Source organism: Schistocerca gregaria, chromosome 4 (genome assembly GCF_023897955.1).
Source record: "Schistocerca gregaria isolate iqSchGreg1 chromosome 4, iqSchGreg1.2, whole genome shotgun sequence".
Lineage (NCBI taxonomy): Eukaryota > Metazoa > Arthropoda > Insecta > Orthoptera > Acrididae > Schistocerca > Schistocerca gregaria.
In genome coordinates, this window is record NC_064923.1 from 523,151,954 (window position 1) to 523,224,042 (window position 72,089).

A 72,089-nucleotide genomic window follows, 5' to 3' on the forward strand; every position below is an offset into this window, starting at 1 on the left:
GCTTAGACAATCTATAAGTTTCTGGTCTGATATGCGTGTGAATATGGACAGTATTGAGTCATCCACTATGACAGAAATATAAGGACTCCTTGAGAAAGTTCAGGAGTGAGTTTCTTAAAGCATGTGAGAGAAGTGGACGTTCTGCAGGCTTGGTATGTATTTTATTATACGTTATTTTAAAAGTAAAACCAATGGTTCATTTGCCAAAAGTAAATTGCTTGCATTTTTCTAATTTATGCATTGCGTTACACTGATATTTCTGAAAGAATTTTTTTTTTACATAACTAAGTTTAAGTTGAACTAGTCATTCATTTAACCAGTAATTCCATTTCATTTTACTTTCAAAATTTAGTATTTCAGAATAAGTAAATGCAAACTCAGTGCTTCCTGATTCATTTATTTTCTCGTAAAATGTTGTGCTGTGGAAAAGTATGACAACCTTTGTTGCCACACCAGTGATTATGTGCTTAAAATTCTTTGCCATTATCTTTCTCAAGGAGATTCATCGCCCTAGTGGGCTGGCAACCGTCCAATTATCCACTTTTTTTAGCTAATCAGTGATTCCTTTGTGTTATCAGTGATTTTTGTGGTAAACATCACGTGGTACCTCCCCCTCACCCCCATGTGGTTCGTGAGCTAATGCACTATATTCCATCCATTTCAATATTATTTCAGTATTTAGCTTAAGCTTAGAATAGATTCTCCCATTCAGAATAGTCTGTTCTACTACTTTCCTCCAACTAGCTGGCGTTTTTTTCCTTCGGTGACGATAGCCTTACAAACTATAAAATTTCATTATGCATATGCGATCACTCAGCCCAAGAACAGAAAATTTTAAAACCACCAGATAAACCGCTATCGGTGGCAGAGGGCCGCGGTTTTCTGGAACGACTTTGATGTGGATGAGGAAAACCAAGAACTGGACGCAGATAAGTGTAGATAAAAAATACTGCTCGTCGATATGAAAGGCCTGCAAATGCAAGTTTTAATAGATACCAGGGCAGAGATAAGTGCTAAGTCCATAAAAATTTTCTATTTGTAAATATTAGACCAGGAGCAGCAGTAATGCCTGTAATGGGAGTTAAAATAATCGATGCTACCATGAAGAGTAGCAAACCTATATCCCATCAAATATTTGCCTGTTTCGAAATTCAAGGGTGACAATTGGAAGATTAGTTTACCATCATACCAGATTTGAGCACCATCATAATAATGGGCTTAGACTGGTTATTGAAATACGACGAAGTAATTGACTGTAGCAATAAAGCAATGATGTGCATTCCAAAAGATAAGACAGAAATTAGTGTGAGTCTTAATAAAACATATATATGTATATACAAGTTTTTAGTTCTATAACACCCTCCGAATCCTCGAGCGCCATGCACACTATCTCGCCCTCCACATCTGCCTTCCGTCCCCCATGCCCATACTCTATGGACTCCTCATCTTTCCCCACCTTCTCCTTTTCCTTGAACACATCCGCACCCTGCATAATTTCCGACTATTCGATCCCCCTCAACCCCTGCCTCATCTTTAGCACTGTGTCACACTCTCTCTCCATCTCCACACCCTCTCCCTCCTTTCCCAATGCAACTTCCAGCATCTACCTCTCCCAGATGATGAGCTTCGACCTGATGTCTACCCTACCTACCAACTCTAGCTCTACCTTCCTCCTGCCTCCTCCTCAGAGCTCCCTTTCCTCCCCTTCCCTTCACCTGAGCAGTCCCCCCCCCTATTCCTCCTCCCTCTCCTAAGCTCCCCTTCAGTGTCTCTGCATTCCCTCCTGCTTGTTTCCCTCTTCATCTCCCGCCCTGCCCGTCTCCTGCCACTTGTTTGTTAATTGTTATAAATATTGGATTGAGTGAATAAAAAATGGGTATATTACAATACAAAATACAGATGTGTTCATATACAATAGACTACTCTGAGTCCTCAACTTCAAGGCAAGAAACACACTTCACAATTTTTTTCTGAATGTGTGTTACACACATGTTTATGACATTGTCCACAATACTGATTTGGTTTACTTAGATTTTTGTACTTCTGCTTCTTTGTTTTAGCTTCTCTTACACAAATATCGCACTGACGTTACCCTGCAGGAGGCTGACGTGATTCTGTTGTCACTTCTTTGATTTTATTATTTTGAATAGTCTCCATTGACTGAATAATTTGGTTAGATAACCCTCTTGCATTGGCACTTCTTTCTTCTACCAGCATTTCACTAGTTCCATCCCAGCTTGCAGAAGACAAAGTTTCCATTTGTTGTGTTTCTTTTCATTCCATCTTGGATGTTGCTGGATGAATATGGTGGTTGCATTGATAGCACAAATGTCGATGAGAGAGTAAAATACAGATAGAGGCCATCTCTCTGTTCCCCTCTTGTAGGTGTACATACGCGCCATTTGATCAATGGTATCAGTTCCACCTTTAGTGGAATTATAATATGCATTTATCTGGGTTTTATTCTTCTCTCCTGAACAGTAGGGAACTACACTAACTCACTGCAAGTTTACAAGATAAATAACAGCTGACTGACATCAACAATCACTCCCTGTGAAAGTAAACTGATTGGTGTGAATATCAAGAATACCAACCAACATGAAACTAACTTGCATTGTTGTAGAGATGAGAAATATGAAATCCCTCAAGGCGAGGGGGGGGGGGGGGGGGGGTTGTTGGACCCATAATAAATTTATTTATTTTTTTCTTTCAAAGCAGGATTTTTCTATAAAATATATTGACACTACCATTTCATAAAAAACCAACAAACAATAACTCAAAGGGAATATGTAGTATGAAAGTTACTTGGGCAAGAGCAGGGGACATAAAAAAAAAATGTGCGTTCAACAAAGCCCCCCTTGGGCGTCCTAGAGTTTATACTGTGGCCTACATTTAACTTGTGTTTTACTCCAGTCTTTTTGAGTATGCAACAAATTGCCAGTTGTGTTCTTTTAACTTCATGTCGACTTTTTAATTGTCCCCCAATGTCCCCATATCAGTGAATATTTCAATTCCCATCACCTACATTTACTGTATTTTATGTCCCCTTTATACCCCCATTCTTTATGTAAGAGTTTTCCTTGTATTTTCTTAAAGCCTTCTGGCTGAAGAGTGGTGGACTGTGCCACTGCCTGCTCTCCCCTGCCAATCAATCCCACCATTCTCTCTCCTACTCCTCAGGGTTCCCTCTACCCTCCTCTTCCCTTCCCCTGAGTGGTTTTTTCCTCCCTCCTCTACCCCCTTCCTATCCAGTGCTTTCCTTTGTGTCTTAGCATTCCCTCCTGACTTGCCTTCCCTCTCCATCTCCCACCACGCCCCACCCATCTCGTGCCTCTTGCTGTGCCCCTGATCATCTTTCTTTTCATCACATCCCATCCAGCCCCCCCTCCCCAGATGCCCCTTCCTCTCTTCTCTTACTCCATCACCTCAGGCCTTCACTCCTTAGAAGGTCCCTCACGTCAGTTTTTGTTGTTCATCAGTTGTGCTCTGTCTCATACAATGATTTTAAAGTGTCTTTGCTCTGCAGTTTTTTAATACCGTTTTCAACTTTTAACTTGTGCATGGAACTTTAGTGTATTTTATGTGGTCTATGAATCACCAACTGTATTTTTTATCTTTATGTCAACTCTTTTAACTTTCATACAATGGCTGTCTCCATGTAAGCATTTATTTTAACACTCACTGTCTCCCCTTATTATGTTCTTATGTCCCCTTTTTCATCACCTTTTCTATGTCTCATTTTCATATTTTTATTCAATGTATCACTCTGCTGAAGAATGGCAGTTGATACCACTACTAGTCCTCCATGCCCATGTGGGGCTGGGGAATGAAATTACAATAAGGAAAAAAAAACAGTTGTAATGGTACAGTGGGTCACTGTTCTGATATTATTAATATTCATCCTTATGTTACTCTCAGCAGCAGCTATTCAGTTGAACTTTGCCATGAGGCTACTCCCCTGTACTTCAGTGACAGCTTGCTGCCATATAATTATTATTCATCCTCCCCATGTAGGGCTATTGCCTAGACTAACTGAAGCAATTGTCTAGTGTCAGACTAATAGTGAAAATATGGTCTCCACTTCCAGCAGTTACTTACTTGTAGATCAGCCTGAGGCTACTCCCATGTACTTCAGTGATGGCTGTCCAATTATTATTAACCATACTTTCCATATAGGGCTACTGGCTGGAACAACTCTCCAGTGGTAGAGTGATAGAATAATAGCGAAAATCTCCACCCCCACATATAGTAGTTATTGACAAAACTGGGTAGAGCTACTTTATAGTGCTCAATCAGTAGCCACTGAAATTGTTTAAATAAACAATGTGCCACACTGCAAACAAAATAAATATATACATCCATCATACCCTCAACCCAGCACATATTGAGTCCTTTTTCAGCCAATCTCCAGATATGGGATGTGATGGGATGGTATGGTATGGTATAGGATGGGATGTGATGGGATTGGAAGGTGTGGGAGCGGAGTGGAGCAGATGGTATGTGAGTGGAGAGAAGAGGAGTGGAGGGGAGTGGGGGAGGGGAGGGGAGCAGAGGAGAAAGGAGTGGAGGGGAGGGGAGGAGAATGGGGAAGGACTACTTGTGGAGGTGGTGTTGTGACTTAGGTCAGGTGGTCTCCAGATGTCAAGCTGAACTCACAAGATTTGATATTACCACCAATAAAAATGATTTGCCACCATTTTGAATTTCCTATCAAAATGTCAATATCCTGTAAATTCGATAGGAGGGGAGGGGTGGGAGGGAGGGAGGAGATGTGGGGTGGGGTGCAGTGGGGTGGAGGTCTAGGGAGAGGGAACCACATGCCAGTGGGAAAACCCACTATGTTATCAGGAGGTGGGGTTAGAGTGCCCCTGAATGTATGGAACCTGCACCAACATATTGTCTCAGAACAAACTTTACCCCACAACTCTCGAAAACCCACATTATATTCATAATCTCTTTCCATGTTATTATCGAACTTCAGTACCTTTAAAGAAGGCCTTAAAAGCCTAATGTGTCTTGTCAGTTGAGGATGTGCAGCAAGCAATTACGGATTTTTTTCACGGAGCGAGACACGCTGTTTTACCAAACGGTTATCTTCAAACTGCTGCATTGATGGAATGATCGCCTCTGTGGCTATGGCGATTTGCTTCAGTAACATACCAATTCTGGACTGTACAGCCTTGGAACGAAAACTTCATGGTCGCTTCGTATGTTTTAATTTTCAGTCATATGACGAAAAAGGGATGTGTACTATCAACTGATAGAATTAAGCTATCGGTATATCGATAGCACTATTGGCTGTCGCCTTCCCCTACTCTAGGCAAAATCGACTACTGTACATTGCTGGCATTACTTGATTTCAGTTTTTGTTTAGTTAATCAGTTCGGTTCGCACATGCAGTTGAATTTAATGTAAGTGGTGTCATTTGTTTTTTTTTTTTTCTCCTGTGTGCTCTGCTGACAGTTTATAACTATGGATAAGTTTCAAGAAAGAGAGAAGAGGAAAAACGATTTTGATTCGTCGTCTAACGTTGTAATAACTTAAAAATATGCTCGCACTACTATATTAGCCTAATTACCTATTTATAACAGTTCATTTGTGCACTGGATTCGTTCTTAACAGAGGATTAAACTTTGTGGCCGGTATATTTCAGTATTTCAGAATGCAGGCTGCGGTAAATACCATTACAGATAAAAAGCGAATTAAAAACAGAGCGCGCCAATACACCTGAATGTCCTGTCTCCCAAAAAACCATTAATCAACAAAAATGTCCCCCAAAATGTGATGGTTCAATTTCTTACAAAATTTTCTCAAAACTCTGTCATTAATAGCTAAAATGTCAAAATATCACCCAATTTTGTCACCCATGCGGATCTCAGTTATGAAAAACGTCTCAGATACCGAAAGATGGGGATGGGTTTAGGGAGAGCTAAATACATATGTGATGACAGCACATTATATATATTCGGCCATGATTGCTAAAGCATAGCTGGATCACAGCGTGTAAATAAAGCCCTGGTGAGGGATCATTTGGATGCTGATGGTGGCAGCGTTACACAGCGACGTTGATGTAATGCTCACTCGATAGCACATTCCACGTAGTACTGACGAAAGACGGTCATATTAAATACGATCAACTGCTTTGGAAATGGTGTCAGGCAGAGATTGTTGACGCACACTGAGATAACAAAAGTCAAGTGATAGCGATGTGCGCAGATACAGTAGTATCATGTACACAAAGGCAACGCATTGGCAGAACTGTTGTTTGTATCCAGATGATTTACGTGAAAACGTTTCCGATTTGTTGCCGCAATACGGTAATTAACAAACTTTGAGCGCGGAATGATAGTTGGAACTAGATGCTTAGGACAGTCTAATTTGGAAATCGTTAGGTAATTCAGTACCCCGTAATCTACAGACTAAAATGCGGAATGGTAGTTGGCACTGGACGCTTGGGAGATTCCATTTAGGAAATCTTGGGAAATTCATTGTTCTGAGATCCATAGCGTCAAGAGTGTGCCAATAATATCAAATTTCAGGCATTATCTCTCACCATGGACAATGCAATGGACTACGGCCTTCACTTAACGACCGAGAACAATGGCGTTGGTATAGAGTTGTCATTGCTAACACATGAGCAACACCGCTTGAAATAACCGCACAAATCAACATGGGACGCATGACGAACGTATCCGTTACGTCAGTCTGGTGAAATTTGGCGTTAGTAGGCTACTATTGCGGACGACCGATGCTAGCACGTTCTACAGCAGCACGACATCACCTGCAGCACCTCTCCTGGGCTCATGATGTTATCAATCGGACCGTAGTCGACTGAAAACCCCAGTCTTGTCAGATCTGTCCCGATTTCAGTTGGTGATAACAGATGGTAGGGTTCGAGTGTGGTGCAAACCACACGAAGCCATGGACTAAGTTGTCAACATGCACTTGACCGATCATTGACTGCAAATGATTACGATCAGCTACTTGGAGGTCATTCTCAGCCATTGGTGGAGTTCGTGATCTCAAACAAGGATGGAAATCTTGTGGATGAAACCGCGTCGTTGCGATTGATTTGAACAGTACTGAACAATTCGAGCGAATGATACAGCCATGCAGACCACCCGACATGGATCTCACTGAACATTTATGGGACGTAATCGAACGGTCAGTTTATACACAAACTCCTTCAGTGGCTATGCTTTCGCAGTTATGAAGGGAGAATGGCGCAGTATTTCTGCAAGGAACATGCAACGACTGTTGAATCTATGCCACGTCGAGTTGTTGTACTACGCCGAGCAAAAGGAGGTAAGACATGATCTTAGGAGGTACCTCATCACCTTTGTCATCTCAGTTTACGCTGAAACAACGCATGGGAAGGGTGGCAGTTCGGTTGTATCGTCAGGCTCTTGCGTCTGGGACGGTAGGCGGATATCTGTGCCCCAAAATTCCTCGTCGCGGTATTCCATCGACACAGCAACAGTTAATATAAATGATAAGGCCAACAGTCATCACACGTATTTGTACAGAATGTTGCAGGAGGAATGGTCAACATTCAGGAATATGACAGGAACGACCATTCGTAACCAAAATTTCTAGTAACCATGGGCTTTAGAATGTTCAAGAGTCCTGGCCACTTGCTCATATTCGATACTGTGAAAGACATCTCTTCAACTGAACAAGTGCTCGTAGCTCTTAAAGCAAGTATTTTTGAACGCATGATTTTCTTTAGAATCGTCGTTCCTGTCGTGTCCTTGAACAGTGACAATTTCTCGTGGGACACGCTGTATTTCCAGAACGTAGGATGATGATATTCGATTAGTGGGGCCCTCAACTGCGCGTTCATCACTGCCCGTACAAAGTTCCAACTGTTACACAGTCCAGTTACTACATGATCCAATCTAGCCACTGTCACGAATGATGATAAATATGATGTAATGATGAGGATAACACAAGCACGCAGGAAAAAATGTGTGAAGTCTTATGAAACTTAAATGCTAAGGTCATCAGTCCCTAAGCTTACACACTACTTAACCTAAATTATCCTGAGCTGAGGACAAACACACACACCCATGCCCGAGGGAGGATTCGAACATCCGCCGAGACCAGCCGCAGAGCGTAGGAGTAAACCGCCAAGATAGTTGCAGATTATACAGATAGGACCTACGCTATAACGGTATATGAAGAAAAAAGTCACACATGGAATCAGCACTAGCCCGCAAAGCACACTCTCTTCTCGATAACTACACATGTAACCGCTCTGTTGTCAGTAGCTGACACTTACTAGACAGTGTAAGCACAGACTGCAGTGCAGGTACCTGTTAGCCTCATCTGGATTTAATTTCTAAGAAATTTCTCTTCATTTAAGGTTTAAGTAGTGCATTTGACTCTCTAGCTGTCCAGTCTACTCAATTATGTGAACAGTTTATCTTAAACAATCAGATACCAATCTTAATGAACGATAGAGTTACACGTTCCTTTCTATTGTAGACAAATTGAATTAAAAAAAAGATTGGTATCTGATTGTAAAAGATAAACTGATCACATAATTGAGTAGACTGGACAGCTAGAGAGTCTATAGACTACTTAAATATTAAATAAAGAGAAATTTCTTAGAAATTAAATCCACATCAGTCTAACAGCTACCTCCACTGTATTCTGTGCTTACACTGTCTAGTAAGTGTCCGCTACTGATAACAGAGCGGTTACGTGTTACATGTGTAGTTATCGAGAAGCAAGTGTGCTGCTTAAGTTGCAAAAATGTAGACGTTATTATAAAAAAACTGGGAATTTCGACGAGCTCTCTTTGTAGTTTTTATAAGAGACAAACAGGAATATTACGCAGAAAACTACTGCGTTTTTCAATACATTCTGATAATAAAATGGATTCTTTCCCGTTGTAGATGTCTTTTGTCCACCACTCAAAACGTATCCTAGAGAAAAACAGCGTTTTTTGCTCGCCTCCTTTGTGTAACATTAAGGATAACAACTGAGTCTAAGCAGATAAAGAGAACTGTCGTTTCGTACAAAACAGTCAGTTCCACGTACATCAGAAATATTATTTCGGCCGTTAAGGAAATGCTAGTCTCTTCGACTCTGATAATGCTCACCATGTTTCATAACAATATTCAGATGGCACCGTCTGAAGCAACAAATTTTCTCGGCACATTTCTTGGGCATTCTCCGGGATGCATCCACCTGAGCTCGAGATATAGAGCGTTACTCATATCTTCTTGACGGCCAGGCAGTGTATCCGACTCACATAATTCACCAGGCCGATGAATAAAATATCAGTGAGGAGCAGGGACTAGTGCGCTGCAAGGCTCTCCGCTTGTGAAGTAGCTACAAAGCGGTTGCTTTCCCTGGTTTGTTGTAAGTCCGAGTGCAACATACAGTATTGTAAGAAAGTGTATTTGTTAATTCTTCTCTGGGAAAGGTCTATGTTATTCATAATTATTTTCGGAGATCTTCTGTGTGTATCTCATTAAATCGTATTTTCAATATACATGAACTGCCGTGGCACTAGCCACGTCAAGAATGGTGCGATAACTCACGTGAAAACGCATTAACAACTTAACACAGAGATCCAGATTCAATTGTTGCTTGAACATATCGTTTGAAAATATTCGTTCATCAATGCTCACATTCCTCGAGAGACAATAGGAAAATGTATTACAGAAATGTTGTTTGCCCCAAAGCATCTCATTTTTCAGAACTAGGAAGTTTCTATTGAAGACAGGCTGTAAAGAGGTCTCATTAGAACTCTGAACTGATCCCGGTAATGTGATCGGTTTTCATGCTGAACGAACACAGCCTTCTATAGTTGCAGTTCCAGGTTAGCATACCAGCTGCACATTTAAATAACCATATTGGAAGGGATGATTACTCACTTTGTTGGTGTGAGAGATACGCAACGATGCTCTTTCAATGAAATCCGCCTGGAAATATTAAGAATTGTCACGATGAAATATGGAAGTAAGTATTCGAAATCAGAAACTGTACTGTCTTTGTTTACCGCTCTCAGACCTCTTTCTATAAACGATTGTTTCGGTTTGGTGCTATTATGGTGACGCTATGTATAATGAACTGTATGGCGTTAGCTACCTTTCTGCTGCCTCTCTAAAAATGCATGCGAGGGAGACCCTAGGTAACAGTGAACCCATTTCTCATTTCAGAAGGTATATTAACTACACATACAAAGAATCTGGGGATAGAGTCTGGAAAATCTGTGAGGTTGTTCCCATGCAACGCCCGAACTCTGTAACGGAATTCAGGAAGACCTGCAGATGACCGACGCTTGAAGCAGGAAATGGAAGATGGCCATTAACATATATAAGTGCAAAACATAGTGCATAAATAGGCGGTAAGGCCCATTATTGTTGTACTACACTATAAGCGGTGAGTAATTGGAAGCAACAAATGTCATAAAGTACAGTTTATAGGATTACAGGTCCGAAGCAACATAAAATGAACGACGATAAATCTTTACTTGTAGGAGAGGTAGATTCCCGGTTGACATTATCTCATATGCCTCTTTTTCTTTCATCAGCCGCTCTAGAAGACGTATGCCACAAATTTCGTCCTGCACAGATACATACATAAATTCTTAAATATGATACTGCATCCTTAAATTCACCGCGTTTTTATTGAGACAAACAATCCGTTTACATTGTGGCGCAATTTAATGTGCAGCGTGTAATGAGGTTTTCTAACAATTCTCAAGGCTCACAAGTTCATATAGTATCTACACGTTCTAAGCCATAACCTACTAATCGTATCACAAAAGATTTGTTCTGCAATTAATCTTCTTGGTGCGACTGATCACATATATTGCATTCGCGCAATGTGTTACTTGCGTTGTCCTAATTTGAAACGTTATAAGAAACATTACAACAGTCCAAAGTAATTGTAAATCTGAGCAAGATTCTGCATGTGATACCTCGAAGAAATTTTCTCACCCACTTTCTTTTCAAAGAACTTAAACTGCATGCCCTACATATTTCAGTGGTTAAGCGAGAATTTGATCTGCGTGAGCCATGCGTTGATGTTTCTCTCCACCATGGTTGCTAAGTTATTTACATAACATTGCACGTCTTTCAGAATGATACTTACGTCATCCACAAAAAGAAAAAAAACTGTCATATTTACGTGAAAGTAACTGATACATAGTTAGACATGCAGTGAACCGAAAGGGGTCCCTGTGGCACCCAACTACTTCACAATATCCTTCTGCCGCTTAAAACTCTTCTCTGCTTATTGCCACACACTTAATATAAAATGGTTCTCCCGGTTTCGATCCGACTCACTGCTAATATTTTGAATAAAAACCATTAGCAATCGTGGGCGAAGACTTCCGGCATAGGAAGTCACCCTCCTTTTGGCAACAGCCTTCTCAAAGAGGACGGAGGAGCGGACAGGATAATCACAAAAGATAGAAGACATGAGGAAGCGAAAGAGTACGAAAATCACTGCATTAAAGACACTTAAGGTGTCTCCACAAGACATGTTGCCTGTGATAGATAAAGTTTCATGACGATCTCTCAACTGGCAAAAGATTCTGGACTTGTCCACCATTCGGATCTTCGAGAGGGGGGAGGGGGGCCGCCGGACGTGTGGTGACCATGATAAAAAGATGGACTAACCAACAGTGGGAAGACATTCTACGAGTCGGAGTATGGAATGTCAGAGATTTGAATGTAGTAGCAAATCTCGAAAGGGAAAACCAAAGGCTCAATATAAATACTCTGCCATTTTTGAAAAGTGCAACGCCGAGAAGGAATTACCCAAACAGCACCACACTTGGTGGAAGTGGCGATGGGTATGCAAGCAATACGTGATGGGGTACATGTAGGTAGAGCAGAGCTCTCTCGTGTCGGCCCATGGAGTCGGTGTTGCGCCTACTGTAGTCGGTGCAGACATGTCACACAAGGTGGAAACTATACAGTGAGTGCTAGTATGCCTCGTCGACGTCAAAGGGAGCCATATCGGAATGTGAGAGAGTTCGAACGGGGCAGAATGATCGGTCTCCCGGAAACGGGTTTCATATATTGTCACATTTCAGCTCGTACAGGGCATGCTGTTAAGAGAGTGATACATGTGTGGAAGCAGTGGTAAGAGGTAGGTCGTACGTAGCGACGAGCGGGAACTGGACTACGGAACATGATCACAGCACGGGATGACCGTCATCTTTTCCACATGGCCATTACGGACCGTACAGAGTCGTCCACAGTGTTGGATCGTCGCTGGAGCATTGCAACAGGTGTGAACTTATCTTCATCGACGGTTCGTCGCCGTTTGCTGCAGATTGGACTGGTTGCACGCATGCCATTACGTCGGCTTCCATTGTCCAGAAACCGCAAGCTCCTCCGACTGCAGTGGGACCGTCACTGGAGTGCTGATTGGCAGCAAGTAATCTTCAACGCTTCCTGCAGTGATGGCCGCATACGTGCCGGCGGTACCGTGGTGAGCGCAACCTGGAGGGCTGCATTGTGGAGGAGCATAGCGAGGAAACACCAGGTGTGATGTTTCGGGGCGCCATTCTCAACAACCGATTTCACCTCGTGCGTATCGAGCACACTTTGAACAGTAACCGGTACCTAACAGAGGTTAGGTAGCCTGAGGTACTCCCCGCACTTTAGGCATCTCCACCGACCACAGCGGAATAGGACAATGCCCGACCACATATTGCAAGGAATGTACAGGCCTTCTTCGAAGAGCAACAGGTTCCGTTGCTTCCCTGGGCTGCATGTTCGCCAGACATGTCGCCCATCGATAATGTCTGGGATATGGTTGGTCAGCACCTGGTGCGTCACGATCATCCAGTAACTGGTGTCAAGGATTTGTGGGCTCGGATACAAACTGCGTGGAGGGAAACCCTGCAGGAAAGTATTCAGAACCTTACTGATTCAATGCCAAGGCAGATAGCAGCTCTAAATGCAGTGCATGGTGGCGACGCGACAACGGAATAGTAGGGCTCAAAGGACATGTACAGATTTGAAAAGGCTATAATTTGTTACTTGTCATTTAACTAACACGTGCTATTAAATAAATTGTATTCATGCACTTCCTTCATGTCCACTAGGCTGCTGCAAAAGCACCCCACGTCACATCCTTAAGAAAACGTTTCGCAAGCTACAAAAAATTTGTTGTAGACCATGTGCACATGTGGATTTGCATAACATGACACTTTTCTCCTCCATGAAAACAGAAAATAAAGTAAGCTCCGTTTTTTTTTTCAATTTATTGACTGTTGGGCACTAGCCACTCAGCCATCTGAATAGTAATGCTAATTATGATAATATGAAGATAATCACAGCACAATATACAGTCTCCAAGTAGAAAAAAAGATCTTCAATGTAGCTGGGAATTGACCCTGAACCTCTTCTCTTTACCACCCGCCGTACAATATACAAATTATTTAGTACGACACATTAAAACAGAAAACACTTGCAGCATCATGTTTCAGCTGTAGATTTCAAAAGAATATCTCAAATTTCAGAAGCTCACTGAACATATACATAGTTTTGAGTGAGTTGCTACTTATTATCCTTTGACTTAGCACTTAGAATGTGTTGCCAACGACCATAAGAGCTGCAGCCTTCAGCCACCACTTGGTCGGAGCATATCGTAATGCGATCCAGGCATCACTCTCTTTCCAGTAACCCAGTGCTCCCCACCACTCTCACCAACTGGACCGTTGGCCATCTCATTAGCTCACTGCTCCTCACCAGTCTCAGGGATAAGACTGCAAGGTAGCTCGCTAGCACACTGCTCCGCAAAACCCTTACAGATCAGATTGCAAGCTAGTTCACTGCCCCCTGCCACACTCGTGGACGAGATCACATGGAGCAGACCACATGGTGACTTGAGGTGTGATTCTGTTCTCTGCAGTCTTGGTACAGTCATAGAGCTCATAACTCACTTTCTTGACTGAGAATCTCCCCACACAAGCGCAGCTCATTAGTCTTTGCATGCTTATTTTATTTGTTCTAGTTTTTGTCTTCTTATATTGTTGTTCTTCTGTTTTATTGTTGTGTTTGCGTTCTTGTTAGGTGCACTATTATGTGTTCTTCCATGACTGTTGCATTTATAATTGCTGTTGGTGTGTCGGGAGTCTTTATACATGTTTTATTTACTTTGAGCAGATATGATACTAAATATAATTGTATGTATAAGATAAAATTATTTTAACAGGCATGATAGTCTCTGGATGAATAGTCAGTATTCAGAGATATGACAGGAATGATCGTTTGAAGCAAAAATCTAAATATGGGCATATGCCCTAATCCAATTGATGTCTGAGAAGAGATATACTTAAAGTTTCTTTTGTACCTTTTTCTTGACTAACGTGAAATCTGGGGCTTGTCGCAGCCACAGAATTTAACTATACAAAATTTCCATAAAAGGTCCTACTCATTTTTTTTCAAGGCCTTATAGGATGCTTGAAGAGAACGACAGAATACGGAAAATCTTGCGCAACACGAATGCATTGAGGTGTAGGTAAGCCAGTACGAGGTAGTTCCCCGATTTGATAGACTACGTGTCTTATATCAAATTATTCGTGTAGACTTCGTCTACACTACTGTAGTACGTTGCAAACAATGAAAATGTACTGAATAATAAAGAAAATAAGTACCAGTGTACATTAAATATGTCCTATCTCGGAAATAATTCAGAATACTGCATATGTCGACATGATCGTTCCAGTCATATCCCTGAATATTGACCATTCATCAAGGGACAACTTGTATATTATGTTTATGTTCTTATTTATTCATTTAACCTGAACCGATTAACGCCTTCAGGAGCCCTCTTAGATCAGACCAGAGTTTGATGTGCAACTACAAAACTTCTTAAAATCATCATTACTTACAAAATCATAACATTTTTAATATGGCATCTCTTCTTCTTCTCCATTCTCAGGACGCTTAGGTATGTCTTACCCTTCAGAGTCGTATCTAGACGTATCAGGGGCCCCACACCATTTTACAGCCTCCACCACTTCGAACTATCCCCTGCTGACATGCAGGGTCCATGAGGTTGCATCCGCTCGACACAATTTGAAACGCGACTCGTCCGACCAAGCAACATGTTTCCAGTTATCAACAGTCCAATGTCGGTGATGATGGGCCCATGGGAGGCGTAAAGCTTTGTGTCGTGCAGTCATCAAGGGTACGCGAGTGGACCTTCGGCTTCGAAAGCCCATACCGATGATGTTTCGTTGAATAGTTCGCATGTTAACACTTGTTGATGGCTCAGCTCTGAAATCTGCTGCAATTTGCGGAAAGGTTGCACTTCTGTCACGTTGAAAGATTATCTTCAATCGTCGTTGGTCCCGTTCTATCAGGATATTTTTCCGGCCGCAGCGATGTCGGAGATTTGATGTTTTACCGGATTCCTGATATTTACGGTACACTCGTGAAATGGTCATATGGGAAAATCCCTACTTCATCGCTACCTCGGTGATGCTGTGTTCCATCGCCCGTGCGACGACAATAGCACCACAATTAAACCCACTTAAATCTTGATAACCTGCCATTGTAGCAGCTGTTCCCGATCTAACAACTGCGCCAGACACTTTTTGTCTTATATAGACGTTGCCGACCGCAGTGCCATATTCTGCCTGTTTGCATAGAGTATCTTTGTATTTCAATACGCATGCCGATAGGTTTCTTTGGCGCTTCAGTATATACGGAGGAGGTCGACGAAATGAATTGAAACTGATGGCCAACTGTAATACAGAGTGACTGTAGCCGATTTAGATCACCATCAATCGATGCAGAAACTCCAGAAATCATTTCTCGTGAATGCAACCCATCAGTGTCGTCAGATTCTCAGCCAAGTCCTGATTTATTTCCCTTTGTGATACCCGCACCCTCAACTGCTTTTCGTTTACGACAACCAATAAGTAAATTTTTTGATATTATAAAACCGCTCACATTAAATAAAAATCAAATAAAAGTATTGGCTTCCATGTACAGCTTTTAAAATTGAATTTGCAGTGAATACCATCCTCTCTCTCTAGATGAAGACACACACACACACACACACACACACACACACACACACATATATATATATATATATATATATATATATATATATATATATATATATATATATATGCTTTGCGCAAATTATACTTAACTAAGTCGAAATATGTTGTAAAACTCTTTAATGCACAGTTTGCACCATGATTAATTTGATAAAAATGAAAAAGGTTGGCCACCCCAAAAGCAGTCTGCCTTACGTCTCATGCATGGAAGAGTGTAAATAACATTAGTTTCTATGCACTCACTGCCCATTTCACAGATTAGATGAGTGAACTAAAGTCATACCTTTTAAAGTGTTCGCAATTCGAAGAGATACACACCGCAGAAAATATCTCAAATTGGGTAAAGTTTCTTAACCCAGATACAATATCAATCTTAAAATCACGTCCATAACAACAGAAAAAGCGTCAAATATGCAATTAACTGCCCTGCTTCTGAAACTTCCATATATTCCACACTTTGTACATTTTTCAAAGCTCATTGCGCAAAACGAAATTCAGAAGTCCGTACAGAAAACCATTAACGAATTCAAAAGAGTTGTTATGTTTCTCAAAGAGAGTCTCTTTGCTTTAAGCAAACCTGCTGAAATGCAAGAAAATTTAGAAAAAGACCGACTGAAACTGAAACAAGATGTCCCAACGTGATAGAACTTTGCCTACGAAATGTTGCAAAGATGTGCTTTAAATAAAAATTCCATGATTTTTTGCCTCGCTACTTTAGCTGGAAAATTAGTCACCTTAAACTTAAAAGATACAGACTGGGAGATAATGCAAGAGGCTTTACAGATTTTGAAATTTTTTTATGGCGTAACCAAAGAGGTGTCCTCAGAGAAAACAGTCCCACTTTCAAAAATGAAAATCTTGCCAAGATTAATGGAACGGCAACTAAAATCTTCCTGAAGGCAAAAATAAAGAGTATCGTGGAGGAATAGGGTCATTGGTTGATAATTTGCTTAAAGGATTATCAGAATGTTTTGGGGTTATCTCGAGCAAGAAACTGACTAGTTGGGCAAAGTTATTGAAGCCCCAATTCAAAGGCCGCATAACGTTTCAGGACTACTACAGGAAGGCTACTGCAGAAATGAAAGCGTTAGATGTTCAACAAGAAAAAATAGAGCTCATTTCTCAACCAGTTACCACCATGACACATGAGACTTCTTCAGCCTGGAAGGAGTCCAATGAAACCATTAGTCAGCTTGAAGCAAGTCACGACCCGGAAAGTGCGGCAGTTGTCGAATTGGTCAAATGTTTAGTGCAGGGATATTTGACTAGAAACACCAATCCCTTGGACTCGTGGGAACCAAGGATATTGTTGTGGCTAGCGCTATTTTGACTGGTTGTAAAAGTATGACGTATCACAGCAACACCAATGGTTGTGGGACGCTCAACTGCGCGGTTATCATCGCCAGCACTGTGAAGAGTCGTAAAATGGGGCGATTTTTCTTTATAAAAGAAATTGCGATTAATTTTTGCTTTATGGAAACATACGTGGAACGGATTTTGAGTGCAGGTACACTTCAATTACAGTTGTTGTAATTTTTATATTGTATTTTTTTCAATAAAAGTATCAAAATATAAAAAGAATCAGTCTTCATTCTTAAAATTTTTCTATTTGATAAAAAATATTTAGGATTTTTTTTTGTAATATTTATAATTTTTACACCAGACGAAATTTAAGACTTTTATGTTTAAAACTTTCTGGGGAACTAACACAAAATAGGGCCATATCAGATAGAAGTGCAAATTTTAGTATCCTGAGTTAAAAAGGCAGTGTACCTTCCTTCTACTTATTTTTGTGAGTGAATGGTGAGTGGTGGGTGATGAAAAAGAACTAGTGCACTCCAGTGAGTGACTAATTTGATCCAATCCCCGAAAAGAACGGTTTTGCCCATCGCTGTTATGAACAGGGAAGCAGGGCAGAGCGAGAGGTACCGTGAAGAGTGTAGTGACAGACTTCTTCTGTTAGATTCTGCAGGAAGCCGAAGAAGACAACGATACTTTAGGAATGTATGCATACGTGACTAGAAGAAGATGAGGATACTTGGAAAGTATATGAGGATCCTTAAAAGGTACTTCAGTATCTGAAGCAGACGAAAATTTAATAGTCTTCAGGGATAGGAGCACGGTTGTAGGGGATGGATAAAGGAAACTGTTACGGGAGAACATGAGCCTGGTAGTATTAACGATAAGGGAAAAAGACTGAGTTCTGCAACATATTTCAGATACACTAGTGCATACTCTGTTCAAGAATCACAAGAGAAAAGGTATACTTGAGAAAGACGCAAAAAACCGGAATATTCCGAAATCAGATGTTTGATTTTAAGGCGTACCGAGGACCTTATATAGACTCAGATCACAATTTAGTAATGATGAGGAACAGTGTGAGGGTTAAGAGAATCTTCTGGAAGAATCAGAGTGGAACGGGATGGCACACTGAAGTTTCCTAAAGAAATGGATACCGAGATAAGGAGTATCACAGCAGGCCCTTCATTTGAGCAGCAGGTGACATCTCTAAAAAGGGAAATCACAGATGTTGGACAGACAAACTTACGTATAAGGAAGGTAACTCCGAGAAAGCTTAGATAACAGATCAAATATTTCAGTTGATCGACGAAAGGTGGAAGTACAAAGATGTTTAGAGAAAGAAAAGAATAGGGCAACATAAATCACCTAGGAGCGAAATCAACAGGAAATGCAGGGAAGCAGGACAAATGTAAAGAGAGCGGGAAAAATAATTGTTGGAACGACTGACTCAGCACATAGAAATATTAAAACAAACTTAAGTGAAATTAAAAGCAAGGATGGTAAAATTAAGGGTGCAATAGGAACTCTACTGTTAAATGCGGAAGAGAGAGTTAATACCTGAAAAAATACGCCAAAGGCTATTGTGATGATGGGTAGGGATGTAGCGATAGAAGAAGAAATCGGAACCGACTTGGAAGGCTTAGAGGATCCAGTATTGGAGTCACAGTTTAAAAAGATTGTAGAAGACTTATGAAATGAATCAGAAAGCATAGACACCATTCCAACGTAATTTATAAAATACCTGGGGAAAGTAGCAACCAAACAACTACTCATGTTACTGTGCAGAATCTAAGAGACTGGTGATGTACCATCAGACTGTCGGAAAAATATCATCCAAACTGTTCCGAACACAGAAAGGGCACATACATGCGACAACTAACGCACAGTCAGCGTAACAGCTCATACATCCAAGAGGATAATATACAGAAGAATGGGATAGGTTTGGCCTTAGAAAAGGTACAGTCACCGGAGAGGCAGTTCGGTCTTGCGCGTGATTGTGAAAGGAAGACTGAAGAAAAATAAAGATATGTTCATGGGATATGTCTTAGAGAAAGCTTTCGGCATAGTGACAGGAACAATAAAATTGGAAGACGAAGAACGAAGTGTTCCGATTAAAAAGGATGTATGCTGGGATGTAATTTGTCGCCATTACTGTTCAATCTATCCACCGAAAGAGCAAGAACGAAAGTAAAGGAAAGGTACAAGAATGGGATTAGAATTCAACGTGAAAGGAGGTCAATGATAGGATTCGTTGATGACAGTACTATCTTAACTGAAGCTAAAGACGAATTACAGGATCAGTTAAATGAAATGAATAATCTACATAATATGGACTGAGAGTAAATCGTAGAAAGAGGAATGTGTTGAGGAGAAGCAGGAATGATAATGGCGCGAAACTTAACATCAGAACCTGGGATCACGAAGTAGGCGAAGTCATGGAATTTTGATACCTAGGCAATAAAATAACATATAATAGACGCAGAAAGAAGGACATAAAAAGTAGATTAACACAGCCAAAGGGGGCATTCCTGGCCAATAGACGTATACTAGTAGTAAACAAAGGCCTCATGTTGAGAAAGAAATGCCTGAGAATGTACGTTGGGAGCACAGCTTTATATGGAAGTAAATAGTGGACTATGGAAAAGAGGACCAGAGGAGAATCAAAGCGTTTGAGGTGAGGTGCTAAGATGAATGTTGAAAATTAGGTGGACTGATAATGTAAGGAAAGAGCAGGTTCTCTGCTGAATCGGCAAAGAAAGGAACATATGGTGGAAACTGATCAGAAGAAGAGACGGGATGATAGAACAAGTGTTAAGAACGTCAGGGAATAAACTCTGTTGTCCTAAAGGGATCTGTAGAGGGTGCAAACTGTGTGGGACGAAAGAGATGTGAATACATGGAAGAAATAGTTGAGAAGTGTTACTGTGAGACGAAGAGATTAGCGCAGAAGAAGAATTAGTGGCGGGTCGCATCAAACCCGTAAGAAAACCGGTGACTGATAAAAAACTTGGGTACAGACAGACTATTTCCTTAATTCAGTACTTTGGAGAGAAATATTTTTTATAGATACCGTACTCAACTTAGTTCTTTATGCTTGAAGTACCACATGCACACACATACAATAATAAACTGAACCTGGCGTGCAGTTTGATAAAGAAAAGTATGTACTGAAGTATGCAACGCTTGTCGATACTCGTAGATCAACATTAATATGTACTTATCTGTAGCAGTTTGACAAAGGTGTGAACTCTTACTCTAAGTAAGTTATTTATGTACTAATGAGCAACCTTTTCAACAACAACCATGATTTTACATATGAATAAATGTTGGTAAGGTAATTCCCGATATAAATATTGTAACTCATTCTCAAAGTACAATAAGGTCATTACTATTATTAATTTCGGCATTGAGCCAGAAAACATGTTACACCTTGTACTATATTGGTCAACTAGATACTCGTAGATCAACATTAATATGTACTTATCTGTAGCAGTTTGACAAAGGTGTGAACTCTTACTCTCAGTAAGTTATTTATGTACTAATGAGCAACCTTTTCAACAACAACCATGATTTTACATATGAATAAATGTTGGTAAGGTAATTCCCGATATAAATATTGTAACTCATTCTCAAAGTACAATAAGGTCATTACTATTATTAATTTCGGCATTGAGCCAGAAAACATGTTACACCTTGTACTATATTGGTCAACTAGAGAGACTAACGAAATCTACCTCACTTAATTTCTGAACTAACTTGAGAGATTGTTTAAAAAAACTGGCAGCAGAAATGAGCCATTTGAAGTCATATAAAGACGAATTAAAATTTTATGTTAACCTCTAATCGGTCTTTACCCGGAAAAGCTAGAGAATCACACACACACCCTAACTTAGCAGCGCTACTTAATAGATGTCACGGTATTCTCATCAACTGGACACACACACAAGTATGTGTGTATATATACCATTTTTCAGGAGCAATCTCGCTCTTCGTTTCGACCTTTTCCACCTACCAAATCCATCCAGGTTGAAAAATAACTGAGGAACCACTTACAAATTAATTGACACTAAAAAGCACTGCATTCTGCCACGCATTACCACACAATTATAACTTGCGGTGTCTCCTTGTACTTTCATTTGTTTAGGACTAATGACACAATGCTCTTGAAACAAAAAAAATCCCGTCTTCTAATAACTTCGGACAAGATAAAAAAATAATGGTTTTTGTCATTTAACGACCAACGTTTGAGTGCCATTATATTTTGAAAAGTATTGCTAAAACGTAAGTACTTTCCGACTTACATGTACCCTAACCTAGCAGCTCTACTTAATAGATGTCACGGTATTCTCATCAACTGGACACCAGTTTTCATTACGAGATATTCCCTCGCGCATTTCGTATGTATTGAACATAAATGATGTAGAACAAATTTTTAACAAAAGCAATTCCTACACGTAATTATACAACTTTTTGAGTGAAGTATTTGTGATGATAGTGTTATCTTACTCTGTAACATGGTTACTTATCACTGAATAACTGTTCACTAAGTTCACCGCCATGCTAGACAACTCTATATCTTTGCTCCCACTAAAGAAAATATAAACCGCTTTCCCACAAGCGTCTTCCAAACACTCATCCCGTCGCGCGACGTGATCTCCATTCCACCGTAAAGGGAACTGAACGTGAAAGAAGATGTATCCTTTTTCCCCCAAGCTTTGAGAGTGCATTATTCTTGAACGTTGCGGTTTGATGTCAACACTTGCACAGCATAAGGTAAAGCAGTACGAGAAACTACATATGATTATCTATTAAATTAATTTCTAAACTACAGCATGAGGGTTATTACAGGTGTGATGCCCCAGATAACCGTATTGAACACAAACCATTCATTCACTGTTCTTTTCGTGGGTAAATTATTGTAGCAATTAAACTAGCGTAGATAAACGAATAAAAGGTGTAATATTGCTTTACCTAATGTTATGCAGTGCTGACACAAAACCGTAACGTGCAAGGTGTATTAGAGGAGTAGTAACATATTCTCACAGAATGGGGCGAAAATGCTTCCTGGCAATGGTCAGGACCCCTTCACACCAACTACACGTTCAGATACACTTCTGTTATGCCACGCGGAGGGGCCGCGGGTTTATAGGCGTCATGCCACGGATTGCGCGGACCCTCCGGCCCTGTCGGGCATGAGTGTGTGTGTTGTTCATACCATAGGTTAGATTAAGTAGCTTTTAAGTCTAGGGACCGATGACCTCAGCAATTCGTCCCCTTAGCAATTCACACACACACCACTTCTACACTCCTGGAAATGGAAAAAAGAACACATTGACACCGGTGTGTCAGACCCATCATACTTGCTCCGGACACTGCGAGAGGGCTGTACAAGCAATGATCACACGCACGGCACAGCGGACACACCAGGAACCGCGGTGTTGGCCGTCGAATGGCGCTAGCTGCGCAGCATTTGTGCATCGCCGCCGTCAGTGTCAGGCAGTTTGCCGTGGCATACGGAGCTCCATCGCAGTCTTTAACACTGGTAGCATGCCGCGACAGCGTGGACGTGAACCGTATGTGCAGTTGACGGACTTTGAGCGAGGGCGTATAGTGGGCATGCGGGAGGCCGGGTGGACGTACCGCCGAATTGCTCAACACGTGGGGCGTGAGGTCTCCACAGTACATCGATGTTGTCGCCAATGGTCGGCGGAAGGTGCACGTGCCCGTCGACCTCGGACCGGACCGCAGCGACGCACGGATGCACGCCAAGACCGTAGGATCCTACGCAGTGCCGTAGGGGACCGCACCGCCACTTCCCAGCAAATTAGGGACACTGTTGCTCCTGGGGTATCGGCGAGGACCATTCGAAACCGTCTCCATGAAGCTGGGCTACGGTCCCGCACACCGTTAGGCCGTCTTCCGCTCACGCCCCAACATCGTGCAGCCCGCCTCCAGTGGTGTCGCGACAGGCGTGAATGGAGGGACGAATGGAGACGTGTCGTCTTCAGCGATGAGAGTCGCTTCTGCCTTGGCGCCAATGATGGTCGTATGCGTGTTTGGCGCCGTGCAGGTGAGCGCCACAATCAGGACTGCATACGACCGAGGCACACAGGGCCAACACCCGGCATCATGGTGTGGGGAGCGATCTCTTACACTGGCCGTACACCTCTGGTGATCGTCGAGGGGACACTGAATAGTGCACGGTACATCCAAACCGTCATCGAACCCATCGTTCTACCATTCCTAGACCGGCAAGGGAACTTGCTGTTCCAACAGGACAATGCACCTCCGCATGTATCCCGTGCCACCCAACGTGCTCTAGAAGGTGTAAGTCAACTACCCTGGCCAGCAAGATCTCCGGATCTGTCCCCCATTGAGCATGTTTGGGACTGGATGAAGCATCGTCTCACGCGGTCTGCACGTCCAGCACGAACGCTGGTCCAACTGAGGCGCCAGGTGGAAATGGCATGGCAAGCCGTTCCACAGGACTACATCCAGCATCTCTACGATCGTCTCCATGGGAGAATAGCAGCCTGCATTGCTGCGAAAGGTGGATATACACTGTACTAGTGCCGACATTGTGCATGCTCTGTTGCCTGTGTCTATGTGCCTGTGGTTCTGTCAGTGTGATCATGTGATGTATCTGACCCCAGGACTGTGTCAATAAAGTTTCCCCTTCCTGGGACAATGAATTCACGGTGTTCTTATTTCAATTTCCAGGAGTGTATTTATACCTTGTCTAATCCTAATCTCACTCCATCGTGCGGAACGTCTCTTGTCATTCTCCTACATGCACTCAACACAGTCACAGTGACATACTAGTCTGTTATCTCAAACCCGTAAATTTTTTGTCGTTACTCCTCTGGTTTGATGCGGCGTGCCACGAACTACTTTCCTGTGTCAACTTCTCCATCTCAAACCAACGCACTGAAATGTTTGTTGAATATATACCAATCTCTCTTCCTATGAAGATTTTACCTTTTAAAGTACCCTATAGTACCATCGAAGTTATTCCTTGACGTCTCCGCACATTCTCTATTATCCTGTTCCTTCTTTTTGTCAGTGTTTTCCACACACTCCTTTCCTCGTAGATTCCGCGGAGAACATCTTTTCTTACCTTCTCAGACCATCTAATCCTCAATAACCTTCCAGTCACATCTTAAACTCTTCGATCCTCTTCTTTTTTTGCATGCCACAGTCCGTGATTCACATCCATACTATTCTCAAAAATTTCTGCCTCAAATTAAGGCCAATATTTGATATTAATTGATTTCCTTTAGCAGGGATACCGTTGTCGCCTGTGCCAGTCTGCTTCTTACATAATTCTTACATCTTCGGTCGTACGTTACTTTGCTTCTAAGGTAGCAGAATTCCCTTACCTTGCCCATTTTTTGGTCTCCCGATTTGATATTAAGATTCTTAATAATCATACTCCTGATCTGCCTCATTGGTGTCTTTGCTTTACTCTCAACACACATTTCGTGCTCACTAGATTTCCGCGCTTTCATGGAGGATAAAGATTTTATCAGTATCTTCTTTCACCCCGAATTTTAATCTTTTATAAATCATTTATTTCCAGCATTTCTTCTTCAAGGTGCAGATGTGTAGGTTGAAAGGTAGTGATGAAGGTCAGGAGACGCAAAACACAATGTATCTCTTTTACGTACGTAACTTAATTGCATCCCATAGAATTATGACGCTCATCTCATAACAGCAAAATACAATGAACCAAATTAGAAAATAAATAATTTATTATTAAATCTGAAGGTGCCATACCAGGGAACTGAATGGTTCCAAACACCACTAAGAATGATGGTAATCTCTTAGGGAAAATATTCCAGAAATAAAATAGTCCCCATCCGGATCTCCACGCATGAACTACCTAGGAGAATGTCGTCAGGTAAAACAGAACGATTTCTACGTTCAGAACGTGGAATGTTAGATCGATTAATCGAATAAATAGATAAAAAAATTTAAAGTGAACTGGAAAGGTTGAAATTAGATATAGTGGGAAGTTGTGAAAATGTGGCTGGTGGAACAGTGCTTCTAGTTAGCTGACTAGGTCTAATAATTAATAAGAAAATAGGAATTCATTAAAGCTACTTTCAACAGCACGTAAAAACATTGTAGTTGCCAAGATAACCACGAAGATCACAGCCGCCACTGTAGTACAAATGTATATGTCGACAAACGCCCCAGATGATGATAATAATGATACTAATGATAATGGCAGGATAAAATAAATCGTTATAGTAGTTTAGGCAGAGAAAACGTTAATTGTGCTGGAGATGGAATTCAGTAGCATAAAGAGGAAGATAAGGAAAAATAATCGAAGAACGTGGGCTGGGGAGTGGGGGGGGGGGGAGGAATTTAAGATGAAGGAGTTTGGTAGAGATATGCACAAAGCATAATTTAATGGCTAACACTTAGTTACGCAACAGCTGACTAGAAAAGGGGAAGCAATACAGTAGAAGACGAATGAGAAACTTTGATTGCTGAAATAGGGAAGGCTGCAGAGGATCAAACAGGTAAAAATAAAAGAACTAGTAGAGAGCCATGTATATCTCAGGGGACGAAACGAGAAAAAATAACTATGCAATAAATGAAGCAGGCAAAATGGAATACAGACTTTTAAAAATGAGATTGACAGGAAGTGCAAAACTGCTGTGTGGGAATATGTAGAGGACAAATTCAATGCCATAGAAGTACATAAAACTAGAGGAAAAATAGATTCCACCTACAGCAAAATTAAGAGATGTTGCTGTATGACTGTCAAGAGCTCAAACTAAGCAAGGAAAGGAAAGCTGAAAGGTGGGAGCATTGGATGGTTGTCTGTAAAGGGTATTCAACTTGAGGGTATTATTATAGAAATGAAAGAGGAAGGACATGAAGAAAAAATGGCTCTGAGCACTATGGGACTTAACTGCTGTGGTCATCAGTCCCCTAGAACTTAGAACTACTTAAACCTAACTAACCTAAGGACATCACACACATCTATGCCCGAGGCAGGATTCGAACCTGCGACCGTAGCGGTCACTCGGTTTCAGACTGTTGCTCCTAGAACGGCACTGCCACTCCGGCCGGCGACATGAAGATGATATGGTAATTGTAACACTGTGATAAGAATTTGACAGAGCACTAAAAATCGAAGGCAAAACAAAGCCTCTTGAGTATACGACATTCCGTTAGAATTTTTGATGTCCTTGGGAGGGGCAGCATTGACAAATCTATTCCCCTTGTTGTGCAAAATGTATGAGACAGGCGAAATACCCCAATCTTAAAGAAGAATGCAATAATTACGTTTCCAAAACAAAGTAGGTGCTGTGAAGAGGCTTGCACAAGGTAGAGTGGTGTAGAGGGTCTTCAGACCACAATAAAAAAATGGATTTTTTTCAAAGTGCGTGAAAAAGCACACAAAAGAGTAATAATAACTAAAGTTACCAGAGTATTAATTTTTGTATAAACCTAGACCTTTATAAAATATCGGTAACATAATCATATGTACACTCTCAATGAATGTTATATTCTATGATCATAATAAACATAGACCTTTTACGTCCACACCAACATTCATAGAAACATTCTGTAAGAACTTTCTGCACCAAATGACCAGAAAACTAGAGCACATGTAATTATTTCTTTTATTTCGTGAGGCTTGAAGTTCCACTGCTATTTCCTAGTAGTTCTACTTCTTGTATGTTTGGTGATGGGGTATCTATCTTTATTTATTCTCTTGAAACGTTTTTCCAAGGGCCGTCTATGGTTCTCTTACCTCAAGCAACAAAGGATTTAACCTAGATCATTAGTGTGACAGACTCAGAGTCGGACTTGAGTAATCATAGAATGAAAGCTTTCACGACAGGTTCTCATAGTTGTTGGTGAGTCTTCCGGGTTATGTAGCCATTGTCGAACTAACTAGTCGGTTCTGACGTTTCGTCTGGCCCTGCGCTGGACATCTTCGGAGATGTTCCTGGCGACGATGAGCCTTTCTGGCTGACGATTTGGGCGTCAGAGAGCGATATAAATGCTGTGTAAAATGGGCGTGATCGAGTTCGCATGAGATAAGCAGAGAAATCCTTGTCAAAAGTAAAACGGTTTTCGATTCTCGCCTGTCAAAGATAACAACTGATAAATCGAGTGTGCGGACCGACTATCCATATTGTGATAAACCTTTTGCATTTCCTTTATGTTTTCGTCTTCTTTAAAGGCAAAGAGAGAAGAAGAAGCGGTAGCTCATCATAGAGCCTGTGCCTACCGTCATGTATTTTTTGACTTTCAGTTGTTAAAAAACAGAGGATTTGTTCTGGTACCAGTAGGAGGAAGGAAGGTTTCGCGCTCAGCTAGTGAACGAATGAGAAGCACACCATTTTTAGCGAGTAATTGTAGACCGCCAAATTGGGGTTGTTATGAATAAGTGAGGACTATGTATTTCATATGTGCACCGTTTAGAAAAATACAGTATTGTTTTATTAACAGAAAGGTCGTGTGAGTTGTTATTTCAAATAGTACAATAATTACAAGAACTGAAGCCCACCTGTGTACTTCGGAAAACTACGAAGATCCGGTAAGCTTAATGGTAACACGGTCAAGACTTGAAAGGTGCACACGGCGACCAAACGTAGCATTATAAAGAATGGTAAGCACAAATCTACAGCGGAGAAAGAAACTACTTCGCCCTGTAAAATAATATGAACTAATACGAACTTATTTCCAGGCATAGCTCAGCTTATTGTGCGTGTCACTCATGCCGAAAAATTTATCTCAGTAGTTCAATACATTTTAAAAAGCCACGCATTTCAACATTTTACCATCCTCTATTCCATTATTTTATTGCATTATAATATAACATAAAATTTCGCGCCTTGTTCTCTTCTGTTAAAATTATCCCCATGCCACTATCTTTCGATGTCTTTTCTGTACAACTGTGGACAATAGTTCGTCTTTGTTTCTAAAATTGTGGTTTCAGAAAACTTCACTCCATGATTTCCTTTCTGAAGAACATGCTCTGCTAAAGCTCATTTGTCTTCAGTCAGCAAAGTTTTTTATGTTCATTCAGTCTTGTATTCACGCTTCTCTTGGTATTTCCGATGTACACCTTGCCACACGCATATGAAACGTTCTATACTCCTTTATCCTTTAGAGATAGGACTGTTTAAGACATTTTCTTAGTTTGTCTATGAGTCTGTCTGATGTCATGTTTCGGTAAAATCCTCCCAACTAATCAGTTACTTTGTTGATAAAGGGGAGAGAAACCGTGTCCCAAGCTCTGTTTTATCGCTGTCATAATGTTTTTGACTGCACAATCTTATTTATTTCTTTGCCTGACTAGCCATTTTTCTCAAATAAAAGCTTGAGGTGTTTTGATTTTGCATCCAGGTGTTTCGACGTGCGGTTTTTGGCTCTATCAGCAACAATTTAGATGTCACCTTTCTTTGTTGCAGAAGATGGTTGCAGTTCTTAGGTAAATATCTGTTCGTATGTGTTACTTCCCGAAAGACCATAATTTCAATCTTCCATTAGTCTGCCTCATAACTGAAAAATCCAAGAAGGATATTACATTACCATTTTCCATATTGTAGTGGATTTTGGGATTTGTATCGTTGAGACAGCTGAAGAATTCTTCTGAAGATTTTTTAACATATGACCAAAGCACAAATGTGTCACCCACAATCCGATATTATCCACATGGTTTTTTATTTGTTCTTCATAGAGCTGACTATTCAGATTATTCCATATGAAAATTAGCGATCACAAGAGCGAACAGGTTAGCACTCGACACTATCAATTTGCTCAGAAGACTCTTTGTCTCACTGGAAATGACTAGCAGTAAGGCAGTGTCTCAGAAGATCTGTTTTGCTCAGAACTAAATATTTATTGTCTTTGGAACTGTGTCAATAGTTTTTCTAAATACTGTATGTTTGTGGTAGACATGGGTACCAATCGTCAAATTAGGCCAACTTTTCTGCTGCCATTCAGTGCCTGACGATCCAGAGCGAGTGGAGGAGCAGGACGTGTCCACACATGATGGGCGCCGGCAGGTGTAGGAAAGTTGTGCGGGGCTGTTTATTAGAGACGCCTCATTAGCGGCAGACAAGAGCGGCGGGAAGGCGCGCGCGCGGCCCGGACCTTGCCGGCCGGCCGTGTCCTCATTACAGCAGCGCTGCGCGCAGCGGCGCCCAGCTGACGTCAGCAGGTATCGACCTGGCAACAGCGCCACACGCGCATGAATGGGCGGCCGCGCGGCAACACCGCGTCCGGGTCAAGGGGCGCCGACACGCCGCCCGCGACACACACACACACATGTTCAGCCGTTACCGCTCTCTCGTTATGTTTACCCTACTGCAAACCTGTCAAAATATTTTTCATCTGTCTTGTACTTAGTGTTCTCGTTTGATACATTATTCCTTGTTTGTGTTGTTGGAAAGGTTATGAATATCACAGTTTAATGTTTTGTCAACAATGAGACCATTCATGACATAACTATAGTGCAGTCAGGAAAGTAATGTAAACCACGTGAGATCACATATTTTTTAATGCTTTCGTTTCTATTGAGGAAGAGTGAGGCCACATTTCTAGTACAGCAACATTTCTCAGGTTTTTTCAATCACTCCTACATTTATGTACAAGCTGCACAGCCCTCTCTACAGAGCACCATTCGCAAATACAGCAGAGGATAAATGATCTCCTGTATGTCTCTGCAGAGGCACTAGGACCACTGTTTTATCCATGTAATCCTTATACAGGATGATTGCTGGAGGCACAGATGCTGATTACCTAAACGTGTTCAATGTGATTTCACTCCAAGAACTGTCAATAAAGCTTGCAGAACATTTACTTAACACACTTATGGTTATCACATCGACTGGTAACAAATCTAGCAGATAGCCTCTGAAACGCTTCGCTGTTTTTCTTTAGTCTAATCTGCTAGCGATACAAAACGCTCAAGAAATAATAAACAACGCTTGGTACAAGTGTTCAGTATGTGTTTTCCTTTGTATAGAACCCTCCTAAAAACTGATAATTGGCCATTCATTTCCTGGTTTCACTAAATATCCACAACATTACGACCCCATGATGTATTTCTTCAGCATGGCTGAATGAAGAATTATACCATTAAAATATATTCTAAGGTTTAAGGAATGTATCTTCTACTCACTGATAATAACTTACATATATCCGTATCCACAACAAGTTTCAGTTCATTGCAGTAAATATATATTCCTACCATTAATCCTGATACCCCCATAGTCACTCAGCGACGACACCTGTACGCAACAGTGTTGTTAGTTTGAGGCTGCTTCCACCATACGAAATATATTACCAAAGTATATGGAGAACAGGAGCATTATTATCTTACTCTCCTGAAAACTCCTTACATTACTATGTGTCGAATGAACACTCGTTACTCAAAAGTATTCGAGCTGGTCACGTACAGTACTTAAGGTTCTGTTCCGTATGCTCGAGTCTTTGTTATTAATTAGAGTGTGATGTGGCATCAGGAGCTTTCCAAAATTAAAGGAGTATGAAATCATGGTACTCCCTTACATGCGTGTTCCAGGGATTTTATGTGCAAAGAGAAAGACTAGCCTTCCACATGACTTAAAGCTACTTCAATGTAGTTATTTCCTTTAAGGTGACCATGCAGTTCATTAGTGAACCTCAGTTGTATGTTAAATGTACTGGGATAAGCTACATTGTAGACATATTTACACTGTGTACCAGACCAGAGCCTTTCACCAGCGATTACTGTAGCAACAGAGGTATCCAAGAACGACTCACGATCTTCTCCACCGCCCTACTACCACCATTACTTCAGTGCATAATTCATTGCTCAGTAAAAACTTATTCTCCTTACTGCTGATACTCAGCATTCAATTGACAATTACTTCTCCTTTTTTTATTTTACTGTTTCGTATTTTCTCGTCTCTCCTTTGCATACATTTCCCATCACTACTAATCCTATGGATAACAGCCAGTTTCACTCCTTAACTAGGGATAGTTAATTTCGTTTGATAGAGATTTCTTTTGCATACTGTTGTGTTGGCAGAAGAGCCAACACCGTGTTACGAGAGGAGGAAGAAATGCACGCGTTTTAGCTCACGCAGGTTGGCGTGAGAAGGGAAGAACTATACTGACATGAAGTCTGGAACATGACAAGGAATGAGAATTCAGAAAGCGGACATAATTAGTTTGATACTTAACTTTAATCCATTAATGATGAACGTCGCTCTTGAAGGTACATAATTCACAATATCAATATCAATAGTAACTGAATATGGCACCTTGCTAGGTCGTAGCTATGCAAAACTGTCGTCTCTGCAGATGAGAGCGTATGTAGTCAGTGAACCATCGCTAGCAAAGTCTGGCGGTGACACCACACATACAATGCGTAAAGGGACCAAATCTCCAAATCTGCATTAATTACCAATTATCTGCATACACCTGCGTCTCCTCTACAACTTCTTGTCCAGCACCTAAAAAAGAACATGTTGCTTGTTTCACACTTCATAGCTGAATGATTGAAACTTGGATTCCAAAGACTCATAGTGACGAGCATATTTGTTAGTAATGTAAACTAATACCTTGTCACAACAGCTCAAATTTAAAGTAAATCAACAAGTACTGACAAAATTCTGACCGGCATTAATGCAGGCAAAATATCAGCAAAGTAATGGCCTCATAACAAGCGTCTTTTAGAAGTTGCAGATTTTTTTGGTAGTGTGTATGATCCACAGTAAGGCAGAAAAGGATCAACTTAGCTGTAATACTGATCCGCTTAGTCAGCAGCTAAAAGCAGCCAACCAGCAGGTGAACCGAAAAACATTAAACATTTTTCTGAGTTACTCTACAATACTGCCTGACTGGAACAGTTGACAGTTACTGTGGCAAATAACTTGTCATTTAAATTATAAAATTATATAGTAAGAAACATATAATGCCTGGACCGCCAATATACAATTATAATTAAAGTATGATAATTAGTTTTGTTTGCTATCTACAACCATCTTCAGATTGCCCAAATGTAAAAAAGCGGTGTATGCTTTGGAAGTCATGTTTAGCTGTAGTCATGCCTAGCACCGATTCATAAATACCTAGATAATAACAATATGCAGTTTAAAAACATCAACGTCAGCAAAACAGGGTTTTAAACTACGTACTGTCATTGTCTTGGAATTTACGAATGCATGTCATTGCATGACTACAGCTAATGAGGCCTTCCAGTGCATTTCACCGCTCTTTTACCTTTTGAAAGACCTGAAGATAGTTGTAGATACAATCCTAAACTTATCGTACTGTAATTGCAATAGGAAAATTTAGGTGTAGGCATTAAAAGTATTTTACTTTGAAAATTTTTTGCTTAATAAAGTACACTCAAACCCTCATCCCCTCCTTGATAACATCAGACTTGACCAACTCATCATCTGTAGTCACCCCTATTAACACCGGTTGTCTCCCCCCACCACGACCACCATCCTTCCACACATTTGATGTATCTTTGAACACGCCTTATGCAAAGCTGCCACACATTTGTAATTGTACTGCCAGATATAGTCACGCGATCTGTTCCACGGGCTTTTCACTGACGCCTTATCTACAGAGTTATTATATCGATTAAGCAATCTCCTTCATGTGTGATTAACGTGTATTCATTAATCTGCGCAATACGAGTACTAGCGGAATTTCATGAGTCATTCTGTATGATCTACACTGTCCAGTCACATTAATGTGATCATCTGCCAAAAACCTGAATAACCACCTTTTGCAACACGGTAGAGTGGGATGGCCAGATGTGCGATGTTTCTCGGTTCTCGATTGCGTTTAAACCTCGTTAAGTCTCGTGGCCAGGGAAGTACGGTAAACTCATCCTGGTGAAACTCGAACCACGCATGTACAGTATGAGTTGTGTGACGCGTTTCATTGTCCTGCTGGTAGATACCATCTTGTCGAGGAAAAAACAATATGTATGCGGAGGTGCACATGATCTTCGAGGATATAAATATATTTGCGTCGACCCACTGGATCTTCTAGAATGACGAGATCACCCAAGGAGTGCCATGAAAACATTCCTCAGGACATAATGTTCACGATTGTTGCAGGGCGGTACACACCAACGGCCAAGTGTCCGATGGAGCGTAAAACGTGATTCATCTGGACAGGCCGTCTCTTGCCACTCAATAGACGTCCAGCTGCAGTATTGGTTTGCCAATTCCAGCCTTCGTCGCCGATCAACAGCAGTCCGCAGGGGAGCACATACCAGGCGTCTGCTGCGGAGGCCCGTATGCAGCAACGTTCGCTGAACGGTCGTTAAGGAGACGCTGTTGGTAGCCGCTTGGTCATCTAGGCGGTCAGTTGCTCAAAAGTTGCAGGTCTATTCGCCCTCGCACATCTTCGTAGTCGTCGTTCAAGCTTGCCATCTATGGGTATGGTGCATGACAGTTCCCTTGGCACTGGTTTCGGAAAGCATGGTACGCTTTAACCACGCCGCTAAGCGAATAGTTTACAAACCTAGGCGTTTCGGAAGCGCTTCATCCCTTTTACCCAACCGCCAATGACCATGCCTTTTTGGAAGGCAGATAAATCTCTAGACGGCATCTTGTGGGCCATGACAAATAAATTCCACGGTTTGTCGTGAATTTTCACTTCCTCAAACCCACAGCTTCTATTATTAACTTTACTATCCGGTGGGACATTCTGGTCGAATCGGCCAAAAAGTAGGTTTATTTACATTATGTGCATCCCTGAAGTATATAGATTATGCTTGCAAAAGGATATTTTGATTCTGAAAATAGTTTAGGGGTTACACCGTGTTGAGTGGAACAGTGTGCCGACCGAAAAACCGGCAGCTGTAGGCGCTCGATGAATTAGTTCAAGAAAAGATTCGACTAGTACACGAATTTTTGTCCAATAAATACTTTCTTAAAAGGTTCACTGGTGCCAGCACTTAGAATAAGAGAGCTGTAAACACGCGTTCGGAAACTGGTACCGGAACAACTTCATTGTGGGGCGAAAACTGCTGAAATAATAGCATTTATAGCTGCAGGTATACTGAACGGAAGTTATTCATCTATTCTGAAGACCATTAATGTGTTAGAAACCGTCACAGGAACGAACAGCAAAACCTTTGTGGGGTTATAGGACAGAAAACACGTGGTACCCACGGTACGAAGAGTGTCTCAGTTTATGAAAAAGAGTCCAGACTGAAAGAAAGGAACGAGGCCTTTATATGCTTGTGATCACAAATTTTGAAACAACGTGTTCTTTGTTACTCCATACTTTTTTTTCTCGAAACGAGCGTTTTCAGCATGCTAATTACTGTAGATAATTGATAAATTAACAGATTTATTTGATTTTGTAAAATGAAAGAAAATTAAATTTTCCTGGCATTAGCGAGAGCTGTTTTTTATTTGGACTTCGAAAAACGTGACAAAAAATTGAGAAATAGCTGTCATTTACGTTCAATATATTTTTCAAGACCCCATTGTGATTGTCTTTGAAATTTATTCTAATTTAAGAATTTTCGGACTGTATGGGTTTCATAAATAGCCACGAGGCTATTCAACGCTTTGCGTAAACCAGAACCCTCCGCTAGGCACATGCTCTGGCAAGGGCTGTAGCTGTCATTTTTAATTTGTTACGAGACAAAAACAATTTTCCACACACGAATGAATGTATAATGACGTATTGAAAGCATCCTTTCAACAAAAATAATTGTTGTTTTAGTACATTCTAAAATTCACTTACGCTTCGTGCGCCTCGACCTGAAAGTCAACTCATCACTAAAGATAATGATTCCAGTTAAGTCTTTATCTTTATCCAGGCGATGTAAGATTTTCCCGAAATTAGCTTTATGAGAAGTCCTACCTGTTTCTCTTATTTCTTGTACCATTGTTAATTTGTATGGCTTGAGATGTACGTATCCTCTTAACCCACGCCAAACAATCACACGTGAGAGACTGTCTTTCTGGAAGCACACTAGTTCGATTCTGAAGGACTATTAAGAAACCTCTCTCTTCTCTAAGCCGTCTTCAGACATATACGGTCCACCTGAGGACTTTTCATGGCTTACCGAGTAGAAGAAGTAGGAATATAATCGGGTAGCTAAGCAGAAAGCTGGATGACAATGACAATTTTCGTTGTTTATTTGAGTGAAAGATAAACAGGGCATGAGTAAGATACGTGAGCTATGAAGACTTATTTTTGGTTGTTTAAATTATATTTAACATAACTCAGCGTTGGGATGTATACGGTTACAACCGAGGTCCACGAGAAAGACAGGCCGCGGCGTGTACGGCAGAGTACGTTGCACTGCACATGTTACAAGTACGAGCAGCCACCTCAGGCGAGGATCGTACCTTTTCAATTAAATATTTAATCCCCGTGAACTCTGCGCAGAGCCGAGCGTTCGCAAAGTGAGGCAGACAAGCCGACTAGTGTGACGTCACAAGTTCGTTGCAGGGCCCGTACATGCAGTTGGCCCCGGCTATAACCCATACCTTGTGGTAATTGCAAGTAATCTGTGGGGTATTATATTTACAGTATTATATTTACCGTCTGAGACATGCGACACACTGATACTCATGCAAGTCATCTTCAGTCCACCCTCGTGGGCCCACTTCTTATAGTCTAAATACGTTACCTAGTCATCTGATTTTCTTGTTGTCCTCTTCAGAACAGCTGCTTTCCTCGCACGTCTTCAGACTCTTCTCACTCTTTTTTTCTGGGTAGCTCAGGTGGTAGAGCACTTGCCCGGGAAAGACGAAGGTCCCGATTTCGAGTCTCGGTCCGACACACTGTTTTAAGCTGCCAGGAAGTTTCATATCAGTCCACACTCCGTTGCAGAGTGAAAATCTTATTTTGGAAGCATTTGTTCTTCTTTAGGTCCATTTTATAAGCAGCATCCTACGACAGCATCAAAACTCAAACGTGTCAATGCACTGTTTGTCTGTGGCCTTGAGTGTCCATGTTTCGCGACCACAAAAGAAGACAAGAAACACAAGTGTTTCAACTAGCCGGATCTTTATGTTATTTGTTATTGCTCTGCTCTGTCAGATCTTGGTGAGCTTCTTGATAGCCAATCGCCCTAGCGTGATCCGTCTTCTTATCTCATCTTCACAACTTACCGTGCTGCAGATGGTTGACCCAAGATAGATGAAGGAATGCACGATTTCCAGTTCCTATAATCGGCTTGTGAGCTGTATCTGTTCTTCTTTATCAATTATCATGAGTTTTGACTTCCTGAGGTTTATGTTTAACCCATATGCTAGACTAATGTCCTTTATTCTTGTTAGTATCTCATCAAGCTCATCTTCGCTGTTGGGTAAAAGTACAGCGTCATCAGCAAAACAGAGTCGGTTGATAGTTCCCCCAACAATTGAGATGCCTTTGGTCCAACCATCAAAAGCTCTCCTAATGACGCGTTCTGCAATGATGTTGTACAGTTGTGGGGATAGAACGCAACAATGTGTCACACTTTTGATACTCTGAAGGAATCAGACGTGTCAGCACTTGCATTTACAAGTGCGAAATAATTATTTTATAGACTTTTGATCAATGCTATCAAGTGGGGTGGGACACCGAATTCTGCAAGCACCTTCCACAAGTTTTCCCAGACAACACAGTCAAAGGTTTTCCTATAGCGAAGGAAGCAGATGAAAACAGGAACACACAACTCACGCGATTTTTCTATTATGCGAAAATAGTAATACCTGAAAAATATGTAGGAGTAACGGTACGGAGCGACCTGTAGTGTAGTGATCATATAAAAGTAATTGTAGGCAAAGCACATGACAGGCTGAAATGTATTCGAACGAAAGGGAATGTAACCCATCCAGGAAAGACGTGGCTTACGTTAACATTTGTTTAACCGATTGGGAAAATTTCGATGATCCCCGGGCCTGGTTCACGTATTCCCGTAGCTCGCGGGCTGCATCGTTACGTGACGAAATAGCAACGCTCCTAGCGCCTAAAATCAAAACTGTTGCGTTCCTGGCCTTAATGTTTACGATGTAACTCACTGATACGAATGGCACCCCTTTCTTTAAATGGCACACCAACAATTAATTACCCCTCAAAATTTATAGAGTACATTCTACATATGTTTACCAATTTTTCCGATGTTTAGATTTGTTTTTGCGTAGTGAACATTATCTGTTTACTTATGATGTTTTACAATAGCTGTTTTATAAACTTCCGTTGTAAAATTCTGCGATTTGTTTTTGCGTAGTGAACATTATCTGTTTACTTATGATGTTTTACAATAGCTGTTTTATAAATTTCCGTTGTAAAATTCTGCAACGCTTTGCTAAAGAAGCAATGTTCACGACACGTAAATAAATGTAAACATCTGAAGATGAGACGCCAGGCATCTTGAAATTGTATCATGGAAAAATAAACGCAGCTACTTCATTATCAAGTATCTTCAGTGTTAATATTTGTTAGATTCTGATACGTACACAACGGACAAGAATTGCTTATTTATGTTAATATGAGACACAATAGAGAAACCAAATCGGCTTATGGTAGGCAGTTTGAGTCGACAAGGAATTACAGATAACTTCGCGATTTTCGGCTATAGACAGTTTATTAAAGTGTTTGTAATTTAGTGAGTCAATATCCACAAACTCTATTATCACGTGTTTTATGAATATTTGACAAAAATACTCATGGTGACGGATCGCATTTACATTTGTTGTATCTATAATACTAAATAAATACAATACTTGCCCAGTCCTCTCTCCCACGAATTTCATCAGAGGGCCGGATTAAAAACAGACGAAGGCCGGTTACGACACGCGAGTCGCCGGTTGCTCACCCGTGGTCTAGTATCTTTACCAAGTAGGACTAACAGAAGAGATGGAGAAGATTAAACAAAGAGCGGCAAGTTTTGGGATCGTTTAGTCGGTGCGACAGCGTCGCGAAGATGTTCAAAGAAGTCCAGCGCAGTCGCTACAAGAGAATCGTTTTGTATCATAGAGATGGTTGCTGTTGAAGTTCAAATGGCTCTGAGCACTATGCGACTTAACTTCTGAGGTCATCAGTCGCCTAGAACTTAGAACTAATTAAACCTAACTAACCTAAGGACATCACACACATCCATGCCCGAGGCAGGATTCGAACCTGCGACCGTAGCGGTCGCTTGGCTCCAGACTGTGGCGCCCAGAACCGTACGTCCACTCCGGCCGGCTGTTGAAGTTCATGGCGGATGCATTCAAAGAAGAGTTGGGCAACATCTTACTTGCTCCTTATTTAGGATGGGGCCCCTCTACGCCCACACCGACGTGCTGACCAAACTGACAGTTCGACTGTCACCTCCGTATAACACGTTAGTTTTCGAATCAGGAGTCTCAGGATGCGGGCTGTGACGTTGTCTATGCGTCTGGGTAGGATTATTCATTGACACGGTCCATCAGGAGACAGAATGTGGACAAAAGCGATCGAAGGGTAGTGATTTGTAAGGGCAGAAAGAAAAAAGCGCCAAGGGAAAATAAACCTCTGCGACAGTAGGACGGGTAGTAAGGGCAGTAGCGGTTTGCTAGCTGCGACAGAGCATGCAAGGTGAGGTTATGTTACTGCGAAGTATCGTCCATCGTTACCTTTGTCGCTGCGGGTGCTCGTTGTAGATGGGTCATTCCTTGCGCTGCAGATGGGCTCCTGTGAATTCTCCTGGGCCTGCTGCAGCGTCTTCGTCTCTTTAGCAGTCGGAGGTCATCATTAATTAGTGGGCGATCGGCCATACATCAGCTCACAGTGTAGGGTGTGTGTGTGTGTGGCTGGTTTGCGTGTTGTGTACAGTACGGCTTCCCTGCGATTGCCTGTTTTTCGGCGGCTCGAGCATCTGGGGTTGTCACTAGTAGTTGTGTTCCAGGGTCTCGCCAGTACTGTCGTGTTAGCGTGCTATGGACCATAGATGTTTAGTTCCTTGCGAATAGTATCTTTGGTCCATTATGTTTCCATCTATGGTTGTGGTAGTAGTTCCCCAGAGTAAAAATAAACGGGTTATGCGAGTGGCTCGTGTTTATCTACAGTCGTGTGGAGAGTTTTTGCAATACGTGCAAGAGCGTATCTAGCCGATATTCCCGGTGAAGATCCACGTTGCGTGTGTAGCGCGGATCATCGCATGTGAATCTTAGTACTATGTTCTGTATGAGCTGCAGACGGCGCAGTATACCACACAAATCTCGCGTAATGGCTGTGACACGAAAACAAGAGAAATTAGTGCTCGTACGGAAATTTAGACAGTCGTACTTTCGTCGCACCATTCACGACTGAAGCAGGGAAGGGGAAGAATAACAGAGGTAGACACAACTGCAATTCGCTTTGCAGAATTGATGTAGTCACTGAGATGACACCGTGTGATAACAGCTTCCTCTAACTCAGTGGCTCAGCAATGTATACTGCCTTACGATGTCCCGCAGATGCTTGACCGTGAGTAGGAAATCACAGTGATTCAGTTCCAATAGCCGGTGGCTCTCCTGCTCGGATTTCCTCCCCGGCCCTTCCCTGTCCTGTGTGTTCCCTCACCGCTCTCCTGGTAGTTGTGACGTTACACTGGAGCCAGAGGTGGAATTCGCGCAATAACACTGCCCCTGACGTGAGCCACTCCCCGCCGCGCGCGAGCGAAGCGGGTGCAGCGCGGCTCGCAGAGTCGGATGCACACGGCGGCGGAATGAGGGGCAGGCGCCGTATTGACTGGCCTGCCGGCAGACGCGCCGACCGCAGTAATATCCTGTCAGTGACGTAGCTGTTTTTCAATTACCGGCCGCAAGATTGGAACATTCCTGCAGCAGGGTAGAACAGCACAGGGCAGGCAGCTCTGCATAGCGTTCGCCGTGGGCAGCGACTGAATCACGAGTGCAGTTTTCACGGCACACGACGAATACGAAAAAGTCTGGACGCTCTAGCATCGTTTTATTTTTGTCCACCCGGTACCAGTCAGAAACGTTGTAGTCAACAGCCGCCTATCCAAACGGATAGTGAAAATACTACCATCCGAAATATGCTCCAATCGGAGTACAAAAAGGCGAATATACTCTACTTTGAAAAATCTTGACTGAAAAGTAGGACATCATATGGCTCATTCTACTTTCCTCAGGACATTTAAAAACTTTCTCAAAATTTTTTGCAGTCGAACGCTTTCGCGCTCTTTTTAACGCGCAACTCACTCTTACATCCAACAGCTCCCCCACCTGTATCTCGTTCACACCCACTACTCCATCGCTGTAAGTCGCTCATACCCATTCACTCGCTCATTCAGCGCAATTCTCTGTCTTTACTCTTTGTGTCTCTGTCTGTCAGTACCTCCTGTCTCACAGCCACAGTCTCCTTCGTTCTGTCCTACTGCTACTGCCTCCTCTCGCTGCCGCGCTCCCGCTAGTCCTCTTACTGCTACTGCATCATTCATTTCTTCCCACGGACGCTGTTTCTTCTCACGGTGATTATCGCTCTCTTCCTCTCACCTCCTTCTTGTCGCTGTCACAGATTGTCGTTATCATTGACTATCATCCCCTTCTACTTTCCCCTTCTCTTTATTCCTCTCCCACTGGCGTTGTCTCCTTCCCTCTGGGCGTACGAAAAGGTAAGTTTTATCCTATGTATCTCGGTAACAGATAAAAATACCCACAAAAATTTTCAACGCTGTTAAATACCGGGATTTTAGAAATGTACCGTACAAATTAAAGCCATTTGCTGTGCATATCCGTCTTCGAAGCCGCAGTTCGGTCACGGTACCCAAAAACACGATTTTTGGGGACTTTCTGGATAACAAATAAAGACGTTTGAAAACGTAACGATGCCTAGCGTATATACCGATAGACGATGAGAAACTTGCAACGGTTAGTTATTTGTGTATCAGATGCTCACGGCGAAGAGAAAATGGTGATAAACACTTTTCAGGAACCTGCATAAACTTCTTAAGACCCATCGCAGACAACATCTAATGCAAAAATTACCAACCGATTTGTTACATTTGCTTAAGCTAGAGGAATTGTGTAATATACACTCCTGGAAATGGAAAAAAGAACATATTGACACCGGTGTGTCAGACCCACCATACTTACTCCGGACACTCCGAGAGGGCTGTACAAGCAATGATCACACGCACGGCACAGCGGACACACCAGGAACCGCGGTGTTGGCCGTCGAATGGCGCTAGCTGCGCAGCATTTGTGCACCGCCGCCGTCAGTGTCAGCCACTTTGCCGTGGCATACGGAGCTCCATCGCAGTCTTTAACACTGGTAGCATGCCGCGACAGCGTGGACGTGAACCGTATGTGCAGTTGACGGACTTTGAGCGAGGGCGTATAGTGGGCATGCGGGAGGCCGGGTGGACGTACCGCCGAATTGCTCAACACGTGTGGCGTGAGGTCTCCACAGTACATCGATGTTGTCGCCAGTGGTCGGCGGAAGGTGCACGTGCCCGTCGACCTGGGACCGGACAGCAGCGACGCACGGATGCACGCCAAGACCGTAGGATTCTACGCAGTGCCGTAGGGGACCGCACCGCCACATCCCAGCAAATTAGAGACACTGTTGCTCCTGGAGTATCGGCGAGGACCATTCGCAACCGTCTCCATGAAGCTGGGCTACGGTCCCGCACACCGTTAGGCCGTCTTCCGCTCACGCCCCAACATCGTGCAGCCCGCCTCCAGTGGTGTCGCGACAGGCGTGAATGGAGGGACGAATGGAGACGTGTCGTCTTCAGCGATGAGAGTCGCTTCTGCCTTGGTGCCAATGATGAAATAAGAACACCCTGAATTCATTGTCCCAGGAAGGGGAAACTTTATTGACACATTCCTGGGGTCAGATACATCACATGATCACACTGACAGAACCACAGGCACATAGACACAGGCAACAGAGCATGCACAAGGTCGGCACTAGTACAGTGTATATCCACCTTTCGCAGCAATGCAGGCTGCTATTCTCCCATGGAGTCGATCGTAGAGATGCTGGATGTAGTCCTGTGGAACGGCTTGCCATGCCATTTCCACCTGGCGCCTCAGTTGGACCAGCGTTCGTGCTGGACGTGCATACCGCGTGAGACGACGCTTCATCCAGTCTCAATGGGGGACAGATCCGGAGATCTTGCTGGCCAGGGTAGTTGACTTACACCTTCTAGAGCACGTTGGGTGGCACGGGATACATGCGGACGTGCATTGTCCTGTTGGAACAGCAAGTTCCCTTCCTGGTCTAGGAATGGTAGAACGATGGGTTCGATGACGGTTTGGATGTACTGTGCACTATTCAATGTCCCCTCGACGATCACCAGAGGTGTACGGCCAGTGTAGGAGATCGCTCCCCACACCATGATGCCGGGTGTTGGCCCTGTGTGCCTCGGTCGTATGCAGTCCTGATTGTGGCGCTCACTTGTACGGCGCCAAACACGCATACGACCATCATTGGCACCAAGGCAGAAGCGAATCTCATCGCTGAAGACGACACGTCTCCATTCGTCCCTCCATTCACGTCTGTTGCGACACCACTGGAGGCGGGTTGCACGATGTTGGGGCGTGAGCGGAAGACGGCCTAACGGTGTGCGGGACCGTAGCCCAGCTTCATGGAGACGGTTGCGAATGGTCCTCGCCGATACCCCAGGAGCCACAGTGTCCCTAATTTGCTGGGAATTGGCGGTGCGGTCCCCTACGGCACTGCGTAGGATCCTACGGACTTGGCGTGCATCTGTCACTCGCTGCGGTCCGGTCCCAGGTCGACGGGCACGTGCACCTTCCGCCGACCACTGGCGACAACATCGATGTACTGTGGAGACCTCACGCCACACGTGTTGAGCAATTCGGCGGTACGTCCACCCGGCCTCCCGCATGCCCACTATACGCCCTCGCTCAAAGTCCGTCAACTGCACATACGGTTCACGTCCACGCTGTCGTGGCATGCTACCAGTGTTAAAGACTGCGATGGAGCTCAGTATGCCACGGCAAACTGGCTGACACTGACGGCGGCGGTGCACAAATGCTGCGGAGCTAGCGCCATTCGACGGCCAACACCGCAGTTCCTGGTGTGTCCGCTGTGCCGTGCGTGTGATCATTGCTTGTACAGCCCTCTCGCAGTGTCCGGAGCAAGTATGGTGGGTCTGACACACCGGTGTCAATGTGTTCTTTTTTCCATTTCTAGGAGTGTATATTTGTCCAACGAATACCCGTTTATCATCTGCATTTCTTCTTGGTGTAGCAATTATATATTTATATGCACGGGTAGGTGATTAAGATCACAGAATTCTCGGTCATCTATGCTACTGGGAATTTACAGGGATTGGGAAAAAATATGGAAACGCCACGAGAAATGCTGCTTGAACGTAAATGCAATTGCTAGCCAAGCGACATGGTGCCCCGGTGCATTTGACCACGAATGACACCTGTGCAATCTCTTCAATACGTTACATGTGTCAGTGGATATCAAACTAGTTTTCTACGTGGTTGGGAGTGCTTTATGCCGGAGCTGAGTGCATTCGAACGTGGACAAGTTTTGGTTCTCGTATGATGGGAGCTCCCGTAAATAAGATCGCCGAAGTGTTTCATGAAACACGTTATCGGAGAAGTATACCAAATATAAGAAAATCGGAAAAAACACTAATTCAGAAGTCAGACAAAAGTGTGTTGACTGATCGTGACGAACGGTCGTTGGTGAGGATTGTGAACAAAAATGAGAGGACAATGGCTACAAACGTCATTGAAGAACTCACTGTCGCACTTGCGAACCCTGCCACCATCGAAAGGACCTCCAAAGCTGGGAACTGCAAGGTGAGCTGGAAATGAAACACTGCTCACCGGTGATGTAAATGCCAGTAACCCGATGTAGCGATAGAAGAAAATCATTTTGTCCAGTGAGTCTTGTTTCTCAATAACTTCTGGACGAGTTTACCGCCCATGAGTGTAACATGACGGGGTTCCGTTGGTAATTTGGACAGCCATATAGTGGTATTCCATGGGCCTCATGGTTACTCTGCAAGGTCACATTACTTCCTAGGGTTATGTGACAATTTTAGCTTATCAGATCTGTCCCGTGGTACAATATTCGTTCTACAATAGTGATGCTGTTTTCAAAAACGACAGCTTCAGTTGTCCAAGACTGGTTTTGTGAGAGCGAGGATGAATTTTCGCATCTCCCCTGGCCATTGCAGTCACCAGATCTCAATACTGTTGACTCTTTGTAAAGTATTTTGGAGAGAATGGCGGTTGATTGGTATCCACTACCATCCTCCATCCACAACGTGCCACAATTTTATAGGAAGGGTGGTATAAGACCTTTATTATTCCATTCCGAGACTACTGGAAGCTGTTCTTAACCCCGACAATTTTGCGAAACAGTGTTAGGCATTGTAAAGTGTTATCTTTTGGTGTTTTCGTATTTTCGTCCATCCCCTCTAATACGATGTGAGAAAGAGCACAGCAAAGAAACCAAACGTCGAGGCATGGAATCAAAGTGAACCTGGAAAAATTTCTGCGAAATGTTGATCCACACAGTTGGTTTGCGAATAATCCACAGAGCATCAACAAGTGTAATGGTCTCGCAGGGGCGCACATGTAAAAAGCTCTGGTTTAATACGCTTCATGTCTGTGTGAAAACTCGACGTTTCGACGATTTTCGCTCTTTTCCTCGGCAGAAGCATTCTTACGAACAAGTGGGTGAATGTTTTCGAAAGCTAAAATTTCAACCCGAGCATAATATTGCAAGAAAACAAAAAACTGTTGATCAAGAAAAGAGCCGATCGTGTGAATAACTCTGCAAGCTCATTTGCTAAATGTTGCAGGAAGAGGAGGAGTACGAGTATTTGTGAAAATAATGAGAAAGCTTTTGCTTAACAGTTCGTTTCTCTCTAATAAACTATACGCCTTAAAGAACTTATTAATACCCTCTTTACATACTTACGACCCAACAGTAAACACAAAGAATCTGCAACAAGCTGTCAAACGAGTAAGGCATGGGCGTAAAATGAAAAATAGTTTATTTGAATTACGTGAACACAATGTTCCTTCTCGGAAACAAGTTTTGAAGTAATCATTAATAAATGAAGCTCTTCTGATTGAATACAAACAGAATTTCAGGCGGAAGGTCTGGTAATAAAGAAAATAAGTTTGAAGAAAAGTTCTTGGCAGAATTATGACAGAACAAGTATCTCAGGAACGTCTCAACACTGTACGGCTAGTTAACGTTTGGGCAAATTAACTTTTCTGGTCCAAGCAGAAACAGTAAATCAGGTAGAAGTCCTGGTAAAGGAGAAACAAATGTTTGGTGTTAAAGTTCTTCACATTTGAGACAGAAGCAAAATCCGATAAAAGTTACTGACACCCACGTTATACAGACCCAGTCTGATTACAGATTCTTGACACTGTTAAGGTACAACAAAGTTTGATTACCGTTCTGTACACACTCACACATAAACAATGTCCGGGAGAGAACAGTTAGAGGGTAGGATTCGATGATGGAAGTTTATAAGTTCAGCAAAGACGAATTAAAAAAATCACAAATGGTACAATTTCAGTGGCTGATTACCATGTCAGGGCCTGTGTTTTCTTTTGGATGATCACGTTACAGGATCGGGGGAAGAAGGCTGGCTCTGCCGACTGTCACAACATAGCGACGGATCCAGAGCAAACTCCTGATTAAAAAGACGCTTAAGCATTCAGCCCCTGGCCCAGAGCGCTTGCTCGGAGTGAACTGGCTTCTCAAAGCCCGTGCGCCGGTCGAAATACAGCCCTCGGTGCAAGAAAACATTCACTCTAGCTTACTGTCAAGTGGCTGGCATAAGGCAGAGGTATGTGGGGCCATCAACCACTGCTTGCGCCTCGGTCGCCGTCTGGTGGTAGCAGTCCTCCACCGTGGTATGTAGGAAAGCCGGCAGCGCAGTAACTCTTGTGTAATGTGGGTTGCAGCAAGACTAGGCGTAAGCCCACTATACTGTAAAAATTTCGTTATATCTGCCTCAACAAAGAATAAAATCAGTATGAACGTAAATAGCCATTTGTCGTAATCAGGATTTTCATGAAATTACTCTATTGTGTTTCGAGATATTTGACCCATACTATCAGGTCTCACTACTTCTGTTTCATGATACAAAGTGGTGCAGTCGAGGTTAGATTTAAAGCTGACCGCTGATCGCCCAGAGGAGACCGTGTAACACCCTCTCCAACCTTAACAATGGCCTTAGTTCGGCGTGGAAGAGAGTCCAGAAATTTCCTAGGGTACACTACATCAACCTGAAGCCACTCTTTAGTGTTTAGATCCGATAGAGGTCCAAAACTGCGGAGATGTTGATTAATACTTTTCACCCACTGTTCCGAAAATATCAGTCTCTCCCGTAGAATTTGAAATGAGCTATTGAACGAGCTAACCAAGGTCAACAGTTGTCTCAATAACTGTCGAAACAGGAGCGTCTACTTGAAACACTGTGAAAATGTCTATTGTCATTCTATACTGGAGGAGAATCCATCAAGAAGATATTTAAGTAAGGGTAACGTATAGTCACCAAGAATGTTGAAATAAATGTTTTGGTTCACCCATCAAATTTCGGACGGAAATTGCCAACGGCTACCACGGTTAGTAATGCTTATGACCTTTTGACGACCATTGTTATTACTTCGAAACAGAAGATGACATAGAGAAGGCCGAAATACTGAATTTGGTCTTCCGAAACTGGTTCATCGCGGATAATGCGTTTTCTCATTTCAGTCACGAAGCGAACGTAGAAATTACCGATTTTGAGATAATTTATAGCGTAATGGAAATGCAATTACAATCGCATAGTAATGAGGTATCTCTAAGATTCTACACATATTTTGCGAAAAGCTTTTCTCCTTGTTTCTTTTTCTTGTTTCTTTTAGTCGTCAGTCTATATACTGATTTGTTTGATGCGCACCACGAATTCTTCTTGTGTGACATCCTCCTCATCTCAGGGTGGCAATTGCAACCTACGTTCTCAGTCTCAATTATTTGCTCGATGTATTACAGTCTCTGTCTTCCCTGTCTTCCTGTACAGTTTTTATTCTGTGCAGCTCTCTCTAGTACCATGAAAATTGTTCCGTGATGTCGTAATAGATGTCCTCCTATCATGTCCCTTCTGCTCAACAGTGTTTTACATATATTCCTTTCCTCGCCGGTTCTCCGTAGAACTTCCTCATTCCTTATCTTATCAGTCCACCTAATTTTCAGCCTTCTTCTGTAGCGTCACATTTCAAAGGCATCGACTGTCTTTCGTTCCTGTCCAACATAGTTCATGTTTCACTACGATACATTGCTGGGCTAAAAAAATTGATTCTTAAAATTTTTTACCTCCTATTATGACCTATTTCTGATACTAATAGACTTCTCTTGCCAGTGCTAGTCAGGACTAGTAGACTTCTCTTGCCAATGCCGGTCTGTTTTTTATATCTTTCTTTCTTTGTTCATCTTGGGTTATTTTGCAGTCTAGACAGCAGAATCCCATAACTCGATCTGCTTCGTGGTCTCCATCTCTTATGTCACGTATCTCGCTATTCTCATTTCTGCTTCTTCTCACCACTTTTAGACTTTAGTAGCAACGTTATCAGCGAATCTTACCATTGTCTTTCATCTTGAATTTTAATCCCACACTTGAACCTTTCTTTTATTTTCGTCATTGCTTCTTCGATGTATAGATTGAACAGTGTGGACGAAAGACTGCATCAATGTCTTACTTTTTAATCCGGGCACTTCGTACTTAGTCCCTGTCTCTCTTATTATTCCCTCTTGCTCTTTTTACGTATTGTATGTCGCCCTTCTTTCTCTATGACTTATCCCATTTTTTCAGATTTTTTAACATCTCCACGATTTCTCGAGGTCGAACGATTTTTCGATGACGACATATTCTATGAACATGACTTGAGTTTTCTTTAATCTTCCTTCCACTACCAACCGCAACTTCGGAACTGTCTCTAAGGCACCTTTACCTTTCCTAAAGACAAACTGATCGTCATCTTACAGATCCTCAATTTTCTTTTCCATTCTTCTGTAGATTATTCTTCTCAGTAACTTGGATGCATAAGCTTTTAAGCTGATTGTGCGATTTTTTCGTACTTGTCGGCTCTTTCAATGCTCGTACGAAAGATAGACGGCATGCCTCCAGACTCATACATTCTACGCACCAGTGTGAACAATCGTTTTGTTGCCACGTCCCCCAATGATTTTAGAAATTGTGGTGGAATGTTATCTATCCTTTCTGCCATATGCTATCTTAAGTCTTCCAAAGTTTTTAATTTCTGATCAAAAATTATATCAGACAAGTGTTCCCCATGACAGAGGTCTTCATTTTACTCTTTCCAGGCATTCACTTTCTCCTTTGCACTAAACAGTGGGATTCCTGTTGTACTCTTACAGTTAACACTCTTAATTTCAATGAATATTGTTTATACCTTTAAATATGATGAGTCAGTCTTTCGACGATAATTTTTTTTCCAGTATCTTCACATTTTTTCCTGAAGCCACGTGGTCTTAGCTTCCCTGCATTTTCATTCGCAAGGGACTCGTATTTCCGTACTCCTGAACATTTTTACTCTATTTTTTTGTCGATAAGCTGAAGTATTTCTTTATCTTATCTATCTCCGCAGTCATACTATTCTGAGTATTAATTTGATGAAGCGTTGCAGAAAGCCAATTGCCTTCATTGTTTCAAATAAGTAATGACGATCTACTCTTTCAAAGGCTTTTTGAGAGTCTAGTGTTATTCTAGCACATTCTAATTTGAGAATATCTATTATGGCTGTTATCTCTCTATAATCACACACTGTTGTTCTGTCATTGCCCATGCTGGTTGGGTAAGGCCCAGTAACTATATCCATCACACTCTCAAGACTTTGATCTAGTATACGTGCCATGATCGTATAGTCACTCTTCAGCAAAGTTATCGTTTAAGGTTTTCGATGGAAACTTGTGCGGGTTTTTAGGAACTAAAACCACAATTTCTTCCACAATATCACTTGGCATTTCTGCTTCATGGTTCATTAGTTCATTGTATATCAATAGCAATTTAGTTTTAATTTGTTCTGGGAAAATGTAATGAATGTCTACGTGTATTTCATCATGGCCAAAAGCCGCGCGGGATTAGCCGAGCGGTTTGAGGCGCTGCTGTACTGGAGGGCGCGGCTGATCACGGCGGAGGTTCGAGTCCTCCCTCGGGCATGGGTGTGTGTGTTTGCCCTTAGGATAATTTAGGTTTAGTAGTGTGTAAGCTTACGGACTGATGGCCTTAGCAGTTAAGTCCCATAAGATTTCACACACATTTGAACATTTTGAACATCATGGCCAAACGATTTACTTTTGAGACTATGTTCTATTGACGGCTCCAGATCTTCTTCATCAATCTTCGACGTAAGAACTTTTGAGTCGGCATAGTTGAGACTTCTTTTCTTTTCAAAGGGCTTCCTGTGCATTAGTATCAGTAGGTTTACTGGAAATCGAAGCAGCGAAATGATTGTGGATGCCTCCTTTTATTCCCTGCTGGGGGGTAGTGTGGTACCACATTTCCTTATATGTTTTGTCAATATTTTCCTACGTGCACTCTTTGTTATTGTTTGTTTTCTGGATCTTCACCTAATTCCCGGTATCTGAGGCGTCTGTTCTCTTAAGGTCTCTAAGTAAAATTACCTCGTTTCCTTGTACCAGAATTTTTTTTTTCACGCGAGTAATTCATTAACATTTTTCATATTTTGGGTTTGCGCATTTGAGCCACCAGGTTATTGTACAATTATGTGATGGGAATTTTCATTTGCATTCGTCCCAAATATGGCTGAATCGTTCGCGACATCTTGTAAATGTGCGACGATCAGTTTCCATGTTCCTTTTGCTTAATAATATTTTTGTTTTTCCGTTTCTAATATGCAAGTGTATTCAGCATGTTCCTTGAAATTATTGGACTACACCCCAGTTTGTAAGGTTCGTTTCTTCAAGTTGTCACAGACATAAATTCTATTTAGCCGACTTACGGATGTGTTCGTGATAAATGTAAAACCAGGCATATCTCTATCCTTATGTTCTCATGTGTCAGTGAAATTGATTAAATGGGCTAATTCTGGTGAGGTGTTAAAACTGAAGGTTTGATGTTAAGCATTTAAGACACACTTAAGATCTCCCGCCGAAATTAAATTATCTTCGTGCATTCCGAAGATGTGGGGGGGGGGGGGGGGGGGGCGATCTCTATTTTATAAAACTCAGCTCTTTTGGCTCTTTTCCTGCTTTCTGATGGCGCGTAAATGTTGATAACCCTGGTACTGTGGATTGTGATGGCAATACCCCTGAAGTTTGGAGGTTTTTCCACGTGGCTGACAATAATACCCTCTTTAGTGACTATCTTGGTCCCCAGTTCTCTTACTTTCGCTGAGTTTACTGCATCATCACATCCACAAATATAATCTAATTTGATATTTGTCACTTCCTGCATTAAAAGAATCTCAATGTCCGCTGCGTATAAAATCCCTTCAAACCATGTAACGTTCAGAAACTCCTCCTCTAGCAGCAGTTTATTGTAGGTCGCTGGAGCAACGAAGGGTACTCTAGAGACTGGAAAGAAACGCAGGACATTCCCGTTTTCTAGAAGGGTCTTAGGACAGATGCTCATAATTATAGGCAGATATCGCCGACGCCAACTTGTTGTAGAGTCGTGGAACATGTCTTGTGCTCACGTATTATAACATTATTTGGGATTGAAAATCTTCTCTGTAAAAATCAACATGGGTTCCGTAACCCGAGACCTTACCAAACTCAACTCCCTTTGTCCTTTGTTCCTCCACTAGATCCTCAGATCCACTGCGTTGTGGACATCGGCAATCGGTGCTCTGGCTGGTGTAGCATCCCTTGACTTCGCTTTTAATGGAACAAAATCGAAAGATGTAAAGGTAATTCCAAGCGTATTACAAGGAAGTTTGGTAGGATGATTACTATTTAGAATACATACAGGGAGGATGGAAACAGTCTGATAAACCAATCAGGTCGTTGCGTGGGGGCAAAATCAAGCGCCTCATCAGAGACGGGATCACCAAGTGCGTTCTTCGTTTGGTTTGCTAAAACCGATGAAAAGAGTGGAACAAAAATTGGATTTGCGACAGTAGTAAGGTTCGAACCCGAGCCAAATCTGTGCAGTCTCGTGCGCTATTTACTCTAGCAGAACAACTGACACTTATTGTACCTGGAGGGCCGCTTGAATTTCGGCACACAGCGACCCGATTGGCTAACTTCAATGCTAATTAACTCGGAAACGGTGCAACGTATAGAATTATTTTCTTAACAGCTATTTCGAAGCAGAACCTACACCACAACACTCTGTATAAACGAGCTAGTAGAAAATGTCGGAAGCTCAGTAAGTCTACTCGCATGCGAAGCGCTTGTCTTTTATAAAGTAGCAAAGCCACACTGTAGCGATTTGAAAAAAGGATCTGCATAAGATTGATGAATGGTGCAGTGTCTGACAGTTGACTGTAAACGTAAATAAATGTGACATACTGTGAGTATAAAGAAAAGAAATCAGTTACTGCATGACTAAAATATAGGCGACAAATTTCTAGAAGCATTATCTACCGTAAAATACCTAGGAATAACCATCCAGCCGGGCGATGTGACTGAGCGGCTCTAGGCGCTTCAGTCTGGAACCGCGCTGCTGCTACGGTCGCAGGTTCGAATCCTGCCTCGGGTATGGATGTGTGTGATGTCCTTAGGTTAGGTAGGTTTAAGTAGTTCTAAGTCAAGGGGACTACAGACCTCAGATGTTAAGTCCCATGGTACTTAAAGCCATTTTTGAATAACCATCCAGAGTGACCTGAAGTGGTATGACCACATAGAAGAAACAGCAGTAAAAGATGTCAGATTGAGGTTCATAGGACGAATCTTAAAGAAATGTAACTCATACACGGAAGAAGTGGTTTGCAATATTGACTGATTCTTCAGCACTGGTTATCACCCCTGTGTTCTACATCTACATCTACATCTACATCTACATTTATACTGCGCAAGCCACCCAACGGTGTTTGGCGGAGGGCACTTTACGTGCCACTGTCAATACCTCCCTTTCCTGTTCCAGTCGCGTATGGTTCGCGTGAAGAACGACTGCGGAAAGTCTCCGTACGCGCTCGGTAATACTAATACACTTCTGGAAATTGAAATAAGAACACCTTGAATTCATTGTCCCAGGAAGGGGAAACTTTATTGACACATTCCGGGGGTCAGATACATCACATGATCACACTGACAGAACCACAGGCACATAGACACAGGCAACAGAGCATGCACAATGTCGGCACTAGTACAGTGTATATCCACCTTTCGCAGCAATGCAGGGCTGTTATTCTCCCATGGAGACGATCGTAGAGATGCTGGATGTAGTCCTGTGGAACGGCTTGCCATGCCATTTCCACCTGGCGCCTCAGTTGGACCAGCGTTCGTGCTGGACGTGCAGACCGCGTGAGACGACGCTTCATCCAGTCGCAAACATGCTCAATGGGGGACAGATCCGGATATCTTGCTGGCCAGGGAAGTTGACTTACACCTTGTAGAGCACGTTGGGTGGCACGGGATACATGCGGACGTGCATTGTCCTGTGGGAACAGCAAGTTCCCTTGCCGGTCTAGGAATGGTAGAACGATGGGTTCGATGACGGTTTGGATGTACCGTGCACTATTCAGTGTCCCCTCGACGATCACCAGAGGTGTACGGCCAGTGTAGGAGATCGCTGCCCACACCATGATGCCGGGTGTTGGCCCTGTGTGCCTCGGTCGTATGCAGTCCTGATTGTGGCGCTCACCTGCACGGCGCCAAACACGCATACGACCATCATTGGCACCAAGGCAGAAGCGACTCTCATCTCTGAAGACGACACGTCTCCATTCGTCCCTCCATTCACGCCTGTCGCGACGCCACTGGAGGCGGGCTGCACGATGTTGGGGCTTCAGCGGAAGACGGCCTAACGGTGTGCGGGACCGTAGCCCAGCTTCATGGAGACGGTTGCGAATGGTCCTCGCCGATACCCCAGGAGCAACAGTGTCCCTAATTTGCTGGGAAGTGGCGGTGCGGTCCCCTACGGCACTGCGTAGGATCCTACGGTCTTGGCGTGCATCCGTGCGTCGCTGCGGTCCGGTCCCAGGTCGACGGGCACGTGCACCTTCCGCCGACCACTGGCGACAACATCGATGTACTGTGGAGACCTCACGCCCCACGTGTTGAGCAATTCGGCGGTACGTCCACCCGGCCTCCCGCATGCCCACTATACGCCCTCGCTCAAAGTTCGTCAACTGCACATATGGCTCACGTCCACGCTGTCGCGGCATGCTACCAGTGTTAAAGACTGCGATGGAGCTCCGTATGCCACGGCAAACTGGCTGACACTGACGGCGGCGGTGCACAAATGCAGCGCAGCTTGCGCCATTCGACGGCCAACACCGCGGTTCCTGGTGTGTCCGCTGTGCCGTGCGTGTGATCATTGCTTGTACAGCCCTCTCGCAGTGTCCGGAGCAAGTATGGTGGCTCTGACACACCGGTGTCAATGTGTTCTTTTTTCCATTTCCAGGAGTGTAGAAGAGACAGAGAAGATCCAAACAAGAGCGGCGCTGTTCGTGACGGGAGATTTAGTCGACCTGAGAGCGTTCCAGATATTCTCAACAAACTTCAGTGGCAGACACTACAACAGAGACGTTATGCATCACGGAGATTTACTATTGAAATTCTGGAGCAATATGTTCCGGAAATCATCGGATAACTTATTACATCCTCCCACAGCGATAAAATTCGAGAAAGTAGAGCTAATACAATGGTTTACCGACAGTCATTCTTCCCACGCGCCATTCGCGAATGGAACAGGGCCGGGGGGTTTACTTAGTGGTGCCGGAGATACACTCCGCTATACACCGTCAGGTGGCTTGAGAAATACTGATGTTCTCGTAGATGACGCAGATGTGCTGCTCCGAGTTTCATGATTGTCAGTGACGCATCATTCCTTGAAAATATGTTGGACAGTCTGTGTTGGTACTACAACAATTTGAACACCTTCATTCACTGTGTGCCATAGCACGCCTAATTACGTCTCTTCGACGCGGTTCTATAAGGGACTATCAAATGAAAACGAAGCAAATGGACCAAAGTAAGTAAACCGTTTATTAATTCAGAAATAACTTGCATAACTGTTAGTACATCTACGCCAATAAGAGACAAGACGGGCAATGCCTTAATGGAAACATGTTTGCCGTTGCCAATGGAACCATGATTGTACCAAGACGTGCACCTCATCATCACAAGCAAATCGTGACCACGAATTTCTTTCCTTCGGGGTTGCAAAAACATGGAAATTGCATGATCGGGACTGTATGGAGAATGTGTAAGAGCGTCTCAGAGAACTTCTGCGGTGTAGTGGAAAAGGCATCATTCTACGGCAGGATAATGTCCACTCACACGTTGCCAAGGTTCCAGATGTGGCCAGCAGGCGACAGTTGAAACACGTAGCGGCAGTCACCTAAGGGGTGTCGAGATGGTTGCCTGCCACACTAGCGCCTAGTAATCAGTGATCGGCTGTCCCTGTACAGCTACACGTTTGAAGTGTTCCACATAGGTACACGGTTATTTAAGCATGTTTTAGCGTCACAGACCCCTCCCCCCTCTCATGATCACGAAACAGGAGGACGGTAGAGCATAAACATCCTTTGCCCTCCGAATTACATTAAAATTCAGTCGAAAGGTTTAGGTTAGTCCCTATTGGTTTCACCCTTTAGACTAGAGAAAAATCATTGGTCGCGCTACGCTCTGAAGGGGTGCGGCAACATTCAGTGAGCCTGCAGCCGCAAGACGCTCTTAGAGATGGGGATAATCGTCCGAGGGATGTCAGTAGTGTCAAGCTTTAGCAAGAACAACGTCCTGTTGCTTATCGTAGTGAGAAAGGGGTGGTTTCATTGCAGCCATTTGTAACAAACAACTTCTTAGGCCTTTTCATGACGATATTGAGCGGCGATGTGTGCACGTATTTTACGTGGCCGGCCGTGAGAGAACAGCCTAACTTAACATGCTGGGCGTCACGGTTCTGACCTCCATTGCAGAGGCGTCGAAAGAGGGGGGGGGGGGGGGGGGGAATTTGGGTAAGAAGGGATGTGACACGTACACGTACAGAATTGAGCAGAATTTTGCTGAAACATGGTACCAATGCGACACATTAGTCCACTGAACTGGGCTTTTTTCCCGCGTGTATCAGTACTTTGTTGTCTGAAATGCCGCAGAGCCAAATTTCAAATTGCTGCTTGCAATGGGACATAATATATTTAACTCTGTTGCTCACCGTGAAAAATGAATGGACACCATTTAGTTCCACTAAATCACAGTTAGGGAAATCACGGGGAAGTTTTAAATGAATTCGAAATCATGGCGTGAAGAAGTATGTGATGAGTAAGTGTTTTCAGGGAGGGAAAGAAGTGCCCCAGTTTAACAACACTCTTCTAAAATAGCTGAGGGAACAGAGACTGTTGCACACTTGCTTGAAAAAGAACACGCAAATGACGAAAGGCAAAACTTATTAGAAATTCTTTCGTCTGTAAAAAGATAGATGCACGAAGCATACAATTTGCACCGTCATACCTCAACAAAAGAGCTTGCCGAGAATCCGAGAAAATTCTGGTCCTACTTAAAATTGCTAATTGGATCGGAGGCTGCTGTCCAGTCGTTCATTGACCAGTACGCCGTGGCATTACAAGACAGCAAAAGGAAAGATGTCGACTTTAAGAAAACATTCGAGCAGGGGAATCGTATGAACATACCGTCGTTTGATCGTCGTACAGACTCCCGTACGGAGGAGGTAGTAATAGGCACATATGGCGTAGAGAACCAACTGAAACAGTTGAAAACTAACAAGTCGCCAGGTCCGGATAAAATCCCAGTTCGGTGTTACAGAGACTACTCTATGGCACTGTCCCCTTGCTTATCTTCCATTTATTGAGAATATCTTCGCATTGTCACAAGCGACTGGAAAAACCGAAGAGGGGTAAAGGACAGACCCGCGAAACTGCTGACCAATATCCTTGATATTAGTTTGATGCAGAATTATTGAGCATTTCTGAGTTCGAGTACAATAAATTTCCTAGAGAGGGAATAGCATCCGTTCACGAATCAACCCGGGTTTAGGTACCGTTTTTCGTGCGATATTCAGCTTGCACATTTTTCACATGATATCTTGCAACCCATGAATGAAAAGCTAAGGCAGATTGCCTATTTCTAGTTCTCCGGAATTCGTTTGGCACGGTGTCCCCCTGCCTGCTGTTAACGAAGGTACGCAGGACCCAGCGTAAGATTTAGGTTATCAAACATGTGAGTGGCTCGAAGACATGTTAAGTGACAGAACCCAATACGTTGCCATCGTCGGGGATTGTTAATCAGAACAAGGGTATGGTCAGGTGCACCTCAGAGAAGTGTCACAGGACTGCTCTGACTCTCTGTTTAAACAAATAATCTGAGTGATTAGGTAAGCAGCAATCTACAGCTGTTTGCTGATGGTGCTGTGGTATACGGGAATGTGTCACCGTTGAGTGACTGTGGGAAGCTATAAGATAACTTAGACGAAATTTCTATTTGGTATGATGACTGGTACTTGCTCTAAATGTAGGGAAATTTACTTACTGGAGGTGAGTAGATAAAACAATCCCGTAATGTTCGATTACTGCATTGGTAGTGTATCGACACAGTTACATTGATTAAGTATCTGGGCGTAACGTTGCAAATAGATATGAAATAGAACTGTAGTACGGCAGTGAGGAAGATGAACGGTCAGCTTCGATTTAATTGGAGAGTTTTGTCAAACTGCGGTTCATCTGTAAAGAAGACACCATATAGAAAACTAGTGCTATCCATTCTTGAATAAGTTACTGCTCTAGAGCTAGGCCGGATCGAAGGAAGACATCAAAGCAGTTCATAGTCTGGCTACTTGATTTGTTACCGGCTGCTTAGATCAACATGCGAGTATTACTACGATGCTCCGTGAAAACTGGGAATACCTGGAGGGAAGACGACGTTGTTTTTGCGGAACACAATTGGAAAAATGGAGAGAAGTGGCATTTGAAGCTGACTTCGGAACGGTTGTACTACCGCCAACGTACAGTGCGCTTAAGGACCACGAGCGTGATTTAAGAGAAATTTGGCGTTGTACGGAAGCATATAGATATTTGTTATTCCCTCGCTCCATTTTCGACTGGAAAAGAAAAGGAAACGATTAATAGTCGTGCAAGATACCCTCCGCCAAGCAACATATTTCTGCTTGCGGAGTATGTCTGTAGCTGTAGATTATAATAAATATTATCATAATTTGTTTAATTGTGTTGAGCCGGTGGGTTTCTGGCGCCAGGCGACACCGATTCTTACTTCCATCTTTGATCGTTGTTCTTGTGCCTTGTTCTCTTTGCGTCTTGGAGGCAGGCTATTTATGGTGGTGCGCGTGCACAAGTCGAGGAGAGTGGGTCCACACATGAGCCGAGTCAGTTTGTGACGTGAAGTGCTTTCGATGTTGTCGTTGTGGAGAGTTGGCGACACCATGTCACGTGGAACGTCCGTATGCCGTGAGGACGAGTTGAGTTGGAGCAACGAAGAAGCACGTGCCGCTGCCGGAAAGTACTAAAATCGTATTGACACGGTTGGCCAATGGCGACCAGGATTTGCTATTCTTCGAGAGCTATGTGGATGGATGGCGTGTGAATTTCACATGAAGTAGAAAAAAATTAATCGCCAAACTTTCGTGGTGGGTTTCTCCTTCTATATATAGTGAATATTATTGTGTACCCCCCCCCCCCCCCCATGAACCATGGACCTTGCCGTTGGTGGGGAGGCTTACGTGCCTCAGCGAAACAGATGGCCGTACCGTAGGTGCAACCACAACGTAGGGGTATCTGTTGAGAGGCCAGACAAACGTGTGGTTCCTGAAGAGGGGCAGCAGCCTTTTCAGTAGTTGCAGGGGCAACAGTCTGGATGATTGACTGATCTGGCCTTGCAACTTTAACCAAAACGGATTTGCTGTGCTGGTACTGTGAACGGCTGAAAGCAAGGGGAAACTACAGCCGTAATTTTTCCCGAGGACATGCAGCTGTACTGTATGATTAAATGATGATGGCATCCTCTTGGGTAAAATATTCCGGAGGTAAAATAGTCCCCCATTCGGATCTCCGGGCGGGGACTACTCAGGAGGATGTCGTTATCAGGAGAAAGAAAACTGGCGTTCTACGGATCGGAGCGTGGAATGTCAGATCCCTTAATCGGGCAGGTAGGTTAGAAAATTTAAAAAGGGAAATGGATAGGTTAAAGTTAGATATAGTAGGAATTAGTGAAGTTCGGTGGCAGGAGGAACAAGACGTCTGGTCAGGTGACTACAGGGTTATAAACACAAAATCAAATAGGGGGATTTCAGGAGTAGGTTTAATAATGAATAGGAAAACAGGAATGCGGGTAAGCTACTACAAACAGCATAGTGAACACATTATAGTGGCCATGATAGATACGAAGCCCACACCTACTACAGTAGTACAAGTTTATATGCCAACTAGCTCTGCAGATGATGAAGAAATTGAAGAAATGTACGATGAAATAAAAGATATTATTCAGATAGTGATGGGAGACGAAAATTTAATAGTAATGGGTGACTGGAATTCGAGTGTAGGAAAAGGGAGAGAAGGAAACATAGTAGGTGAATATGGATTGGGGCTAAGAAATGAAAGAGGAAGCCGCCTAGTAGAATTTTGCACAGAGCACAACTTAATCATAGCTAACACTTGGTTTAAGAATCATGAAAGAAGGTTGTATACGTGGAAGAACCCTGGAGATACTAAAAGGTATCAGATAGATTATATAATGGTAAGACAGAGATTTAGGAACCAGGTTTTAAGTTGTAAGACATTTCCAGGGGCAGATGTGGACTCTGACCACAATATATTGGTTATGACCTGCAGATTAAAACTGAAGAAACTGCAAAAATGTGGGAAATTAAGGAGATGGGACCTGGCTAAACTGAAAGAACCAGAAGTTGTACAGAGTTTCAGGGAGAGCATAAGGGAACAATTGACAGGAATAGGGGAAAGAAATACAGTAGAAGAAGAACGGGTAGCTCTGAGGGATGAAGTAGTGAAGGCAGCAGAGGATAAAGTAGGTACAAAGACGAGGGCTGCTAGAAATCCTTGGGTAACAGAAGAAATATTGAATTTAATTGATGAAAGGAGAAAATATAAAAATGCAGTAAATGAAGCAGGCAAAAAGGAATACAAACGTCTCAAAAATGAGATCGACAGGAAGTGCAAAATGGCTAAACAGGGATGGCAAGAGGACAAATGTAAGGATGTAGAAGCTTATCTCACTAGGGGTAAGATAGATACTGCCTACAGGAAAATTAAAGAGACCTTTGGAGAGAAGAGAACCACGTGTATGAATATCAAGAGCTCAGATGGCAACCCAGTTCTAAGCAAAGAAGGGAAGGCAGAAAGGTGGAAGGAGTATATAGAAGGTTTATACAAGGGCGATGTACTTGAGGACAATATTATGGAAATGGAAGAGGATGTAGATGAAGACGAAATGGGAGATACGATACTGCGTGAAGAGTTTGACAGAGCACTGAAAGACCTGAGTCGAAACAAGGCCCCCGGAGTAGACAACATTCCATTAGAACTACTGACGGCCTTGGGAGAACCAGTCCTGACAAAACTCTACCAGCTGGTGAGCAAGATGTATGAGACAGGCGAAATACCCTCAGACTTCAAGAAGAATATAATAATTCCAATCCCAAAGAAAGCAGGTGCTGACAGATGTGAAAATTACCGAACTATCAGTTTAATAAGCCACGGCTGCAAAATACTAACGCGAATTCTTTACAGACGAATGGAAAAACTGGTAGATGCCGACCTCGGGGAGGATGAGTTTGGATTCCGTCGAAATGTTGGAACACGTGAGGCAATACTGACCTTACGACTTATCTTAGAAGAAAGATGAAGAAAAGGCAAACCTACGTTTCTAGCATTTGTAGGCTTAGAGAAAGCTTTTGACAATGTTGACTGGAATACTCTATTTCAAATTCTAAAGGTGTCAGGGGTAAAATACAGGGAGCGAAAGGCTATTTACAATTTCTATAGAAACCAGATGGCAGTCATAAGAGTCGAGGGGCATGAAAGGGAAGCAGTGGTTGGGAAAGGAGTGAGACATGGTTGTAGCCTCTCCCCGATGTTATTCAATCTGTATATTGAGCAAGCAGTAAAGGAAACAAAAGAAAAATTTGGAGTAGGTATTAAAATTCATGGAGACGAAGTAAAAACTTTGAGGTTCGCCGATGACATTGTAATTCTGTCAGAGACGGCAAAGGACTTGGAAGAGCAGTTGAACGGAATGGACAGTGTCTTGAAAGGAGGATATAAGATAAACATTAACAAAAGCAAAACGAGGATAATGGAATGTAGTCAAAGTAAATCGGGTGATGCTGAGGGAATTAGATTAGGAAATGAGACACTTAAAGTAGTAAAGGAGTTTTGCTATTTAGGAAGTAAAATAACTGATGATGGTCGAAGTAGAGAGGATATAAAATGTAGACTGGCAATGGCAAGAAAAGCGTTTCTGAAGAAGAGAAGTTTGTTAACATCGAGTATAGATTTAGTGTCAGGAAGTCATTTCTGTAAGTATTTGTATGGAGTGTAGCCATGTATGGAAGTGAAACATGGACGATAAAGAGTTTGGACAAGAAGAGAATAGAAGCTTTCGAAATGTGGTGCTACAGAAGAATGCTGAAGATTAAATGGGTAGATCACATAACTAATGAGGAAGTATTGAATAGGATTGGGGAGAAGAGAAGTTTGTGGCACAACTTGACTAGAAGAAGGGATCGCTTGGTAGGACATGTTTTGAGGCATCAAGGGATCACAAATTTAGCATTGGAGGGCAGCGTGGAGGGTAAAAATCGTAGAGGGAGACCGAGAGATGACTACACTAAGCAGATTCAGAAGGATGTAGGTTTCAGTAGGTACTGGGAGATGAAGCAGCTTGCACAGGATAGAGTAGCATGGAGAGCTGCATCAAACCAGTCTCAGGACTGAAGACAACAACAACAACAACAACATTATTGTGTACTGAAGCACTTTTCACTGCTGCAGTTGCTCGTGCTAGTGGCCAGTAAAACATTCACTGCAGTGGTGGTGAGGCGATTTATGTTCTGGAACGGCCATGAAATTACGTTACTAAAGTGGCTAGAAATAGCGCCTCGCATTTGTAAGTTTGGATTTGGTGCTTAGTGGCACGCTGAAGGTAGCTGGTTCACTTGAACGTCATTTCTTAGTGTAGTTATAGATTTAGAATTTTCTGGTTTTACCAATTAGTGGTAGTTGTTGTTTCTTAATAATTTCTTGTGTGTATGGAAGGCAAGTAGTCATGATAAATATAGGTTACATTGTGTTTTATGGTCGAATAGAGGCCATGTGTAGTTTGGTCTGTGGCCATGGGAACCGTGCTTATTACATTAGCGATCTATTGAAGTGAGATTAGTCTTCTATTACTATTTCAAATACCTATCTGAAGGTTGATTGTCACGTTAGGTACTGTACGTTTGATTTATATGGTCTCAGCCATTCAGCAAAGACAGATTATCTTGTAAGGCGGACCTTAAGTCATTGGGTGTGGACTGACACATTTTTTCACGTAGTATCTAGATTCTCTTTTTTTCTACAATAAAGGAAACTAAGCTCCTTACTTCTGTTCATTGGTTAACTTGTAATATGTCTATATTAAGGTTTTGTTCTCTCTCTCTCTCTCTCTCTCTCTCTCTCTCTCTCTCTCTATATATATATATATATATATATATATATATATATATATATATATATAATGTGTGTGTGTTTGTAACTTGTATGTACTACAGTGTGTCTGCCGCTCATGTTTTCCTGTTTTCAGAAACGTGTATAGTGGTCGACGCGAGCAAACCTCTCCCCTCCCCGCAAGTTTTCCATGTGACGGAAATCTCAGGATTTGAACTCAGGGCCGACCGGACCCCCTTAACGTGCGATTTCTCTATTCCATTCAACGAGAGGCTTGTTTTAGGCAGGAAATATCCAACTGCCCAAAGTTGAGTGTAAGTTCACCCTTTGGATCGCGTGTTTGTGAAATCGTAGTAGATTAACGCTTGCTCGCGTCCATCACATGTTCATCAAATTGACGTTTTGCCTTATGGTTGCATAAAGTCTTGAATCTTCCGCACGTTGAGTGTAGTAGAGTGTTACGTGCAAACAGAACAATTAATAGTACCCATCAGGTCAGATAGCATCAAATTAACTTTACGTTTTCAGTAAGTGTAAAACTGAGTGAGAAAGGTGATATTGCTGGCCGGAGTGGCCGTGCGGTTCTATGCACTACAGTCTGGAACCGAGCGACCGCTACGGTCGCAGGTCCGAATCCTGCCTCGGGCTTGGATGTGTCTGATGTCTTTAGGTTAGTTAGGTTTAACTAGTTTAAGTTATAGGTGACTGATGACCTCAGAAGTTAAGTCGCATGGTGCTCAGAGCCATTTGAACCATTTGAAGAAAGGCGATAGCCGGCATTCTTATCATTTCGTTATCTATTTCGTTTATTATTTTGGTTGTTGTTACTGACACGTAAAGGGGCCGTTGTCACAAGTGTGATGGTTTTGTGGATAGGCCTTGATATGCAAATGCAGTTAATTGATTATTACTGTTGATGAATTCATGTGTATATGTAATCAATAAAGAAGTGTTGCAGCTACAAAATGGTTGTGTTACTGGTATACAAGGTTAGAGTGTGCAATCTCCACAAGAAGTGTGTTGGTACATTTGCGTAACGCAATACAGCAGCTATTATCTGTGGTATCGATTCAACTGCTCTGTGGTAGTTTTCCGGACCTTTGTGTCATCAGACCTCTAGGCACAGGTCACTCGATTCCTGTAAATTATGGGCAAGTGGATCGATGGTGCGCAGTTGGCACCCAACAGTTTCCCGGGTGGGTGCTATTAGGTTCAGATCAGGCAAATTTGGAGACCTACAAACGACCGTTAGTGCACTAACTTGGTCCTCAAAACATGTAGCTCAATTCTGGTCTTATGACACGAAAGATGCAATTACCGTTGAAGAATACATCAAGCATGATGAGCTGTAGGTGTTCCACAATAGTGTTCACGTAGTCCAAAACCCACCCTTGGTGATATTTATATAAAGCGGCGAGTCATAATTCACCGGAAGTAACATACAACTTCACAACGGCATATCTATAGTAGCTATCTTCATCGATTGGAACAGAGGCTAGCGAAAAACTGCAGAGAGATAAACTAAGACTCAAATTGCTGTCCTGAATGATTGTACCAAACTGCTATACAGAAACAATAGCTGTTTATTAGTGAATATTGTCTCAAATGTATCAGAAACTAACACTAGTTGATCAGGAATACCCGAGGGATACGTAAATCTGTGATTCTCTTTTGAAAACAGTTGCAGCGTCTCGATGCTACAATGTGTAGCATCTGATGTGTAGCTGGTATGGTGACGTGCGACAGTATTAGCCATTATAGAGCTAAGGACACGTGTAACCTTAAGCAGGTTGTAGTGCAGAAAAAACAGCCAAGGCTAACGAATGCATTTGCGAACTAATAGCAGGAACGTAGCGAGGTAACAACACTGGAAGGTCAAGTGTCACCCAGGACGCACATAACCGAAAGGAGTATTAAGTGTAACCAGATCATGAGGTTACGGCTCTATAAAGTCACTCCTTTAATGACGCCTTTATATAGATATATGGTATGGTGATGATTGTCGAAACGCTACGCTCCTCTGACAGGTGCTAATTTCCATTTTGATTTATAATTACCTTCACACGGGAGACTAGCAACGGTGCACGAAGCTCTACAACCAAACACACTAAAATAGGTTCAAAAGAGTAGTAGGAAAATTACGAAACAAATAAAATTTACGAAGGTAGTCGCTATGGATTATCTGTCGACTATACAACGTTTAACTAAGGTTTGAGCACCGGTTTACATTCATTCTAAGAGTATTAAAACAAAATGTTTTGAAAAATGAAGTGGATATAACAATAGGGTGACAAGAAAGCAGGTGTGACTCTTTGCGCAAGTCATCCCCTAAGTGGGTAAACAAAGTTACCTAATAAACATTAACCAAATATCAGTCGTGTCAAACAACTTCAACGATACTGAAGGAGACGAGCTGGCACTAAAGCAGAAAAAATGATCAGAAAATGAAATGAAGTTCGGTAGCAGAGTTGCAAGTCTTCTCACTGATGCCACATTGGGTGACTTGCTTGTCGATGAGGATGAGGTGATGATAGGACAACACAACACCCAGGCTCTCAGAGGAGAAAATCTCCTAGCCGGGCCTGTCGCATGGCAATCACGCGCGCTGACCATTCAGCTAAAGAGGGGGACAAATGATGTTGTTGTTGTGGTCTTCAGTCCTGAAACTGGTTTGATGCAGCTCTCCATGCTACTCTATCCTGTGCAAGGTTCTTCATCTCCCAGTACCTACTGCAACCTACATCCTTCTGAATCTGCTTAGTGTAGTCATCTCTTGGTCTCCCTCTACGATTTTTACCCTTCACGCTGCCTTCCGATACTAAATTGGTGATCCCTTGATGCCTCAGAACATGTCCTACCAACCGATCCCTTCTTCTGGTCAAGTTGTGCCACAAACTGCTCTTCTCCCCAATCCTATTCAATACTTCCTCATTAGTTATGTGATCTACCCATTTAATCTTCAGCATTCTTCTGTAGCACCACATTTCGAAAGCTTCTATTCTCTTCTTATCCAAACTATTTATCGTCCATGATTCACTTCCATACATGGCTACACTCCATACAAATACTTACAGAAATGACTTCCTGACACTAAATCTATACTCGATGTTAACAAACATCTCTTCTTCAGAAACGCTTTTCTTGCCATTGCCAGTCTACATTTTATATCCTCTCTACTTCGACCATCATCAAAGTTCCTAAAAGTCGATACGTGAAGAAATCAAGCTCTGTGTTTGATGAAGAGGCATACCTATCCGGCAATCCACAAAATGGGTGCTAGGATAAACAGTATTTCAGGAAAACTACATATCATGAATTCCGTAAAGTCGTAAAGACCCCGCAAATTCATGTTTTTTCAGTGCAGATACACTTTAATTGTGACTATTCTTCAAATATTTGTTTTTAATTTCCAGCTGTTTTCCTTGTAGATAATTGTGGTTTCACATTCATATCTTTACAAATGACGCCTTTATTTCAACGTAACCGTGAAACTTTCTCAAATCGACCATAATATGCAATAAACAACAACTTCACTTAAAACTTCCGGGCTACTAGGCCGTGGTCGATGTGTAAAACTTTCTCCTGATGTTTCCTCTGCGACTGGGGAAGACATCTTCCAGAGTAAAATGGCGAACTGCAACCAGAGCTCCAGGGAGAGCCGAATATATGGGCAGTGTAGAGAACACAACTGTCTATCACGTGACGTGGGCTACGAGATTATAGCTGGTACTTTTTCGATTGAAAGTAATCGATCGTCGTTCTTACATTGTAATGTTTACACTGAAATCTTATCTAATCTAGCACCTTCCTCTTGCCTACTAAAATTATTTTTGTGTTTTTAAATCTCAATAGCGTCTCTGTATACATGCGCATAGTATTGCGATGTTTTCGATGTGTCACTCGTCGTGAATTTTATTTCATGATCAAAGCTTACATCGTATGAGCAAACAGCAACTGTTTGCGACCTAGTCTCAATTTACTCGACAGTAGGAGTCTTAAAGCACACCAACAACGGGATAACTCGGTATTAAACCTTCATTTGCGTTGAAGCTGACACTAAAATTGCATTCCTGCAATGCTCTAGCAAGAATCCATGTGTCCAGCCATAAAAACAGTTTCTCAACTTTGATTTTCGAGATCAAGCTTTGTCTTCTGAACCATACGTTTACGTTCCACTATTTGATTAAACGGTTTTACCCCTCATTTAGTTTTCCACAAATTAGCGTCATAAAGTGAAACCGAGCGAGGTGGCGCAGTGGTTAGCACAGTGGTCTCACATTCGGGAGGACGACAGTTCAAACCCGCGTCTCGCCTTTCTGATTTAGGTTCTCCTGATTTCTGTAAATCTCTTCAGGTAAAAGCTGGGATGGCTCCTTTGAAAGGGCGCCCCCTACTTCCGTAATCCGATTGGACCAATGACTTCGTTGTCTGGTCCCTTTCCCTAAATCAACCAACCATACGTAAAGTGACCATCTCCAAGATATTGTGTTTCATAAAGCAGAGGACATTTTAGTCTTGGATCTGTTCAAAACTACAAGTTTGACGAAGAAGGTACGTAACGTAAGGGTTGCTAATCCAGAAAACAATCCGAGGAAGTGACTATAAAGTTATAGAAAGGAGAAGAAATACATAATCCGAAACAGTTTTCCTTCGGACATGCATGTGTATCCAAATGAGCAGACGCTGCGTTGACTATTAACAGCCGTATTCAGTCAAGAATGATCTCGGAAAGTGCGCTTATGCTTCAACATCAGCTACACAATATTTCAGAATAAATGTAAATTTGCCACGGACGGGGACTCAAACCCGGGCTCCCCACTCGTCACGAGTGGTCGGCTTTACCATTGCAGGTATCCGATTACGCTTGCAAAAGTGGCCCAGATTTCTGTTTTTCCTGGTGTCTACATTGCCTTGTCTCACACTATATTTCCGTGATACCTGCACAGCCTGAAACACTGTTTTTCTCTGTCATTTTGCCTTGCAATGGTGTGAAGTATTGTTATGCGCTGCGGTGTTGTACTACACCGTCCTAAGCAAAAGTTTTGTCCATTAACAGTCCGAGTCCAGCACAAATTTTAATTCGCGCTAAAAAATGTCTGCAGCTGATGCTGAATCATAACCGCAGTTTAGATGTTCAGTCTTGGTAAGCAGAATCTAGTTTGAAGTACCACACTTTTTAAAAATGTATAGTTCTCGCTATTCTTCATTTTCCTCCGAGCCACGAATACAGTGGACTTGCAGCCGTGCGTATTTACGCAATCGCCTGGCGCCATGGAGCCGGTGGCTGCCAGTATCGACACGAGCGTATAGTCGCAGCGCTTTTCCAATCTGTATGCAGATCTGGGCCAATAATTAGCGGCCGTGCCACTGGCAAGCCGTCGCCTCTTCCGTATCGACTGCTGGAAGCGCCGCTGCTCCCCCGTGTCGTACACGCCTGTGGCGGCGTGCGGGGTTCGCCTGCCATGCAGATGGCTCTGCGTCAGTCCACGTCGATTAGTGATAAGCTTCATGTTGAGAACTGAATGATTAAATACAGAAAGGAAATACGGCTGCTGTAACGGAAAACGTTTGGGAGCTGTCCGTGACAGGATAAAATAGGCACGTTAACATCAGAAACCGTTTATCGTGTTTGCCGAAATACGGGTCGTGTACTGTCAGTTCATTGGTCAAGTATTTCTGTGTGTGGTAAATCGAGGTGAACCCTCTACACTGCTGGCTATGAAAATTCCAACTTGTTATGGATACACAGAACAGTAGGAAGAATGAGCAGTTAAAGCATCATTTGAGAAACATACTAAAAGTCAAAATTAGCGCATACATCTGCTGCCTCTGGTAGCAACAACGTCTCTAACCAGGCTGCGTATCGAGTCGAACTTCAATGACAGATATGGATACTGAACAGGGCGGTCGGAAACAGTCTGAAAAGCTTGTAAGGGTGTTGCAAGGTAGGATGTGCTGAAAAATAACTGTTAAGAAAAAAAATTTTATACGTTGCGCCTTTTTCGAGTTAATTGGCATTGAAGTTATGCAATCATGCCGCTGCGAGCATAATTTCAAGTGGCCCGCCAGGGACGGTGACGTCAAACGTGTTCTTCGTTTCGTTTCCTAAAACAGAACAAGGAAGCGATACAAAAATTGCACATGGGACGGTAGTAAGGATCTAATCTGAGCTAAGCGCTGAGCAATCTCGTGCGCTATCATCTACGCTATGAGATTAATTGACACAGACTGTATCTGGCAGGACGCTTGAATTTGCAACGGCCTGGTTGGCTAACTTGTATGGTAATTAATTCCGAAACGGCCCAACGTATCGAAATTTTTGTTAACAACTGTTTTTCTCAGTACAGCTAACCTGCAAAACCATTAGAAGCTTTTCACGCGGTTTATGACCACCTTGTAAACGGCAGACATTGGTCAAGCTGAGGGCGATCTAGAATAATATGAAATATACACGGTGTTACAAAAAGGTACGGCCAAACTTTCAGGAAACATTCCTCACACACAAATAAAGAAAATATGTTATGTGGACATGTGTCAGGAAACGCTTACTTTCCACGTTAGAGCTCATTTTAGTTTCGTCAGTATGTTCTTCCACCTACGCTCAATGGAGCACGTTATTATGATTTCATACGGGGTACTCTACCTGTGCTGCTAGAACATGTGCCTTTTCAAGTACGACACAACATGTGGTTCATGCACGATGGACCTCCTGCACATTTCAGTCGAAGTGTTCGTACGCTTCTCAACAACAGATTTGGTGACCGATGGATTGGTAGAGGCGGACCAATTCCATGGCCTCCAAGCTCTCCTGACCTCAACCCTCTTGACTTTCATTTATGGGGGCATTTGAAAGCTTTTGTCTACGCAACCCCGGTACCAAATGTTGAGACTCTTCGTTCTCGTATTGTGGACGGCTGTGATACAATACGCCATTCTCCAGGGCTGCATCAGCGCGTCAGGGATTCCATGCGACGGAGGTGGATGCATGTATCCTCGCTAACGGAGGACATTTTGAACATTTCCTGTAACAAAGTGTTTGAAGTCACGCTGGTACGTTCTGCTGCTGTGTGATTTGAGGACAAGTAATGAAATGAGCTCTAACATGGAAAGTAAGCGTTTCCGGACACATGTCCACATAACATATTTTCTTTCTTTGTGTGTGAGGAATGTTTCCTGAAAGTTTGGCCGTACCTTTTTGTAACACCCTGTAGAAGTATAAACTTCAGCAGCCAAGATCGCTAATTACAATTTTATTTTTGATGACTGGTTTGGAAAATATAAGCTGTCTTCATAGGACTTGTAAAGATTATAGATCGCAAACTGCACTCGTAATCAGGACACAGGTAGGGTACATATCTTCGCAAGATGGATTTATACAACATACATTCTGTAAATACATCTCGGTACAACTCCACTGTATGTACAGTACATCATCTCAAGTCGTAACACGTCACTGCAACATGCAGAAAGTGAAGAATCAATAGTAGTTATTCCACCGACTACTGTGTGAACATGGGCTCGTGCAATCGGTGCAATATGCATAATATTCTATGTCAGTTTGATTTATTATTGACAAAATGATTCATAAATTTCTGCATTATTCTGAAATGACGTGCTACGACTTGGTACGATATATTGTACATCCGATAGGTATATTGAGATGTATTTGCGTAAGATATGTTGTTTACATCCATATTGTGAAAATATGTACCACACATTGTAGTATCTGACCTAATAATGGTTTCAATTTGCGATGTATATGCCTCACAGGTCCGATTATGGCAACTTATACTGAAGTGAAGAAAGCATGGGATACCTCCTCATTTCTTGTTGGATCAGCTTTTGCCCGGCGTAGTTCAGCAGCTCCACGTGGCATCGACTCAAGATTTCGTTGGAATATTGTGTCAGGCTGCATCTATAGCCGTCCATAATTGCAAAAGTGTAGCAGGTGTAGGGTTTTGTACACGAACTGAACCGTCAATTATGTATCATAAATGTTCGATGAAATGCATGTTAGGCGATCTGGCTGGTCGAATCATTCTCTCGAATTGTCCAGAGGGTTCTTCAGACCAATCGCGAACAATTATGGGCCCGTGTCCGGGCGCACTGTCATCCAGGGAAATGAAGTCCATGAATCGCTGCAAATGCTCTACAAGAAGCCGAACGTAACCGTTTCCAGTCAGTGACCGGTCCCGTTCGACCAGAGGACTCAGTCCATTCCGTGTAAACGCAGCACACACCATTATGGACCCACCACCAGCTTACACAGTGCATTGCTTTCAACCTGCGTCCGAGGCTTCGTGTGGTCTGAGCCACTCTGCCATCAGATTTTACCAACTGGAATCGGGGCACCTAACCAGACCACGGTTTTGCAGTCATCTAGCTCCCAACCGACGTGATCAAGAGCCCAGGAGAGGAGCTGCAGATGATGTTGTGCTGTTAGCAAAAGCACTTAGTCGGCCGTCTACTGCGATAGCGCATTAGCACCATATTTCGCCGCACAGTCATGTATCCGACATTGACTTCTATCACTATTTTAAGCAGTGTTGCTTGTCTGTCAACATTGACAATTCTATGCAAACGCCGCTGTTCTCGATCATTAAGTGAAGGCCGTCGGCCACTGTTTGAAATTTGGTATTCCCGGCACACTGTTGACACTGTGGATCTCCGAATATAGAATTCCCTAACGATTTGCAAAATGAAATAACCCAAGCGTCTAGCTCCAACTACCATTGAAAGTTTGTTAATTCCCGTCGTGTGGCCATAACCATGTGGGAAACCTTTCCACATGGATCATCTGAGTGCAAATGACAGTTCCACTAACACACTGTCCTCTTATACCTTGTGTACTACCGCCATCTGTACATGTGTCTATGCTTACCCCATGACTTTTGTCACCGCAAAATACATCTCAATACAACTGCATCATTTGTATAGTACATCGTCTTAGGGTTGTGAGACGTGGTTTCAGCAACATGAAGAAATTGAAGAATCGGTTTGTCTATAATAAAACAAGATTTAGACCGACTGCTGTGCGAACATTAGCTTGTGCAGTTGGTGCAATATGCATGATATTTTACATAAATCGTTTTTTATTATTGACATGTCGATGCATCACTTTCTGCATATTTCTCAATGACTTCTCACGCCTTGATATGACATACTGTACATATGATGGAGATGTATTGAGATGTATTTGCGAAAGATATGTTGTATATAACCACCTACTGAAAATATGTATCCGATCTTATTGTATGTAACCAGATTATAATTGTAATCTGCGATCTATGTGCTTCAGAGATCCGATGATGGCAGCTTAGATTTATCAAAACCAGCAATCAGAAATAAAAATATATTTAGCGATACTGGAAACTGAAATTTTTATTTCCGTATTTGAGATGTGTTTTCAATAGAGAGAGATGTGAAGAACGTGCTGGACAGAAGCTCGCTCTCTGTATCGAAGTAGGTTAAAACAGGACAGGCAATGTGCCATATTGTGATACCTTGTTGAACGATAACATCACCGAGACTTTGAAACAGCCACCAGCTGGGACAGCTGCTGTCCACATTACGGTCTATACGACTCTGAGATGAACGTGCCGTATACATACGGTGTCCCATACTACCACACTAAGGATGATCAAAGTGATAAACACAATCTGCAACTTTCGTTCACATCAGAGCTTTGACACACGGGGGTCTCCACTTTGATGTTGTGTGGAACTAGGATTCGCGAGAATACACGACGTGCTGCCATTCATGTGTCCCCTGTTATCGTTTTGCAAGCCATTATCGTGTGCCTCTCTACAGCCTCGTCAATGAAAACCGTGACAAAAAGGCGTGCTTACAGTCCGTTGTTCTTGATGTGTCGCACGTGACAATGTTTATCTTGCTGCAAAGAAGTCCATTTCCCGGCGCATGGCACGTGATGTGGCTGTGCCGTGACCGCACAGACAACATCTGAGACCTCTCGGCCTCTGGTTGCGTGA